Here is a 72,089-nt window from a genome sequence, read left to right as displayed (position 1 = left end):
CCTTTAAGTCAGTCATTGTACAACCTATCAAGCGCTTTGACATATTTCTTAATGGGACTTCACCCTCGCACACACATGCACTCTTAAACACACACACACACACACACACAACCACACACACAATCAAAATAAATGTAAGCGCGCAGTCGAAGCGACAGTCTGAGGAATAAGAAAAACGATATTGTAATTGGCAATCGCTGTCGTGCATAAATCACAAACATAAATTCAGCGCTCAGACATATCCTATAGTCGCGTTTGCCGATATGCAGTCGTATGTATTCGTACTCGTAGATGTGTGTGTGTGTGTGTTCTCAACCAATTGGAAAATTTTTCATTAACTAATTGAACATTTTATGGCGGACAAAGAAAGTTTAGCCACATTTCTCGCCAACAAAGACAGGCCCGAGCGAGCGACTGTGGCGCCAATATTGATGACCCCAAGCTCAGAGTCAGAGTCAGACCCAAACCCAGACCCAGACCCAGACCCACAGCCAGACCCGACCCGACCCCGACAAAGCAAAGGTAGAAAGGTTAGACGAAAACAACAACAATAACAGCAATGGCAACCACAAATGCTGGCCGACACGAAAGGACGTTGGCCCAAATGGACAAACGGTTGCCAGGCTGTCAGTGCATGCACGTGCGTGTGTGTGTATGTGTGTGTGTGTGCTTTCAATAATTTACGAGCACACGATTGTGTGATGGTGTTTGTCCTGCTTCCTTTTCAAATAGAAATACACACACACATAGTACATGCATAAAAATAATGTTAAAAATTTGCATAACTGTCTCTCGTTCCAGCAAACCGAGCGACTGACTCCAGAGCGGATATTAAACATTAGCGTTCCATCCTTGCCAGCCACCCCCGACGGCCAACAAAAAATAATTAAGGTGAAAATTTCTGTCGACACGCAAAGTGAAAATAAATGAAAAGTGAATAAAACAGTAAACTAAACGACAACCAAAACCAGAGCCAGAGCCAGAGCAGCCACAAACAGGGAAACGAGTGCAAGGTAAATGCGTGAAAAATAAGCGCCAGAAGCAACAGCAGGATCAGAGGCAGCTGATTAAAGGACCTTAACAAAATAATCGACTAGAGTTCATCTCAAATTTTACAAATATAAGGCAGCTATAATGATGAATAAAAAATTTCATTTGGAGCAGCACAGGATCCTAAATCCAATACTATGAATTGTATATTAAAGATATTGGAAATCTAAGTTAGAATATATATTTATATATATTTATATTTTTTTAATAATAATAAATACTGTATGCCTTAGACTTAGAATAGTTACCCAAAAATTTAGTGCATAGACGATGAAAACCGAAACGGTGCAACCCGGTGGGAGAAAATTAAATTGCCAGTCTATCAAGCTGTTTCCCGCTCAGACATTTCGCCAGAGATGGTTAAAGGAAATGGCAAATATACAGTAGAGAGAGAAAAAGAGTCAAGAGCTATATTGAAAATAAGAAAATCATAATTTGAAAAGGAAAACGTAAAAATAAAAAGGAATCAAAAATTACATTGATTTTCTAGTGCCAAACATGCGATTCAAACAATTGAGGAATAACAACAAAATTTGTATAAAACAACTACATATAATTCTTCAAAAACAAATGACCAGTTCAAAGTTTTTAAATGAAGTTTAGTTCCCTTATAAAATACAGATCCACAAACTGAATCTTTCATAATCTCTATATATGCAACAGCTTTGAAAAGTTTGAGGCTGAAAATCGAGGCAGTATTAAATTCCTTTAAGCCTACAGCAGTTCCTTCCCGGTCTATCACAAATTAGATTCAACAGACTGTACCCTTCTTGGCCAAAAAGCAAAACAATGCGCGTAAGCCAGAAATTTGTCAAAGTCGCCGGAGTGGGGAGCTGGAAGACTCGCTGGACTCGCTGGACGGCCGCATGACTAATGAAACCTATTAGCCGGCTGACAGATGAGTCTCGGCTGTGTCGCGACCGTTGATGGATAAGCTCATTAAACTGAGCCGCAGATTGTTGCAGTCAAGTCGAAGTGCGACCTGAGAGCAGGAGCGGCAGCGGCAGCGAGAGCGGGAGCGGGACGGAGACACGATAACAGCACTCCACACACAACAGTAGCAGTAGTAGGAGTCGGCGTCGGTGGCGGAGTCGGAGTCGGAGACGGAGTCGGAGTCGCTGAGGCAGTGAAGTGATCGTCGCTGACAGCAAAGGGTTAAGAGGCTATGGCGGCACTTCTATGCTCGTCACGTCTCGCTTGACCCATGGCCTTTGATTTAATTGGAATTTGTTGGTGGCATTCCGTGTTATTATGATAAATGCAAATCGAATCGAAAAATAGGAGGCAACTCCATCATGCGCGCTGACATTTGCTTATCACTGAAAATATTTCATCTATTTATTGACCGACTGACTATAAATGGACCTATGCATGTGAGTATACACAGATATGCTGAGACGGGTATGTATGTGTGTGTGGGAGGGTATTGTGTTTGCCTAAAAGCAATCAAAGCGCCAGCTCGTTGAGTCCCTGAATGGCGTCGCGCGGCACTTCGAATGTCCATTGGTGCTTGCGGGTCTCCGTACTCCGCTCGCCCTCAAGTAGATTCCGCACATGTTCCTCGGGTTTCAGACGCCGTGTGTAGCCCCGCGGCAGCTCTTCAACGCGACAACTAACCTTAACATAGAGGGGATTCGGCTTTGCGCCCGGCTTATGATATTTCTCCATCGTACACTGTAAATTACAGTTGATAAATGGGGCGACTGAGACTAAACACTTCCTTTGGAACTTACACTTTCGGCCGTATGCGTGAAGTCCTTCAGTAAGGCGTGCTCCTCAAAACGCTGGCAGCGTGGAAATAAAGCTATAAATGGCAGCTCTTAGTGTTTCATACGAGTGTATAATATGTCTTCAAAAACCTTACGTTTCTCAGCACCAAACTGATTCTCGGCCATGCGATAGACAAAGAACGACAAAAGAAAGAGTATAGCTACGATATAACGACGCGTTCTGGGACTCATTTTTGGAATTTTGTAAGAAAATCTGCTATTGCTGTTCTTTAATTTTGCAGGTATTGAAAATTTGATCGGATCATAGAAGTTTATTGCCGGTGGGTGCACAAATAAAATGACAACTCCGACTACGGCTGCTGATAAGCTGAACATTTGATAAAAGCAATCATCCCAGGAGTTCTTTCCATTCTCTCTAGTGCACTTCTACCAAAGGGGTTATTGTTTATATTTATATTGTTGAGTTGAGTTTAACCTTGAAATTTATTTGCAAAGAACAATGGAATGCATAATAAATGTTTTATGGCCAAAACATTATAGGAATGTGATAAATGTAGGGATCTTTTTCAATACATTTTGCAAATAAAAATAAAATAAAAAGTTGGGGATGTGTCTTAACACTAATGAACTATTATCATATAATAGTTAGTATTTTGTTTAATTTATTTGTGCATTCGAACTGAGTTTTCGTAGTTAGCTCGCCCTCGACGGGTTTTGCTGTGCTTTATTTGGTGGAAATAGAAGTCGAATTAGTTACAGAGAGAGCCACAAATAAAGAATAAATAGGTAAATAGCATTTTATTCTATAAATAGTATTTTTTTTTTTTGTCTTAAAATTTACATTTCTTATTTGCAAAATAGAGATGAGTGACGAGATTTTCGTATAAATAAATGAAATTCAAGTTCCAAGATTATAATTTTTGCTACAAAAATTTATAAAACCCGTAATCCCATGGAATGTCCTTGTTTGAAGGTACATGCTAAAGAATCATTAATTATACACTTAGTTCTTCGATATACGAATATGTTGGTGTTTAATGGTTGCTAGATGATTTATATTATTAACAATTGGATAAGTAATAAGCAGTATATTTTGGCAAACACTTCCACCGCTGTCCTACTTTTCACCTTGGCTGTGTCTATGGCATACAAGTATGGTATATGGGTTGCCATAAATGATAGACCGTTTGATAATGATACGACATAGATTACGCATAACCCACCCACCCAAAATCAATAGACAAACTTATGGAAATTTTTCAGCATTTGCTTTTGGTGTCAGTGTCAGTTGATGCGTCGTTACCGTCATCATCATCATCATCATCATCATCATCATGGTCTTCATTGTCACTGTCTTTTGGGTTTGGCCAGAGCGATTGTTTTTTGTTTTGTTTTATGATTTAATTACACAAATTTATAATTTGGTGCAATTATTTGTGCGGTTTCATTTGCGCCATAGGTTTATGGGCTTTGATTTCATTGCATAATTCAGCTGGCAAGTAGACCGAGCAGAGCGATAGACGTCACAGCGAGCACCTTGGTTGTAAGTCCAATTAATAATAAAAAGGCTTTGGATGGCTGGCTGGCTGGCTGGCTTGCTGGCTGGCGTAGGTGGCAACTGTTTTCTCTGCTTGCCCACAGTTGTGCGTTTAATTAATTATCAAGAAAAATTAATTTCATTTCAATTGTTCAACTTACAGTTGGCGGCGCGCATCATTAGCAAGGTAGTGGAAATAATATGAAAAAAAAACGTGCTGAGTAAGCGACAACGAAACCTTTTCTCCCTCCCTCCCTCCCTCCCCTATGCCCAGAAATTCAGGGGCCGAAGAGCTGGATGGATAACCATACCCATGTATACCCGTAGCCCCAATACAGATGAGTGCCATTTGAGTGGGCTTAAGGTGATTAACGCGATCATAGAAATGATGTTTGAAAAATAAAAAATAAAAGTATGGATGTATTTGTAAACCAAATATGCGCACGTCGTCGATTGCGGCGGCTCGGTGGTGCTGGTGGTGCTGGTGGTGCTCACAACAACACCTGAAGTGGCAGCAGAAACGTCGTTCAAGTGCGGCCAGCAGATGCCTTTGCCAGTCCTATATGGCTAGAGCGTACACTGCGCGAACAATTGAAAACTTTATTTCCCGTCTTCCAAACCATTAGATTGTTTAATGATTATCGCCTTATAATATGCGGATTTATTTGTCATCACTATACAATAAATACCGACTTCATGAGTGTGGAGGAAGTGAGAAGGCCTACGAACCCTCCGGCCTTCTTCTTGACAATAGTATATCCTTAACAATGCCAGCGCTAAGATCCTTTTCACCCCCACCCCACAGCTCGAGTGCTACCCATCTTAGGCCGAAGGTTGATCCGATCTTGGCAAACAAATTAATCAAAGCTGTTGTCATATTAGGAGAGTAACTTTCCCAATTGGCGGTCTTGTAAGACCTGGTGATAGTTTGCCAATCTTGGCCAGGGAGACAAAGCAGGGCATTGCGAGGGATTGAGGGGCTTGTAGTAGAGACGACCAAAGGACATATGTACGGCGCTGTTCACACACCAGATAATGTTCACCAGAGAGCACCAAAGGAACATTGTGGCCACGAACCAGGCATTAACCCAAGTCTACATGGGAATGAAGTTCAGGATCAGGGAGTGTTAGACACGATTTTTCCCCTTAAAGAGAAAATTCAGAAAGATTAAAGCTTTTAAAACGACCCTAAATTTAAGGATTAATTTTTAATTCCCTTATATTGTACGGCTTAAGGCGGTAACTTGTGAGGTATGGCCAAATTGAATGATCCAACCATAATGTTTTTACTTGCAAGTGAAGTATAGAAGACAAGTGGCAGACTGCTTTTGGCTCGCACTGGGATCCTACAGGAGCTTAACACATATAAATAATATAATTTCAAACAATTCCTAATTACAGACTAAATCTAATTTCAATATTTGAAAGTCTAAGTAGTAATAAAATTACTTTCTTCTTTAATTAACTTCTAATTGAAAAACTGTGCGTTGATCGGCAAGAAAATAATTTTTAATTTAAGGACACTATAGAACTCCAAAGTCTCTGGATGATTCAATAAATAAAGAACATTTTGGCAAACCTGACAATATCAATGAGTTACAATTCAATACCAATAGTACATATACAGTGAAACCTCTATTGGCCGGATACTTACGGTCGGCCAATTTTTGTCCGTTTAAGGGGATACTCAAATACTTTACATACCGATCGAATGTTTTAGAAAAAGTGTCCGCCAAAGAGAGTGTTCGGATAAAAGAGAAGTCCGTTAAGGGAGTTTTCACTGTAATACTATGAAGGAAACCTTTGGAACACAAACAATATAAATGAAAATTATTGAAGCAAATAAGCTAACTACCCATTTGGAAGTTGCAATACTAAGTGTATATAACAGAGCTACATTCTAGGTATAGTTGCTAAGCTGAAAATCTAAAAATTAATTGTTCAGTACAGTCCATGAAATTGCAAAATGGAATGCAGTAGGAGTAGGAGTCCATAACTCATGCCTGCAGACGTTCGTGGGAACAGAACCATTCCATTAAAAGCGCAGCTTACGAGTCATTCTTATTTTGCGATTTCTTTTAATATTTCATAGTATAATTCAATTAATTTCATCATTTTGATTATTTGGGAAAGTGACAAAAAGATATGTATGTACTTGTAGAAAAAATTAATGTATTTGTGGATCGCAAAAGTTTGTAAATTTATTTCACTTGATACATCAAATACTGAAAGATTCCTGGTATATTTTGAGTTTTAGTTAAGAACATATCAGATCATGAAGAACGACTGCCAAATCGAATGGGACTTCATTTCAGCTTTATTCCTTTTGCCTGCCATGATCTCCATATTTATAGAACTAGGGAGAATTTTAGCTGAGTGTAGGCGAAGGTAATGGCAACGATGACGATGGCGTTCCAGGGCTGGCTTACTTATGGACATGGAGATGGTTACTGTTGTCGACGATCATCATGATGGTTATGAAGATGATGAGCTCTTTCTCTAACGGCTCGCGTTTGGGCCATTGTTGTCAGCTCATTTGCGCACGCGCTAAATGTCAGGAAAAAAGAAGGCAAGCGGCTGTCTGTGCCGCTCGTGTTGGTGTTGGTGTTGGTGTTGATGGTTGACTGTTGACTGTGTGGCACGCCTCTTGGTTGCGCGTTGCGCGTTGCGGGCTGCGCGCTGCGCGCTGCGGGCTCACCAGCCCACTTGGCAAACAAATAGATACATGTCGAATCATTCATTGCAGTTTGTGAGCCGCTCTGTCGGCCCACGTGCACTGTCAAGACAGTCAAGACAGTCAAGACAGCCAAGACGGCCAAGACAGCCACGACAGCCAAGACAGTCAAAACAGACGAGACAAAGTCGAGGCCTCCGAGGTGTTGAAAACTATGTATTTGTAATTGTTAATTTGAGCAACAGCAAAAGGCTCTCTGCGAATACTCGTACAGTGCTGTGCAGTGCTGTGCTCAGCTGCCTTGTCATTATTTTCTGTAGCATTTAGCAAAATCATTAATAATTGTTTTTGTGCAGCGACAACAGCATCAGCAGCTCTGAGGCTGCCGAGTCGACACAGATACGCACTTAAAAATTGTCAGGCATTGTCGGGGGACTTTTGGTGTTAACTTGATTAGCATTCGCATAAATTGCTTGGCCGCATCTTGCAGCACGATTGGCACGATTTTGCCAGAATTTGCATAGAATGCGCATTAAAACGAATGTTTGTCATAAATACAATTTGTCTGCGACGCCAATTTGGGTTAATGTTTCATTTATCCACAGCAATTGTTGTTATCTGTTTGCATCTTGAAAGCTTAAGCTGTATGTGTGTGTGTGTGTGTGGCAACAAATTTCCATAGAAATACACAATATTTTGGGTTGCTCCAATTCCGCAGAGAGTTGGATTATGCCAACAATAGCATAGAAATCCCACAACTATGTATGACACTTGAAAAGGTAAACACAACAGTCAGCGGGCAAAACATTTCTTGGAATGGAATGGAAGAGTCGACTCGATTCGGATTCGGATTCGGAGATTGCCTGCAATGTCCAAACACAAAACAAATTGCCGAGTAATCTTCGACTCCGGTCTCGACCTCCCATCACATCTCATCAGAGTGACAATAAATAAGAGAGTCCAAATAATGAGTATAAATAATTTTCAACTTGCCGGCACTTGACTCGCCGACGACTTGGGAGCCAACAACAGCCTCGTAATTCCAAAACTGTGTCCTTTTCTTTTATCTGACCTCAACAACTCGACTGGCGGCATTGCTGAAATCAATCAAAGTGCTCGGCCACAGATGCCCTGAGGCCGATTTCGGGCTCCTTGGAGAATATTCTCTGTTTTGCCTCGAAAGCGTGACAATAATTTGGCAGTCGCAGTCACAGTTTCTGTTGAATCGTTGTAAGATTTTGTGCTTAACATGCATAATGCACCAGGGATTAAGTGTGTGCATGTATGTATGTGTGTGTGTGTGTGTGTGTGTAATTAATCATGCCAGTTGGACGATAAGGTCAGAGTCGAGCAGGAGCTGCACTGTTCAATACACGATATATTAACAACAGGTACTTTGTTGATGGGTTGCGGCCGCTGTGTGGGGCGTGAGTTTAAAGCGGTAGTCTCAATAAATCTAACAGATATCGCTTCAAGAAAATCGACAATTGACATGCACACAGAAGACGGGAATTCGAAGCAGTATTTATGGCAAGTTGTGCTCCCTCTGACATAAAAGCGCCAACAGTTGGACATTTTAGGGGCCAATAAATCTTGAAGTGAAGTAAAATCAATACAAGTGCAAGCAAAATGGCAATAATACTTGGAAGTAAATGCTTCTATTTGCAAAGAAAACAATTTGAATTCTGAAATTAAATGGTTTTGAGGAGGATTTTTATTTTAGAATTTATTTATTTATTTATTTTAGAATTTATTGTCAAAAGATGACAATAGCAGACCAATTCGATCAAGTGCTTCACTCTTTGGCAAATCTATATATTTACAAAAATTGACCATATTGAGTTTGAAAATTTAAATTAAATTTAAAAATTTAAAAATATGCATAACTAAATTAATAATATAAAATAAGAAGTAATAAAAATAGTAATATTATAATAACAATAGTAATAAAATAATAATTACTATAAAGCTAAGGCAAATAGTAAAAATTATTAATTTAAATTTCAACGTTAAATAAAACCAAATTTAGTTTGTAATTGAAAAAATTTTATAATTAATTGAATTAAATAGCAATGAATATGTAAAACTTAGCGTAAAAAACTTAAAAGTAATCTGGTACTTGCAAAGCTAGGATAAGTTAATAAATAAATGAAAAAATAAATAAATAAATAAATTTATTATATAATTCCTGATAAGTTGCAAAAACGTTACTCAATTGGAAGGCCGGCGATTTAAAGAAATCTAGATAGTGTATCCTTCCTACGAATTTAGGAACTAACAAAGTATAATTGTTGCTGCATTGATTGACAATTTCCAAATGCTCCTGCTCCAGTTCTGCATTAAAAATACGTACATAAGTATAAAATATATAAGTATATTACATATGTATACCGAGGTGTATGCAAATAATTGTTATATTCTGGTGTTCATCATAGAAATATGCATATTAATATGCATAGGTTGCTTTGCAGCTTCAGAATCTGTTTAATAACACACGCTAATTAATTAATTTTAAGCACAGAATGTGTCATAATTAGCAGCAATTAGATGTCAACATTTTGGACTGCACTTGTTCCAAATCGATGGCATTTGGTTAGCATCAGGAGTCAAGTGCGGACAAACATATAAACGGAGGCCGCAGCGAAAATGTATCTTTTGAGCTCTCAGATACGAGTATGTACGTAAGACAGATACGGGTATATACGTAAGACAGGTAGTAAGCAGTAACTGTGCAGCGTTTGCACAAGAGACATGAAAATTGACTGCAATGCACACATATAGTACTTACATACATACATAGATACACACGCCTTGAGTTGAAAACAAAGAAAAGTACGTAGAGTGACAATGTCAGCGCAGATAGGTATACATTCATAGTTGTACATACCTACTCGTATAGTATGCACAGTACATATGTACATATGTATGTATGTATGTATATGCTTTTTATCAGAGAATGTGTGCGTGTGTGGAAGCGACTGCTTTGGCATTAATGGCAAATTTACACGAAGTAAATACCTGAACACACACACACACACACACGCAGCAAACAGACAGGCAGGCAGGCAGTCGACAGTATGGCATATGGCAGACAAATAGACGGACAGTCAGTGAGCGCTTCACTCGCTCGGCAGTCAATTATCTATAGACAGGCAGGCTAGCAAAGGTGTATGTGTATCTGTGTGTGCAAGTTACTTACTACACACATATCTCCAGATCTAGCAAGAACAACAACAACAGCAACAACAATAACAACAGCAACAAAAACAACATTAGCAAGTCAGAGTCCATAGTCTAGCAGTTGCTGCTTCACCTGCGTGTGTGTCGCTTTCGAGCTTTTAATTTCATTTTATTTCATTTTTCTTTGCCTACAACACACGCAACAACTACAAACCGCAACAAAATTGTGTTTCGTATTCGCCTGCTCACTCGCACACACTGGCGCACTCGCTCGCACCTGCGCGGCGAGCGACGAGCTGATTGGTTGGTTTTTCCAGCGCTCGGCATAACGAATGCGTCGAGACCAGGCCACACCTCTATTGACTGTTTGTTGACTTCTTTCCCCATATTTGGACAACGTAGTCGCTGCTTTGCGTGCTGGGCAATGTCCCCCACCCCCTCCGACCAGCACCATGACAGTACTTCCTCCCCCCACTCCCCCTCTCCAACCATATAGTCAATACATTCAGTTTATTTCAGTTGGTGGGATTCGTTAGTCGCTCGATTCGCATGTGTAGCATAAACAATTCGTTGTCCAGCGACCCTAATGGCTTTGACTTTTGTGTGTGTGGGTGGTTGGGTGGTTTGGTCAGTGGTGGGTGGTTGGGGGAGGGGGTTGAGCACAAAATGAAAATGGCTTTTGGTGCTGCGTGTGTTGGGGTAATTTTATACCTGGCCCGGCGCTTGGCGCTTGATTCTATGGAATTACTTGTCAGGGGACGAAACCCTGACGAGTGTGGCAGATATGGTAACAGTATACATATGTTTTATGGTCAGTTTATTGATTTTGTTGCAACAAAGAATACATAGCATTCGTTTACGCTTTAATTTTATTTAATTATGTTTTATGGCAAAGCTGCGTGTCCTTTTAAAGCGTTTGCGTGAGCTCGAGCCTATCAGAAACTGTTGTTCCTGTTCCGCGTGTAAAAAAGTTAATGAACTCCTGCTTAAAACAAAGCAAAAACATTAATCAAGCTTGCTCTAATTTTTAAGAGGATGAGTTATTTCTATGGGTAACAATGGCTCGAGTATTTCATAAACTTCAATTTATTTGATGAAGTTACTTAAATCAAATTGTTTAAGGGAGGTGCTTACAAATGGAACCCATTTAAGGATGCTTTTACTGCTAGGACTATTAAATGGAAGTACTTATTTTATTAGAGAAAATAATAAAAGTAGGGAGATTGTAGTCTCTCTTTAAATTTCTAAATAGTTAGTAAATGGAGCGCAATAAAAACGGTGGGCTGGACAAAGAAATAAAATGAGATAAAGAGAATTTAGTGTGCATACTTGCAACCAGATTGAATCGTTGTATTATGTATGTATATACTAAAGCTTACATGAAAAGTTCCAATACGATAAAGATCTTCAGTTTAAAACGGAAAAATAAAATTGTTTCATTAAACAGAACAGCATAGACATGTTTCAGTTATAGTTTATTAATCTTTTGCTGATTCAGCAGTATTGTAATGTATGTAAAGTATGTAATTGAAGGCTTAATACTTCCAGTGAAAATACCCTTTATTTTAGAATAATTGGATATTTAATAGAGAGATTGCGGACGAGCTCTGAAATCGCAATTTTATGTTGATTTTGATTTGAGTTCTAATTGAAGCACAGACTGGAATTGGTGTGTATTATATCATTAATACTTCCTTTTGTCCCTTATTTTCTTTATGTGATGCCAAACATACTTTCTATCTACCCCACAGCATAATGTTGGACACTGTAGTAGTTGGGACTGTGTTCATAATATTCAAAGCATATTTTCCATGCTTGAAAAAAGTATGCCCTTAACATCGATGACTTATTTCCATATTTGGAGGTAAAAGCTAGAGCATACAAATACTAAATGTATCCAATGAAGAACAATCATTTAATTAGAATCAATTTGTTTTCATTCACTGCAAAGCCAATAATTCAGTCTACATTTAAGTGAATTTTTAAGTAAGGTTTTTTTAAGCATATTTTATTCATGGCAAATATTAGAGGTCTATTCAACTATTAAAAACTTAATGTCAGAATAGAAACTTTATCTCAATTTATTGATTATTATTTCCAAATATGTGCAGCTTGCTCGGTTTTCTCAGATTTCGTATCTGATCGTACGGGAGGCGAACTCCATTGAATCTGACTAGCCACAATGATATCCAAATATAAAATGGCGAATCCAAGCAACTTCATTCACGTAGAAACCCATCAGCATTGGACGCCATAGCGCTCTTATACCTCCAATAAGATTAGCCTACAAAGTTCCAAGCAGCTCAACACCTGAGTCTCTCACCCGCGCCGTGAGCGAGCAAGAGCCAATTGATAAAGTGTAAGGCGTATAAGAGAGCGGCGCGTGATCGGAGAGCGCGCTCACCCATACAGACAAGCCAACACGCTCAAATACAGGTATGAGAACACCTGGTTGAACATATGAAACGAGCGTACGCGAACGATGAAAAAAGTGGTTAAAACAACAAACAAGCGTTAAGTCAGCAAAGCAAGCAAACCATAAAGTCATTGAGAATCGGCCACAGCCACAGCAACAGCAATAGCGACAACAACAATAGCAGTAACAATAACAACAACGGCAGTAGGGAGCATGAGAAGAGTCAGCCTGAGTGACGACGACAACGACAACGACAACAACATCGACGACGCTCGGCAAAGGTGTGCAATGCATTAAGGTACGGGATGTGGAGCGGGGGACGGGGACGGGGAGGGTGAGCGGCGGCGGCGGCGGCGGCGGCGGCAGCAGCAGCAGTGGCTGCTTGACTGGCTGCCTGGCTGGCTCGCTGGCTGGCTGCCTGGCTGTTTGGCTGACTTTGTGAGGTTCGTCTGCGCAAAACCTTCGCTCGTCCAATCAGTATGAACTCGGTTCCCGCCAGCGAAGATACGAAAGCAGCGCTCGGCTAACGGCAGCAAATTCAAAAAATAAAAAGAGACAGCTTTGTGGAAATTTTTGATTCGAACGTTGCGGCGTCTTTTCAGTCGCGCGATTTCCATAATAAAGTGATTTCAATCTGTAATTATGATTATAACGCTCTCTCTTAATTGTGCTAACTAATAAACAGCAATAACAGCAGCAGCAGCAACAACAACAACAGCAGCAGCAGCAGGCTTAAATGCTGCTTTAAACGTGCTACTAAACCCAATACGGAAGTGAAAAGCCGCCGGCATTTTGGCCGCAGATGACGTCAAAAATCGAAAGGATGTGCTAAAATTAAAACAACAACATTAAGATTTTAAATTCTTAATCAATTGTGCTTTACGCACAATTAACAAGTGCCTTATCAAGTGCCTGTACAAATGCTTGTCTGTGTCTCTGTGTCTCTGTGTGTGAGTGTGTATTTGTGTGCCTTAATCAAATTAAATTTGCATATCCTTGCAAATTATTCGCATAAATTCTTCCAAGTAAACAAAAGTTATTGCATCAATACATATGTATAGTATATATATTCATATCGAAGTGCGCTTATAAGTATTATAGAAAATATGTAAATGGGCAGCGATTTTTGCTACCCACGCAGTGCCATGCCAACAATAATAACAACAACAACAAATTCAAAATTTAAATATTTTCTTATCCAATTACATGGAATCGATTGTGCCTTGAACCTGTTGTTACTGCCGTCTGACAAAGAAACAAAACGCAGTTATCAATAAAACAAATATTTAAAAAATAAAAGCAAAAAGTAAAAATAAAATAATAGTATTATTATAACAGCAAATATTTAAATCGAGTTGCTAAATAGTTAGGCAAACAGCGCGCCGCACGGCCATTCGAAATCTTATTGAGTTCTTTTTATGCAATAATTCTGCTTAAATGCATACGGATATAATAATTGGTGATCAATTTGCCGCCAACAACAACTATTGGGTGATGCAGGTAAGCTGACTGACTATATGTACTCCTATTTATAGTTCAACTGTCTACTTTATTCGATGTGTAACAAAGCAATTATGGCTTTAAAGAAGATTCCCCTTAAGCCTATGAATATCAGAGCTTTACTTTAATTCTATGTAAATAGATCTGTAGAAGCGTAAATTAATGAGTGGAATTAAAGTGGTGCGGAAGGTTTTGCCTGCATTCTAAGCAATTGACTAAAAAGCAAAAAAGAAGTAATAACGTAATGTTTCGTCTGCAATTGCTTCTCAAAATATATGAATATGAAAATATGACAAAAAATCTATTCTATATTTATATGACTTGAGTCATTCTGCTTTTTGATTGTTTACTATTTTGAATGCAATTTGAATGTATTTCATATTTACAAGGTAATAGAATTAGTAATCAAGTAAAACAATATAAATTCTTAATAGTGAACAAGACAGTTTTGTAAATTCTTGTTTGAAATGAAGCAATAAGTGCTAAAAAATTTTTAATTGAATTAGTAATCAATAGTGAATAGAAAATGTTGTATGAAATCGTTTAAAAGTTAATGTTAGATCTGATATACACGTATATAGTTGTGTTTCACTTGTTAGTTAAAACTTGAAGGAAAACTAATTCAGTAAAATATCTATAATTTCTTTTCGAAAATAGGCAAAAATTTTATTTTCAATTTTGTTAATATTTTGATATAGGCCTAGCAGATTTGTTATTTTAGCAGGAGGGACTATACATATTTATCAGTTTTTGTCTTTTTTAAATTTTCTATGTTGTATATATTTCCTTTTTATAATAAAGTAATAATAAATAAATTCTTAATAGTAATTAGATTCCCCACTGGAATAAGTTTAAGTATCTAATAAGTAGATTTTGTGTAGTACCGTCTAGGAATTTTCTATAGTTTATATATGTTTGGATTTCACATATAAATATTTAGAATGACTTTTCCATACTTACCGTTAGCTATTCATTGTGATGGTTAGTTAGTTCAATGGCGAAATCTGTAATACAAAACATTGTTTGACCATCAGTTCATGCTCTATTGAAATGTCAACTGAATTCTATATCTAAAAACTGAAACTTCTTCCAACCAATGAAACTAAATAGGATGATATTTTTATTGGAAATTATACTATATATTTCAAAAGCAGGGACTATTCCAATATTTATTTATCGTGTTGCTAACATGTTATTGTAACATACGATAATATTGTTTTCAAATATAAATATAAATAAATATAAATATTATTAACATCGTTAGGAACAGTTGAAATTTGACTGTTTTTGAAAAAGGTTACAAGAAATGATGTGCTATTTAAAATGAAAATTAGATATTGATTGCCCTATTGCCTGATTAATAAGGACTGTGTGGACTTTTTCGACCATTCTAGAACAAGCGCTTTCATGCACAGAATATTCATTTATATTTCGTGGTGCACATATTGAATTCTTTAGTTCTTACTCTTCTTGACATCGACAGTACCTGAGGGAAACTTGTTAACCTTTTCATCATAAAGCGATTGAAAAGATAAGTCTGCTAATCGGTCAATCGATTTTATTTTTAAATGTCTCATCAAGATTTTCCTGCTTGGGGAATATTTTGGCGATCCGGCACTGTTCAAAAAAACAATTAGTTTCCATAATTATGCCAAATGTGCTAATGAAATTTGTTATTGCATTTTAATTTTGCCCAAAAGTCCCAAAAGCTTCCGGCAATCAAGACTTCGAGTCAAAATCAACATTACGAGCAATAAAAACTCCGGCCAACAGGTGAGAATCCATGTGCTCTTCGGGGTCTGGCAACAATTTCAATTTCGTTGTGAATTTATAAATAAAGTGCCGCGATCGCAATCTGAAGTATTAAACAAATTAATTTGATTATCGTGCGGTCCGCCAAATTTGTGATGATAAACGGACGCAAGTCAAACAGACAGAGTTGGGACCGCAGTTTTTCCGATCGCAGCAATATTTTGACGCAGATTAACACCTCTGGTACTGGCTCTGGCTCTGGCTCTGGCTGGCCCTTGGGCTGGAGCTCAGGTGCGCGTGGAGAGACTCGTACACATACGCTCGAAGTACTTACTATATACATATGGATATAGATATGTATGTTGTTAAAGCGCCGTCGGCATTAAATGCCTGCAATCGATTTGTAAATCTTGTTATCACTTGCAAGGCAAAAGCAAATTTGTTGCAGCTCTTTAAGCCGTTCTTAAACAAGCGGCAAGCGCTTGAATGCTTTGAACTGCTTTGCCTATGGACTGATCGCGGTTTTCAGTTTTCGTTCTTCGTCTTTGGTGGCTTTTTGTCGGCCCCAGAAAGTGTAGCGTCGTGTTCTTGTAAATGTTTGTCAGCATGTTTGTCCGTCTGTTCCTGTGCATGTCCGTCTGGTCTGGTCTGGTCTGTTTGTTCGCTTGTCAGTCCTTTGTCTGTTTGCTCGTTGTTTGACTCGCGTTTACTTGCGAAGCTCTGCTTCAATATTTGCCCACAACACTTTGCCAATGCGTCAAGTGACTCCAAGTATCCGTCCCAGCTCCAGGCCCAGTTGGTTTCGTCATTTGCATCAAATGCCTTGTGCGACCAAAGACTCAGTCTTGAAAGTTGCATTGTGGGTGTCAAATGCTCTCTAAGTGGGGCATGGGAATTGTGTTGTGCGATATGGCACTGGACTACAGAGCAAGGTTGTTCAAATTCATGGAATTCTAATCAATCAAGTGCCATTGAAACCAAAAGTATTACAACCTATATTTAAGGTACCATATTATTTGATATTTAATCGCTTTGCTTAACTTTGTTAATGATAGCAAGAAACTGGGAAAAACTTTTGTTTTTAATATTTACATTTTATTCGAAGAGCTGTGTCTGTTGTGTTGCTATATGAAAGCGTTCAAAGTACGAATTAAACTGCATTTGTTTCAAAAATTACTTCATTTTGGGATTACATTAAATTAAAAAATAATAATTATTTAATTGAAATTGAAAATTGGCTGTAATTTGACTTCATATATGGCGCTCTATTTTGAATTTTACTAACAAGTAGGTAGAGTTAATCCCAAAATAATTTAATTTTCATTCAAGAGATAATAAATTTGAAACAATTTTCATTGTTTGCATCGAATGTATTAATCTACATCGAGTTAAAAGTATCAAAACCTTCAAGAGAATTAACATTTTCCTAAACCACAGAAATTCGGAGAATAATTTTTAATTTTAAATTTTATAAATAATTTCTACAATTTTATTTAATTTCATTTATGGTTATTTCAATATATTTTTTTTTATAAATCAACAGAAAAAAGAAGAATAATAATAGATGACACGAATTTGAAAATAAATGTACAATTTGTGCTTTCAAATCCAAATTCAAAGCAATTGTATTTAAATTTCTAGTATCAGTTTATTTGGTTTTCCCATTTTCGAACAATTTTTGTGCAAGAAATATTTGATAAATTTAAATCACCATAAATTTGTCACTAGAGCAAAATTTTGGGTAAGGTTCAGATTGAAGACTTATAGGGAAAGTAGAGAAATAAATACTAATTGAGTTTGATTTTCTAATCAAAGACAGGAAAAATATTAATAACATAAAAAAAGCTCTTTTACTTTTCTCAAATCGATAATATTTTTGTTCAGTGTGTGAAAATCGGTTGAATCTTTTCGCCTATAGCTCTGATCATTAATCGCTGTTAGCTCTTTTGGCTGATTCTCGGACACGTCTAAAACCATAACAATAATCCAGTCCCGGTCTCAGTCCCAGTCCCAGTCTTCCCATAAACTTGGTGTTAGCAGAGCTCTTGAGTGGGTTTTCGTACCTTTACTTCCACATTTCACATTTCAATGCATAGATAAGAGCGCTTGGCAATTCTCAGGAAACAACATCATAAAAACGCTATTGACGCCTAACCGCCTCCACGTCGCTCCCTCCCTCCAGCTCCACTGCCGCTCTCTCTCTCTCTCTCTCTCTCTCTCTCTCTCGAGCTGTGTCCATCTCTGTTCTGTGTGTGTGGGGCACTGCTGTACTGGCATTGTGGCCCACGTTGTGAACGTGTTCGACAAGTGTTGCCATCACCAAGAACTGAACAACAGCAACAACAACAACAACAGCAACCATCAATAGCTGCACTAATTAGGCATGTGTTGTCAAATATTTACACACGGCCGCAAAAGTACAAAGCGTTGTAGCACCCAGAGTGTCGGAGTCCCTCAACCGTCCCTAGTACTAGAGGGGCACGCACATTTCTTGGCTGGCTGGTGGATGGGAGACGAGCTCGCTGGCGGGTGTGCGAGGCACTTCTTCCGCTCTTCCTGATTTGTCAGCTCGTCGTGGTAATTCCCACGGCATGATTTATAAAGAACGAGTAACGCATTTTATGATTAGTTTATGATTTCTTCACAGAATTAGCACATACGAGTCCGCCTTTCTTTTTCCCAATTCTGGCGACCTTTCAATGAACAATTGGCCCAATCGAGCATACAGACAGAGACACTTGGAGTGCACTGATTAATGGGCTTGTTGCCGCGAATATAATGTTGCTTATACAAATAGATAGTAATCTGATTACTTATGTGCCATGTTGCAGCCATTTGGAGTTGATGGAAGAATTAATAAATCGTTAGGGGCGTGGCTGTCAACGCGCAGACCAGATTTATGCTAATGTGGCTGGCCAGTCTGGGAAGGAGAACAAATGTTAATGAAAGAAAATGAAACGGCACAGCATTTGAAGTCAAAACTCAATCGATAACTGAATAATACTCGTATGGATCATTAAACATGTATAACATTTATACGACCATTATTTGGCATTCAATAAAACATATTTGCATTCGCCTGGCGCGGCCAAAAACATCAAAGGTGGCCGCCTTTAAAGTCTAGCGCAAAATTTAACGAGAATTGCAGCGACGCGTATCTATCAGATACAATATACTCGTATGAGTACGAGTGCTTGTACAATTGCCTTGCGATCCATCTAAGCCATAAAATGTATCGTCATAGACAAAAGGCAGAAAAAAAAACGTAGAAAAAAATCACAGCCGATAAGATAATTATATAAAATGTAGCTACAAACTGTTTCTTATTTCTTTTTTTTTTTGTGGAGCTGTTTTTTGTGGCAAAACAAAATTGACTTTCGTTTTCTAAATTGAGTTCAAGCGCGCCGGGCAGTGGGTCAAAAATTGAGTTTAGTTTCAAGCAATGCCAATTACACAGACGTTAACAATAAAAGTTAAGTAATAGTAAGTAGAGTAAGGCAACACAAATGGAGCCAACAAAAATAAAAATAAAGAGAAGAAATCTCATTAAAACTCGTTGGCATCGCACAGCTGGAGTTCCGCACTTCAATTCTATGCAAATCGCAACTCCTGCGATTTTCTCAATAATTCAGCAACAAAAAATCATATTATTGACCAAACACAGACACAGACGTAGCGGATTTCGATTTTTCTTGCCAATTCATGCAAATGAAAACGAAAACTGGCACAAAAATGCGCACAAGAAAAAAAAGAAAAAAACAAGGCACCAGAGGAAACCAAAATCTCGAAAGCTATCGATTTGATTGATATGCCAATGGATTTGGGGTCACATGATGTGATAGAGGAGTCTGTCCGTCGGTGTGAGCTAAGGTCCAACTATGCTGCAGAAAATCAATCACTCACAACTCACTGGGTGCTCAAAGGTGCTCACAGATACGAAACAATCTTAGAGAGACTACCTGAGACGACATTTCGGATTCGGCAATCTATTCAGGCTTTTGTTCGCAATTTTATGGCACGTGAGTCGCAAACTTCTACCTCTTTATTTCTATGTATTGGCCATGAATGTCAGCAATTTTTGTGCATAAGACATTTTCGACTACCTAGAATTGGGCGATAGGAAATGACGAATTATATGAATTTCATTCCTATGGACAATAAAAGATAAAAGTGAACTATAGAGCATCAAACATTGGCGCCATGGAGGTACACAATCGGTTAGGAAATTGATTTTGCGACATTATTTCTATCTAGTTGCTGAGATAAGTGAACTTTTACTGATAAACGTGTTAGTGCATATAAACTTTCAACGATTCAAAGATTCAGAACGCTCCCAGATAATTGTCAAGGCCTGTCGTTGAGGCACGAGATTCGCATGGCAAGCATTTCGCTGACGATAGATATATAATAATTGCGTAAGACTCAAGTCTTGACGACATTTTCAGTAAGGCTTTGCAGAAGAGATTGAGTTCCATAAAATTAATAGTCTTAAACACTTGTCGAAGAACTAATTGATTATAATTGTAATTTTGTTAATGCAGAAAGTAGGTCATTAAGAAATCGTTCAAAATATATTCTCTCTTAAAAGAAAACCTTTCAAAAGTTAGCTTATGAATGAAGAAAGCGCAATGAAATTTAATGTTTTCTTTTTCTTCTGACTGAACTAGTTACTATTTTTCAATCATTATAATTCATACAATGAGACACTATTTTTTTCAAAGTATTAAATATCGCACTTAGATGTTAAGGTAAATGGTGCTTACCTACTACAGAAGAATCGTAAAAAATGGCTTACAATACTAACAATTTTGAAACTACATTTGAACTTTTCGTCAAAGAGTAAAGAATTCTTCATTTAGAAATTTACCGAATTCTATACTCGCACATTCTTCAAGCCATCTTTTCTGCGTCTGACACCTTGGCGCGATAAATCCCTAATTTTTGATAGATCGCTCGCCCTGCGCTTTAAAGCTTGAAGTTCGCTGAATTTTGCAAAAACTAGTTTAGCGGGCACAAGAATCTTTTTTCCTATATATGTATATACGAACGTGCCAAGCTCAGGCAAAGTTGTTAAGATCAACAAAAACCAAAGTTCGACTATTGCTAAGGTTTTGCCAATACATGCATGGTTATACATACGTGTGTATGTATTTATGTGCCCGCAGACAAATACACATATGTATATACACTGCCATGCACTTGAATAGGGACAAGATTTTCTAGCATTTGTATTGTGTTTTTCTATTTTGGGGAAAGGGCTGGCTTTAGATGCTTTGGTGTTTCAATTAGAATGCAGCAGGAGGGAACTGTCAAAATTTACAGTTAGCTTTTAATGATTAACAGTTATGAATTATCACTGTTTTGCTTTTGACTATGCCAAAAACACACCATTTTTGTCATGCACTTGAATAGGGACAAAAACTTTAACATTCTATATGTTGCAAACTAATTAAAAAATGAGCTTACAGTTTTTTTTATTATATTAATATTGACTTTATTAATAATGTGTGTAACCGCCTTTATTGGAAATAACCTCGTAGATTCGATGAGGAAGGGAATCATATAAGGACTTTATATAGTCTAATGAAATTTCGCTCCAGGCGCTTTCTATGGCTTCTGTTAATGATTGGACGTCTGCAAACTGTCTTCCAGATGCGTACACTTTACGTGTAAGCCATCCCCATACATTCTCAATTACATTGAGATCAGGAGAGTAAGAGGGCCACTCCAATAAGGACACGTTCTGCTTGCTTATCCAGTTTTTGACTACACGTGCGGTATAAACCGGGGCATTATCATGCTGGAAAGTCCAAGATATAGGCTCAAAAATGTTGCCAAAGTAAGGAAATGCCTCCTCAAGCAAGCTTTTGTATGAAGTAGCGTTTAACTTTGATGATACAAATTTGAGCTCGCTTGTCCCGTAATATGAAATTGCGCCCCATACCATAATACCCCCTTCACGGCTATGGTGACGAGCCAGGTAGTGTTCCTCCTTACGTATATCATGGAAATAGAAGTTAAAACCATCAGGTCCATCTAAATTGAATCGTTTTTCATCAGAAAAACCAACTCGATGCCACTCCTTATTCCATGTCATATGATTTCGGGCAAAGAGCTGACGTATGTCTTTACGTGGCTTTGCCAGAGGGGTTTTTTTTTAGCCTTAATCTTTTAAGGTGTTTTGCTTTCCGTATAACACGTCTCACTGTATCAACACTTGCATTTATTCCCAAGTTTAGGCGAATTGCAGATGCGGAGCAATGTGAGCTTGACGCTTCCCGAAGAACGCGTCGTTCGTCTGAAGATGTAAGTGCCTTTTTTGTGCGTCCTTTCATATTTTTCCCGTACATCAATGGGTTTTTGAGAAAATTTCCAACAACAGACTTGCTTTTGTTAATTTTTTCGGCAATTTGTCGTATATTCATGTCACACTCCCTAAATGCTAATATTTTGCCCTTTTCTTCAGAAGTGAGTGTTTGATCACGGCCCATTTTGGTTTGTTTTTAATCAAAATATATGTATTTTAATAAAATACAACCTTCTGTGTTCATAGTTGCACACACACTAAAGTTATCTTCTTTGTCCCTATTCAAGTGCATGGTAAAAACTGTGTGTTTTTAGCATAGCCAAAAGCAAAACAGTGATAATTCATAACTGTTAATCATTAAAAGCTAACTGTAAATTTGTACAGTTCCCTGATGCTGCATTCTAAGTGAAACACCAAAGCATTTGAAGGCAGCCCTTTCCCCAAAATAGAAAAACACAATACAAATGCTAGAAAATCTTGTCCCTATTCAAGTGCATGGCAGTGTAGCTATATTTGTAGCGCAATTCGTTTCAAGTTTGATTGGATCAAAAGCTCGGCAGCTGCGAAAACAAAAACAACGGCTTCAACTGACAGACATGCTTAGGTGGCCCGCTTAAGAAGGCAAAAAAAGCTTGGCGCTTGTCAAGATCTCATTTGATGCCGCATTAAGATCAATTATTTGATTACGAAACCAAATCTGCATGAAATCTCCAAAATAGTTTCAGAGTGTCGGGTGGCGCGACCCTCGACGACCCTCGATGGCCATCGACGATCGTGTCAGATGTGGACATTGTAATTTTCATAATATACAAAAATTTATGCGTGTTGACAACTTGTCAAGGAACCTTAAGCTACAAACACACACATACACACGTAATAAATATAAACATATATATTTTGAAGCCCATAAAAATAAAGACAAAACCATACACACAGTGACGGCTTAAGGCGAAGGTGAGAAAAACAATGAAACTCACAAATCTCAGTGGTGATGATCACGGGCTGTTGATAAAGTCATGAAAACTACATAAAAGCTCAAAATACAAAAAAGCATTAAAATAACAAAAAAATTTGTGTTGCAAAATTGAATTAAAACTGTTTTTTTTAATACCCCACCAATTAGTTTTATGTATGCATTTCGCAAACTCCTTTTTATGACCAATTTTGGTTTCGTAAAAACGAAAAAATTATTTATCTAAAATGCTTTCTCCGAATGGCGACTATTATACACCCTTTAAAATGCATTACGCATATATTAGTTCTACAACGGGTGAACCGCAATCCCGAAACTTCTATTTACCCCCAATTCCTAGACGATGGGGAATATTGGCGCTCATACGTGAATTCATCAAGCGAGCCACAGGTGAATTGAGTAACAGGGCTGCTACATCTGGTAGAATGAAGAAATTAATAGTAGAAATGTTGTTCACATAGGTTGGTTATCTAAAAAAAAAAGAGTACTGAAAGTACTTTGCACAATACTCGTATGAATAGTTTCTTTATTTATTGTAATTCAACCATAGATTTCTGCAAAGATGACTGCCAATCTTGGAATATAATTTAATATAATGTATTTGCCGAATATCATATAAACGCATTCTAGAATTTGTATTGTAAATATTAATCGTCTACAGAAGTACCAATATTCATTTTAGAAAGTTAATATTTGATTGTGTTAAAAGATGTAATTATACTGTATCTCCAACCTCCCTAAATTCATTTCATATTGAAAGATCCCACTGCTTTGTATCTCAAGCTATTTGGGTTCAGTTCGAATTATTAAGAGGGCTCTATAGAAATGTACCATTTAAATTCTAATATGAAATATTACTACATTTCTGAATGCAATATAGAAAATACATCTTGCAGTTTTGTCTGTAGCAACAGTTTTATTTTCCTTTTGTTAAGCTACTTGAAGATTGTAACTGAAGTATATGGCATTAACAATATTTACAAATTACAAACTTGATAACAAGTTCCACAAAACTACACTGAGCTCAAAACTTGAAACGTCATTTCACATTAATATATAATAACATTTATTGTAGAATAATTAGAAGTTGTGTATCATATTAATACTCGTACATAATAGTCGATAATTAAGAATCTAAATAGAAATAACATCAAATTAAACTTTTCTTTTCTGTAACATTTCAGTATAAATACAATAGTATTATTGTCAGATATTGGTAAAAATGCGTGCAATCAGTTCAGTTATGTTAGTTTCGAGGACCGTTCGGTTGACTGAAGCTGTCCATGCAGCCCAATATTTGGTTACTTTTCAACTTAATTCAAACACATTCGCACAAAATTTTTCGACTGAAGCGACTTGTGTTATTTATTTTTATATTTTATTACGTTTTTTTAAGTAAAGAGTGCTTATTTAACTTTTATCACCAATTAAGGCAGGTTAATGTTGTTGTTATTGGTGATGGTGGTGCTGGTGTTATATTTGATTGATCGGCATACGCTAATTGCCAGAGTACGCACAACTTGGCATGGCCAAAGCGCCATAGATCGAGCACTTGGCCTAAAAATAAAAGTTAAGTGAGAGACAAATCTGAGCAATTGACCCACTAACCAATGCTGTCAATAGGAGACTAACAAAAGACAGAAACAAAATTGCTTGGTCAGTGAACTTTGTAACTTGCATCATCGCCCCCGATAAATGTAAGTGGGAATATTTCCTGTTGCATTCTGAAAATACAAATTAATTGCCCGCAAATCCTGTCCACCCTGCTCCCCCGCTCTCTATCTCTTTGTCTTGGTGGTCAACATTCAGCTTTTAACGCATTATTCAACAGTTTTCATTTCAAATTTGAAATTTTTATTGATTTGCATTGCATGGCCGTGCGCTTCAATTATCGGCACTATCAACAAGAACAACATGTTGCGCATGCGCGACCAGTTCTCCACACTCTTCGCTCCCTCCCCCCATGCATCAGGCGTCAGGCTTCAATGCTTCAGTGCTTATGCAGCCCTTTTGATTATGCGCTCGATCGGAAATTAGTTTTATGGCAACGACTGCTTGCCGTCGCCGCTGTTTGCCACTGAACACATTTCCTGTGTCAGCCACCCCCGAGCCAGATCCGAGGGCCCCGATGTTGGGCCTCGGTTAAATTGGCATTTAATAGCTTCAGTGGACACCCTAATGTGTGTTATGATTGCCGCGTTGCGAGCCAAAGCGTGAAATTGTGAGAATAGCTTCGATTACTGCTAGCAGGATATTCAATATCCTTACCGTCCGTGTTATGCAATAGTTGTGTGAAGGTTCCTATGCAAATGAGCAGAGTAAATGAATTGATTGAATGCTTATGAAAATGAGAGAAAACTCTGCACCCTTGCACATTGTGGACACTTTTAATAAGATGTGTTGAAGAAAAAATAGAAAAGGGAACTATGAAAAAGAGAACCCACAACTGTGTAAATAGGAGTTCTTTGGTCATCCCATAGTTTTTTTTTTACTAAATGATAGAGGAAAAAAAATAAATCCATTAAGAGTTTTTATTGTTTTGCAGAAATTTTAAGTTAGACTTTGATCAGAGTTTTAAAAGAATGTTACAACTTGTACGTTATTTTGCAACAACAATTGAATACGTAAAGATAGTCTTCCCTGAAACCATTCTGTATTGGACTAACTCATTGTACCACGACTTATACAAGTAAACATTGAAAACAAATTTAAAAAATTAAAAAACATTATTTTAAATAGAAACCAACAGTAAATGACCACAAATGTGGTAATTAATTAAATGATTTGCAGAATATTACATTCTTGCATAAACTTTGCTGTTCCTTTAATGAACTAAATAATTAATTCTTTAAAGTTTTACATGTTTTTCAGAACAGAATCATATATTTACATATATTATATAGAATGACTCCCAAAAACCATCGATTTTTACAAATTTCTTGTGTTGTTTTTGAAATCAATAACTACATATGTAGCTTCTAAATGTCCAAACGCCACGCACACATACATATAGCACACAGTTATAAGCATTTCTAAGCTTAAAATGGCGTTCCGGCAGCAATAACAACAATTGTAGCGCTGATGGCATGAGAATTTATATTTTATGGCTTAGAATAAACGAGCGGAATTAAATGAACGAGCAAATGGAAAAAATAGTTTAAATTGAAAATGAGATGAAAACGCGCGCAAATAATGAAAATAGATACACAAGCGTACACACACACACACACACACACACACACACATACAAACAGTCATGCATAACAGCAGCAATAACAACAAAAACTGTGCGAGAGCAGTGTAAGCCATGAAATAAAAAATAAAATAGTTAAAGTAGAAAAACGTTGAAAAAAAAAACAAAAAAAATGTCGCAAATTGCGGTCATTCGTCATGCGCACATAAGCAGAACGGAGAGCGGCAGCAATGCTAATAGCAACAGCAACAACAACAACAACAACAACAACAACAAGAACAGCAATACTAACGAATAGCAAGCCAACGAAATGGCGTCGTGGCAAATGGGTGGCAGAGCGGGCGGCTGTGGAGCGGATTTGGAGTAGCAGTGAGCAGCGGGTATCAAGCAGCCAGCAGCGACGTCGACGTCGGCGTCGATGTCGACTCTCGTCGTCACTCAAAATGCTCCGCTAAAGTAGCAAAAACGAGCGACAACAACAGCAATAATAGCGAACATTTTTTTATCATTGTGCTTTTGTTTTTCTTTTTTCTGAGCTCTTCGTAAGCTGCTGGTGTTGTTGTTGTTGTTATTGTTGTTGCTGTTGCTGTGGGGGAAAAAGCTTGCTACTTTTGTCTTTTTTACTCCACACGCACTCACACACACACATACCCACACAATCACACACAACTAGACATGCTATACATACAAACATATTTATAATGTTATTGCTGTTGTTTTTTTTTCTAACTTTGTGTTTTGATTTGCTGCGCTTGCAAAGCTTTTGCCGCTGTAGTTGTTGTTGGAGTTGTAGTTGCCGTGTATATATTAAATGGCTTGCCTTGCGGTGGTTGGATGCTACGCAGAGAGGCATAGAGAGAGCAAGAGTGTGGCATTGGGGGTGTGGGGCGATTGGGGAGTGACACAATATGGCGGCGCTACATAGTGTGCCTAATGGTGCTTAACTGCCCGCTCGCTTAGCTGAAGTGCGCATGTCACTGAAGTACACACACACACGCACTTACAATAAGTGGTGTATGGGGCATCCATTTTGAACTGTAAGTGTATATGTGTGTCTATCTATGCACGCATTGTACAGTCGCTGCCGTTATATAGGAAGACAATTACTTATGTAGGCCGCCATTTTTTTCCTCGCTATTTTCTTCCGCTTAATGGAAATTAAATGTGGAATTTATAGCAAACATAATTGAAGACTATATTTTAACATTTTAAATAGATAAAATTCTTTTCCAACACGCTATATGTTTTTAAATGTATGTGCAATATTTCCAAGGGTTGATCTTAATGTTGAAAGCGAATAACTCGAAAGTTTCACGAAATTCAAAACACTCAAGAATTCTGATCCCACAGACATTTCTTTCTAATGGAAATCGGAAACGGAAACAGGCCAGAGTTTATGTTATTAAATGGTTTTAAAATGTATTAAACATATTTACATGATAGTGACATATTTCATTTTGAAAAATTTCACATCCTGCGCTAAGTAGTGCTTTTATCAATTGAAAATGATGATCATGAGTTATCGTAAGAGCTTTTATTCAAGAAACACACTAGGTATAGCTTATAGGCCTTGGCTTCTCACGCTTTGACACTTTGAGATAGAGAAGTTCAGTCAAATGAGAACACGTAGTTGCTACTCTATAGCTTTTTATTGGCAAATGAAAAACATAATCATCGTTGCAATCGTTAAAAAATTGAGTTACACAGAAATTTAGAACTTTCAAACAACTGTCAAAAGGTCATTAAAAAAATATATTTTTGTCAAGTTTATATATGATTTTCCTAAGAGCACCAACATTTACAAATTTTATGCAAGTATATACACATGCGTTCATTTGTTCAAAAACTCATTTAATCAAGCCATGATCACTTTTTGTTTGATTTTATTGTCCAACTTTTGCATAGACCGTCTATGCTGGATGCCATCTCATTCCATCCCAGCCCAACAGTCCATTCACTTTCATTGTCTGCCCAATTGATTTGACTGCCGAGCGTTTTCTTTGTTTCCGTTTGGTGGGCACCCCTGAGACCCTCTGACGACCCCACAGTTGCGTCCATGCTGTTATTATAGCTATTAACGCCATTATTATGAAAATTTTCAACTTCATTGATTTTTGTTACCGATTTTCTAATTTAACCAAATTATTGTTTATTTTCATGTTGTTTTCGTCGTCATCGTTGACTTATTTCATTTGAGTTTAATGTTATCTCTGTGGGTTTTTTGTTTCACTTCGTGTTCATTGAAATAAAGAAAAGAGCGGCGCTGAGTTGGGGCCTCCTGCTTGACAAGAAAACAAAACCAAAAAAGTGTTTTCAAAGACCTCGGCCTGTTAAGTTGTTGCGTAAATATGGTCGAAAAAACTGAATGAATGAACAAATGCCTAGATCTAACTTTTTCCTGAATGAAATACTGCATTAGCATAATGCCACGATGCCTCTTTCTAGCTGCGCGACTCATACTTAGTTAATATTGATTTTAAAATCTCTCGCAACGTGGGGCGATGTGTTTTCTTTTGGTTGGGCTCTGGTTTTTTCTTTTCTATTTCTATTTCTATTTTTTGTTTTTTAGTTTTGGATTTGGCGGCACGTTTTGAACAACAAAAAGCGAAACCTGTTCGCATTTTAAACGAAAATCTTGTTCGTGCTTATTGGCCTGGTCTGGTGTATCGGTTATTTGTTTGCTGGTGTCAAAGCTGTCACATATTTCATACCAGAGTCAGGGGTCACCAAGTTTTACAAAGAGCGCCACGCGTATGCCGGCCTCAGCTAAACTATCGGTTCTTCGTCCGAGTCCGCGCCTGTCTCCAAGGCACTTACATGTGCATTTTAATTTGCCCGCCGACGATGTTGTTGTTGCTGTTACTGTTGTTGCTGCTGTTACCGTATGCTGTTGTTGCTCGTCGTGGTAATTGCGGTTTGCGATGCTGTCCCCTCGAGCCATCATGCCGCATATGTCCACCGAGAGCTATGATTTTTACACAATTTTACAATTTTACTCGCCGCCTTTTTCGTATTTCATTCACTTGGCGAACAAAAGTCGTGATTTGAAAAATTGCAATTGGCAGCCGGCAATGGTCATTGGGAGGAGGTGTACTGGTGTATAGGTGTATGTGTGTGTGTGATGGGGGGAAGGTGGTTGGTTACGGCCAAGTCCAGACATATGTTAGCTTTATAATTTATGCCTTTGCTTATGTGATTTTAATTTTTGTTTATTAATTGTACAACTTTTTCTCCTCAAATCGTAAAATATGCCCCGCAGGCAAAGTCGCCCGACTTGACGACTTGCCGTCTAAAAACTGGCCTCTCTACACTGCCAGCCAACATATTGAATACGCTTTAGCTTTAAGTACATCATTAATTGTTTTATTTGCTTATTCTCTGCTGTTGTCTGCGTTTTTATGTTCATTGTGGAGTAATTTATTTAATTACATAGAATTTAAGTGCTCAAGGTTATGCGCTTTGCTAATTTTTTTATCACTGACAAATTAAATGCATTTAACACGAAATATTCACAACAAATAACAAATAAGCGAGTGTGTTCATAAAAATGGCGTTAGCGCAAAAAGAGAATAACAAACAAGCATCATTTCTGTACCTTCATGAAGCTCAATTTAGGTAACCATTAATATAAATCAAAGCGATGTTGTCAGCGGCATTTTGGGATTAATTTATACGAGGTTTCGTCTAATTAGCGTCTGCGAGAGAGCAGTCGAGGGTGGTCTCAGGTAAATGACAATTAGAGATCTTAATTGCGCTATTTATAACAACACGCCCCAGGTGAAAAAATGAAATGCCAAAGAGCCATTGGTATTAAAATAATACCACGATAAAAATAATAAATAATAACACTTACGAAATAAAAAAGTTGTAAAGGCATGGCATCGAGCAAGAAAGGCAGGAAAGTATTTCGAAGAAATAATAATAACAATAAAAGTTTGTGTAATTATTAGAACAGCAGTCGTTAAAAGGACAGAGTGAAGCTGGATATTTGAGGATCAAAAATAATAAAAGTAAAAGAGAAATTATAGAAAAAGGCCATGAGGTTAGATAGAAGCCCATCTAAGGACGGGGGAGGAGTGCACGCGTTATAGGATGAAGTATATGTGCTTGAGTATTTTACATAGAAATGCAGAACAAGAATATTTTTTCAATACTTATAAGGAAAATAGCAATATAATTTAGCTTTTAGACCGAAGACCACGAAATTATCTGGGTTAATAATTGCTTATTTGCAATTAAAAGATTTTAAAATACAAAATATTATATAGTATATCTTAAAAGTTTTCTTGGTATCCTCGCGAAAAGGTTAAATGGTTCAAGGATTTAATGCTATTTTATTTTGTGAATGCTAAGCACTCTTATGCCGCGAATTGTCTTTCAGCAGCAATTTACAGAACTCTTGAAATAAAAATATTAATCAAAACAGCTACTTATAAATGATGTAAATTATAAATAAAAGATTCTAAAGATCAAATCTAATGCCTTAAATGTCGCCCTAGGCTTATAGGTTTTTGGAAAAGGTTTAAGCTTATATTAAAATTACAAATAAAGATATAGCTTTCTTAAAAAAGTTTATTTTTAAATGGTATTCACCTAAAGCAGCAGCGAAACATGTTAAAATAGCACATTTAACTTAAACACTTGTCGAATATAAAAGAATTTAGTTTTATCACCAAAGCTCCCTCATTAATTAAATTGCAAGAAATGCTTAATTGGACAGCAGATAAACGGCGTAATAACCCAAATGAATACAGTAGCTCGAAAACTGTGCGCACGTATTTAACGTCTGGCATTTTGCGGTCGACAGTTTCGACATCACATTACCCTATCGCAGATATATGGCTGGAAAATCTGCATATTATAGCAACATTTGATATTTACGGCGCACTCGCACATCAAATGAAACTGAAACTGAAATGAAAAGCCAAACGACACCAAATAGATATATGCCAAAAGATTTTGACAGCCAGTCAGGCAGACAGACTAAAAGCGACGACTAACTGAGTTTTTGTATCGTTCGGGGCCTTTTGCATTGGCGCGCTGCTGGAGGGACTTTATAAACTTTATAAACGCAATGCAAGGCACTGGTACTGGCACTGGCACGGGTACTGGCTCTGGCACTTGGCTAAATATTGAAGCTAATTGAAATGTCGATAAGGCAAAAGTTTTGACAAGTTGACAGCCGAGACAGGTCGAAAATAGATGGAAAAATATGTACAGCTCGAAGTGCCGTTGGCGGTAGTTCAAAGCGGACCGTTAATGTGTTTTAGACACGCTAAGAAGAAGTAACGAAGGGAGCAGCAGCCCTACACTTGGCCCCATTTCTTCACATTTCGTTCCCGATTATGGTATAATTTCTGTCTAGCGTTGCGTATACGCCGCGTTGACTCATTTCCAATTTTTCTTTTTGTCGTTGCTGTTGTTGTTGTGGTTTTTTCGTTTTTTTGCGAACGCGGCATTCTTTTGCATTCATTCTAGGCAATAGAAAACAAACCATAAAACGCAACAATCGCTTGACCCACTTTGTCACACTCACAGCCAACAATAACAATAACAACCATATCAACAGCAGCAGCAGCAGCAACAACAACAACAACAATAACACGAACAACAACAACAACAACAGCCCGCCATGACTCATTGCCACAGCTCCAGTTTTGGATGGTCCCAGCTGCGCACTCAAAGCAATTGTCGTTGTAACTCCTTTGAAGCTTTTGCAGCAAAATTTATGCGCACAATATGCGAAATTTATTGTAATGGCAGCCTCATGGCTTTTAAGTCAGTCGGCTTAGAGCCGCTTAGTGCATAATTCTTCAGCAACATCGTTGGCGTTTTTACAATTTTTCTCATTTTGCTTGTTTCGTTGTTTTTTTTCCTGCCTTCTTTGTAGTGCGACGAGCTTGAACAGGAAACACGCAATCATAATACTGAGTGCGGGTTTTCGTACGCGATTTTAACATCGTGCTCCAATTTATGCCCACCTGCCGCCCACAAAACAATCTGCAAAGGCCTGCTCTGCACTTCGCTTCGTTTTGGTTTTAAAACTAAAACGAATCAAATCGATTTTGAATCGTTTTCATTCCGATTCGATGACAACTGTTTGTCGTACAGAACAGCTGTTTCGAAATAAATGTAAATAAATGTAAAGTGCCAAGCCATTGATTTTTGACTGTGCAGAGGGCCCATCGTTCTAAAGTTAAAATATTGAATAATTCGTTTACTACCACATTCATGCTCCGTTGTAACATTAACTACCCGAAGAACTTATCAGAACAGAAATAAAACTAAGATTCAGCATTTAAGGGCGATGAATGCAACTAGTTCAGGATTAATGAACATTTTTGGATTGCAAATATTCTTTACAATTTAATAAATAAGTTTAACATTACAAGTAGATTTCCACTTAAGACACAACTACTTCCAATGTCGTTGTCTTGTCTTCCAAAAGGGTGGCATGACTATGAAGAGGAGCTTCTGTAAGCCAGAAATCCTTTCTGGCCGCACTTCATATTCTGGCTCAATTCAATGCTTTCAGGTCTCTCGTCGATCGTGAAATTTTTGTATCTTGTTTCATAGTTATATTCATTGTTCACATATACGAGTAGTATTATATTGCGTATTTACAAACGAAAGAGTCTTCCTGATAACATTAGTGAGAATGCACTTTGATTGTTTTTTTTAACAAATCGACTTGAAGAACTTAGTGGATTGTACTAAAAGAATTTGTAATCGTTTTAACAATATGGACCTAACTAACTGTACGTTACTCATACAACTTTGGGACTAAGGAAGCATTGTAAGTGTCTCAATTCAGTTTGCGAATTGCGTCAATGTCTTCTTAATACAGTGCGCTGGAAAACCCTCAAAAGCATTTCGAGGAATAATACTTACAGTTCGAGTAATGTTTCATTCTGACGCAGGTGCTCTCTCACACCCCGCCCCCCTCAGCCAACTGCTTCTATGCCCTCCTCCCACTCGTCGCTGCGCTGCCAGCTTCAGAGGCGACTCCGACAGTCATCGACGCCTCGACACCGCGACGCTTTCGTTTTCATTTAACAATGCATCATTAACGCGACTTTGTTGTCGTTCCTTAACAAAAGCGCAAATATTTTACGCTTAAAATTTGTGTTATTTTTGCCAGCAAACAAAAAAAAAACACCTATACGAAATATTTAAAGGCTATATAAGTATATATATATATCGCGTCGTAATGAAGTGCGATTCACTTAAAGCGGCACAGGCAGCGTATTAAATGAGTATAAAGTTTATTTTTGTGGCTTAAACGCTAAAATGAGGAAGTCGTAAGCCAAGCCGTCGTCGCTCCTCGTCTGCCTCTCGCTGCTGGCCAAATTAAGCAGCGGCTTTGTCTCTTTTTGGCTTTTTGCACTCACGTGCCGCTGTTGGCGTTGACGTTGACGTCGCTGCTGTCGTCGGCGTTGACGTCGCTGTTTGTAGGCTGTTGCGTTTGTTTTCATTTGGTTTTCGTTTCTTTTCAATTTTTTTTATTTTTATTTCTTTTTTTTGTGGGCTGGTCTTTTTAATTTGACCATTTTTGGACACCTTTTTTGTTTGTTCGTTGGCAATGCATTGATTAACGCATTTCTTTGCCTTCGCATTGTTGTTGACTGCACAATTGTTGTTGCTACTGTAGTATGTAGTTGTTGTTGTTGTCGCTAACTAGTGCTGCTTGTTGGCTGATTTATGTCGCTCGCCAGCTTTTTAATGACAGCCATGTGGCGAAATTCGCTCTAAAATGCACAAATGTGCACACGCCTGGAGAATAGGATTTCCATGAAGAAATCGCTGGTAATGACCAATGAGATGAAAGTCGTCGTTTGTAGCTGTAAGTTGTGCTTAATTTCTAAGTTTAATTTTCTTTTCTTTTTCTTTTGAATTGTTATTATATTTCTAGTCTTTTTTTTTCATTTCAAAAAATCTTGAAGACTACTTATTTCTAGCCAAAATTCGTAAATTAAATGTTGTTGCTTGAAATCCCAACTTTTCAATGTCATATATCGGTGTGAACCCTTTCCATCTCAGGAGAAGAAAAAAATTATATTATTGATCACCAAACCAGGAAAAGATAAAGCCTATATGCTTATAAATGCGTTTTCTAACTTTTCGGGAAAAACAAACAAACTTATTCTTCATGGTACATTTTTGTTTTCAAAAGCAGCAAAATAATTCACCAATAATAGCATCTATAAACATTTAACATATGGATAAGTATTAATAATTTTTAAGCGTCGCATATTCTGATGACAGTTGTTTTGAAGAAACAATAAATTTGTTCAATCCATTTTTATGTAATCCTATATTTTTTGGAATATAATAAATGCGCGGTATTAAACTATTCTCCATTGGGTTATAACTAGAAAACATGTCGAAAGTAATGAGTAGTTTGAATTCTTTTTGGTAACACATTTGGTGGGCTTTCGTTGCTTAAAAAGTAATTCCCAAAAGGAGATCCCATAAAATTCGTTCGCCCTTTACATTCGTCTGGTACTGGCATTAAGAGTGATGGACAGTCAAATTTTAAGTGCACACACGCGCCATTACCGGCAACTGTGAGGTGTAAAGAGAACGACCGCAAAGGGCACGGCGCAAAGGACAAGCGCGCAAAGGTGAAAAAGGTGCTTAATAACCCAACTACAAAAAACATCAACAAAAAATGTTGCGCTAATGAAAAAGGCACTGACAGTCAGGCAGACAGACGGATAGCGGACAGACAGACAGATAGACAGAGGTGCTGGGGGCAATGGCAAGGATGACGTCAGGCGAAGGTTAAGCCGGCAAATAAACTGGAAGCGACCTCCGGCCAGGGTTGAAGGCGCGCGCGTGTCTCCATGAGCACTAAGGGCGCCTAATTTATGACGTTGATTATGGGCTGACTGTGCTGAGCGGCAGTTGATGTGGCCTGATGTTGATGGATTGGGCGATTGCCATATGCTTTAGTTTTTTGAAAAAGCAATAACGATCCCGAAAAGCTGCAAAGGTGCTTTGAAAAACTTTGCAGCTGTCTAAAGATCATGTCTGACTTTTAAATGGGTACGGAGAGATAAACGTTTCATGCTTTTCTTTTAACACCTTTTCGAGCTACGAAAGATTTGTTTATGCGATTTGTTTTTCTTGTTTGTGCCGCCACTTAGCGCCTCTTTTTTGCCTCACGCACATTTCTTTCAATTTTAACGATTAGGGCTCCGATTAGAGACAGGCGGATGAGGAGAGAGCGAGCCGGTCTTTGGAATGTAATTATGTAAAAGACACGAGCGGAAAAAAGAAACTCGCACTGACACACACACACACACTACCTGTCGAGGTAAACACGATTTATGTCAAATTGACACCTTGCCACAATTTTCGTTTTTCGTGGCGGCCCGTCTACGAAAATTAATTTCCAACATAAGTTATTTTGCTTGTCCAAACGTAAACAAGTCAAGCTGGCCAGCGAGCATTTCTATGCACTTCCCCAAAAGGGTGAATTGGCATATCAGTTCTTAAACGACCCTCTGTAACAGGTATAGAGAACTTAGAGGTGTACATGAAATTCCAGCGATTCTGTTTGACTGAATGAACACCTCCAGCTCGAAGACTATCTTGTCAAATTTTAGATGAGCATTTCTTGAACGTTTATTTATATTAATTTTTCCCTGAATGAAATAATATCTTTGCTATTAGAAAAATTGTTCAATTATGTAAACCCTTATTAGCTTAAAACTTCTCTCAGTTGCCTTATATTTAATTTCATGAAGCTAACTTACACTCTTAAATATAGTGTATGATTTGAACGATTCCAAAGGAACAATCATCTCGCACTCTTGGCTTATTTATATCTCTTGACATTCCACTTCAAAGAAGGAAGAACAATCCTTGAGTTAATTTGGCCAAATCAGATAACTTTCAGTTCGATCTTCTTATAAAAATATTCTTTAAATTTGTAACCAAATTGTAATTCTTGTTCTTCAAGCGTAATAAGTACTAGCAGTTGAATGTGTAGGGCATGCGATAGTTTACAAAATACACATGTAGTTTGCTTTTGTTTTGTCACTTCCTTCTAATACACATTAAATATTTATGAGCATGCGTCGCTTTTGCCTAACTGATGAGTTCACTTAAGATAAGACGAAGCAGCCGATAGGCAAATGAAGGTGTTAAGAGGCACACACACATCGATGTTTTCAGCTCTATGCCAACATCTGGCATGCTACAGAATACTTGTACATAGTGTTGCACATTTTCGAGACCGCATGTGCAGGTGCCACAGGCGAAAAATAATAATAATAACAGAAAATACGAAGGCACTGGTACTGGCACTGGCACTGGCTCTGGCGCATCCAGCTGTGCCGACAAATGAGGCTGTGACAAGCAAATAAACAAAATCAACTCAACGCGCGCCACTCGCTGTTTGCTGTTTGCTGTTTAGTGTTCGCTGCTCGCGTGTAAATTATTTCTGTTGTATGCAACGGCAGGCAGTCAGTCTCATGTCTCTGTCTAGTCTGCCCCATGTCTTGTGTCGCGTACGTGTTGTTGCAACATGCACTTGGCTGCTGTGTTGCCGCTGCTGGGTAGGTGGAATGGCCAAATGGTGGAATGGTCGAATGGTGGGCTGGTTGTTGTCGATCTGCAACAGGTAGCTGTTTGGTTGTCAATACCTACACGCCTGCTAAAAGTAAATGCAACAACCAAAGCTCTAGATCAATGAATCGGCTTCTTAGAGAGCTATGTATGCCAAACTGCTGGCATGGATAATTTGCGATTGCACCCTACAATGACAGCCATAATGGACGGCAATCTCTTCTGCTCCTGGCCCGTTGGCCAGCTGGCCAGCTAGCCATACCCCCACATTTGTGAGCACTTCAATCAATACAAAATTATAGCTTCCCCAGACTGGCTATAAAATATAATTGTAATTTTATCTGTATTCGACATTTAAAGCAGTGTTTATAATTTTCTTTTAATCTGAAGAATGTTTCACATTAGCGGCAATGACTCTACCCTTCTTATCACTCACATTCTGCCCAACTGTTTGATTAGTTTTTATGAACGTTTTATTTATTTGTAAAATCACAGCCGCTTTTTTTAGAAAGCTATCCAATGACCATTCGAATTTCCTGTTCAGTGTTTTATTTACTTTGATTTGCCTTAAGTGACATAATTATATTGATTGTTTTTAAGGAAAGAAATAAAGAATAATACAATACGATATCTACTTATAACAAAAACTAATCTACAAGTATGTTCGCAATCGAATAAAAGACCTATACCTATATTTTAGCTCTCACTTATAGTCTTCTGGATATTCTTTTAATATAAATAACTGTATTTACTTTAAGTCGCCTTTCCAGGGTAAACAAATTAATAGAATATCATTATAAATTTTGAAGAAGTTTATTTCCTATTTCTATATCTGCACTTTTCGTTCTCTATTAACTTAGTGTCCAACGATGTAGTTTTCGTAGATTTTAAAGTCCTTTTGTCTTACACACCTTTCCCCTATAATATAAACAATATTTAGGCTCTGGAAAAACACCTTTGTAAATTATCCTTCTTGTTCTTGTCATAGCGCATTGCATATTCGTGCCAGTTTCCCGAATAATTGTGCGGCTGATTATTACCGCATAAACAAACTTCATGCAATTCATGCAAATGGCCATGTAATCTGTTGGAGCGTGCGCACACACACACTCACACACAGAGAGACACACACACATGACACATAGAGCATACACACATACATATATCACTCCCATACCGATGGACGAACAAACGCGAACATGCAGATTCAATTCCAAGAAATTGACTGCAAATCGCAACACGGTAAGTCGCCGTCCTTTTTTTTTGCTTCGCTGCTGTGACATTTAAATAGGAAACACATAAAGTTGGCCAAGTCAAGCAGCAGGCCAACCAGAAGAAGAAGATGAAGCGGACGAGGAAGGGAGGCGAACCATTTCACAATGCGCATTGGCAACGAAACGATGCAAGACGCATGTTCGCCATGCGCTGCACTTGTTGCAAGTGGGCCCGAGTGGGTCGCCCAAAAAAAAATAAAAATAAAATAAATAAATAAAATAACGTTAACGTTCCACTACTGTTCCAAATTTGATTTGCTATGCTGATTTGGCAAACGGACCGCGGTCCGCAGTCATCGTTGTAGCCACTGGTCAGCAGCCAAGCGGGAAGCTGAGAGCTGAGAGTTGGGAGTTGGGAGAGAGGAAAATGCTGCGGAAACAAATGCGGAAAAATATTTGGCATAGTTTAAAGTTAGTTTTGTTTTCCTTGGTTTTTTGCTTTTTTCTATTTTGCCTGCGACGGTTTGTCAACCGCTTGCGACTGCTTGTGGTTGCCAAGTCATTGGCGAAGATTTACGAGCGCTTGGTCCAATAAAATGATTGCCAGCGATTTTTTATGCAAATCGTTATGTTGTTGCTGCTGCTTGCTTGCTTGTTGTTGTTGTTGTTGCTGTTGTTGTATTGTCGTATTTATGAGTCATGCGCATATTTCTTTTTTGAACTTTTTGCTTTTTTCCAAGTATTTTTACGAGCTCGGCTCTGCTGTTGAGAGTCTTGTTTAGTGGTGTCTGTTTAAAATCTATTTTTATAGCTCACATTTAGTTTTTATGAGATTTGTTTTCTAATTTGCCATGTTTTCATTGTCGTTGTTGTAGTTGCTGTTGTTGTTGACCCTTTTTTGAGGGGCTCAGAAAAGGGTCAGCAAAGCTATTTTTATTGCACAAATAATATCACAGGCACACACACAAACACGCAGTCTTGTATGTGTGCAGCAATAACTGCCCATTGGCATTGATTTCAGTCTGCTTTGTACAGAATCAAAAGACTCAGGCAACGAACTTGTTCTGGCCAGCACATAACTGTGAATTGGCGCGTATGGCAACAATGTCAAGCATTCGTTTCCTGTCAGGTTCAAAAACTTTCACTGCATTTTGTTGCGATATGTATTTATTTATAAATAAGAAATGAACATTAGAAACCATTTCGTTAAACAAATTTCAGTGTTTCTCTCAGCTTTTTTTTTGTGTTTGCTGTTGCCGACCTCGCGCTATTGCGGAAATATTTACTGCTATCGCTAAGCGCTGGCGCTGGGACCAGATCTCCTCCTCCCCACTACAATTGCTCTATAAGCTTTTGAGCCGCCGGCGCTTCAAGCGCTAAACAATACGCCACATTCAGCGATTACTGAACGATTATTCTTTGGCGCGGGGTAAAAGAAATGTATGTATGTAACATTTTATTTTTATAATTTTGTTATTTCTTTTTTTTGCATCGATTCGATTTGTGCCTTGTCCGATTTATCATCTCTCTCTCCTTTGCGGGCCTTTTTGTTTAAGTGCGCGCCACATAATGCCCAATTACTTTTTGTCTGCTGCTGATCTTCGAACGCGTGTTGTGGGTCGCTGTCTTTATCCCCCATATTCATCAGCCCCAGCGCCAAATATCTTTCTTTAGCCCGCCCCTGGCTATGGTCTACAAGTATGAACGTCTGTTGCGCGTGTCGTCTTATCAGACGCTCGAGCTGTACCAATGGATTGTACACGGCTATAGAGCTCTATTGTTTGTGCTTACAATTGCTTACAATTAATGTACTGTGCTTTCAAGCCTTGACGCGTGCCATTGTGGTCGCGGATGATGAAGCTGCTTGATTAGGTATGCAATTCAGTTTTTCAGTTGTTGTAGATAAGTATTTGCGGTCTATGACGAAGCGCAGCTTTCTTCTAAATAGAAACACTTCGAACGCAAGTCAGACTGTTAGTTCAAGCAGTAATTATAATTGTACGCAGTTATCAGATCTATTTTAATTGCCTGAATGTAAAAGCTTCGAAAACGAACAAGTAACTTATTTCGTGGCTTGCAAATGTTTGTGGATAATCGTTTGAAATAGGCATGTCATTGGAGGAGCACTTCTTTCAACATAATATCTAATGCTTACTGTGCTTGTTTTATAACATTAGTTTAGCCTCTAAAGTCTGTGAAATTATTACCTCCAATGAGATCAAAATGTACTACTTACTTCTTCTCCTTCAAAGATATAAACAGTAGAAATATGATTGAGTTGACCAAAAAATGTTTCTTGTTTGTATGACAATTCCTAATTTAAAAGTATATTCGAAAAAGGTAGTGTGTGAAAAAGTATACAGCATTTGGTTCTTCAATTTAATGGTATGATGGTGGTATTTTACTAAACGTTTTTTTTAATAATTTTAACGCCTTTTTAGTAATTTTTTGCGGCAATTTTTCATGGGCATTTGACTTTTATAGGTAGTGCGGAGTTGCTGCCACTGCAACTGCAACCGGCAGATGCAACGACTACAGCTGATAGCGCATCGTTAGCCGAAGCTGCCGCATTTTGATTGTTTCATGTTGCATGTTGCATTGGCATTTTGTTCACAAGGCAGGTGAATGGCAATACCTGAACTTGTGTGCCGCACGTCGTGTAGGAGTTGTCGTTAATGTCTAAAGCGTTAAGTGCATATAAATACATACAAATAAAGTTGTTAACTATTGTTTAACACATAAGCATACAAGCTGCAAGAAAAAAAAAGAAAAAAAAAACAAAAAAAACAACAACAACAAAAACATTGTATATTAATGCCACAGAAAAAAATGAAAAAGAGCATAAAAAATAATGACAAGCATAAATATAAATTTAACGATTGCAACGTGACTTCATTTAAAATCGAACAAAATATGCAAAATACCAGCAACACACAAATACACATAGACACACGTGCGTACGCACAAAACTGGTCAAGAACCTCACAAACGTTGTTATTCTTTCCTATACGATACGTATGCAAACCAAATTTGGCACTTGGCTGAGAAATGAAAACATAAAAAAGCCAACAAAAATTTTATATAGTATTACAAGTATACAAAAAGCAAGACAGCGGACAACGGACGACGAGGGAGAAAAAACCAAACAAATGAAAATAATGCCTATAAAAATTAATAAATTTTATGTTCATTTGTTGGCGCTGCTGCTGTTCCTTTTGTTGTTTTTGTTGTTGTTGTTGTAAAAGTTGTTGTTGCTATTGCTGTTACTCTTTTGTATTGTTGGCTCGCAGTGGCTCCCGCTTTGCATTTTAAAGAGCCACATTTCTTTGGCCGCTCATCGCTTTTCAATTTGTGAACCCACGAGCGGTTCGAGGGAGGGGGGCTATTAACCGTCATCAATATGCCAAAAAGATGTCAAATTGCCAACCGCTTTTTATTCATTTTACTATTTTGAAGCAATATGTCCGCTCTACGCCGTCTATATACACCTATATTGAGCTATAAAACTGGCCATTTTGCATTTTGGTGGGACAGCATTTTTGACAGCTGCGCATAAACTTGTTCATAAATGTCACAGTACCGATATCGAGAGGCTGGCCAAAACACAAGAGAGTATTCATAAAACCCATAAGAAATGGGACCGAAACGAACAAACAACCTAACTGTGGCCACAATAAATTAGGCAGCTAATGGCTCACAAGAATGGAATTTAAATTTTCCAGAGTTCGCCCACAACATCTGTTGGTGAGGCTTGGTGGGGGCTTAACGCACGCAGTCAATGATAAAAGGAATAATCGTATGCTTTTATATATTATAATAGAAAGAAGCTAAAGCAAATTACAATTAGAATAATTTTAAAGTTTAAAGCTACGAAATTCGAATTGAAATATTTGCAATCTTATTTGGAATACGTTTTTCTTAATGCTTTTTTAAAAGTCTTTTTAAATCTCTCCATTACATCATAGCTTTTGAAGAAAACAAAACTATTGTACATATTTGCAACATTATCAAACCCGCTTGTGGGAAATGATTCAAAATGCATTAATATATTTATATATTCACATTCCTCAATCCTCCAACATACTTAACGCCTTAAAAAATATCCCGTTGCGCAGTGCAATTTCACATTATTGTGTATTGTTGCTTCATAAACCCGTTCAATTGACTCTCTTGATTGTTTTTCATAGCCAGCAGCAAATAATTGTTCGAGAAATAGGCCAAAGAGGTAATGCCAATAAAAAATATATTACCAAATGTACAATAAATACAAAATTAAAGAAGAATAACGCAGCTTTCGTTGGCCTTTTGGTCAAATCAGGCACTCAGTCACTCACTCACTCACTTGCTCATTCAATTTATGCAAATGTTTATGTACATAATGCTCATTTATTGCTTGTGTCAGTCGATTATTGACAACGGCATTTTAATGTTCAAAAAAGGGGGAAAAATATCTTATAAAATACTTTGGCGTACGCACAACAACGACCCCGAAGAACAATATGATGTGTGAGTATTATAGAAATAAATAAAAAGTACACACATGAACATAATTCCAGAATGAAACGTCACAAGTGGTAAGAGGTTCGAAAACAAAAGTAAGAACAGGTTCATAATTGAAATTCATGTAGCTTCAGTCTCTCTTGTTCTTGTTACTACTGTTGTTGTTGTTGTTGTTCTTGTCAATATGAACGACCGTCAATGTGCCAGACAACTTGAAATTCTGACGCAAGTTACCGTTGTGCAGTTGCCGTCAGAGTCGCAATGTCTCAGTACGCAGTCTTTAATTCCCCGTTGACGTTGATTTTAGAGATGTGGGCGTGATACCAAAAAGAATTCCGCTATCACTCACGAAGCTTGGTTTCCTTGTATATACTCTGTGTTATACTATTTAGAGTTCTAATTGATTTTAAAACTTTGGTCTTTAGAAAAATATACGTATTAATTATTATTATTAAAGAAAGATAACGTCATCTTAAAGATAAAAGCGATACAAAGTGTATTATCAAGTAGCAGGTTCCGTATTAAACATATGCAGATCATCGAGTCAACTTACCGATGCTATTCAATCTTGAAAAAGCGTTGGTCCCTTGCATTAAATAATTAACTAATATTCTCATTAGCCATCTACAAATACTTCAAACAACTTACATTGAAAGATTATCTATATTTGAGTGCACAACATATCGAAAACGTTTTTTCTTACTTTTTACGAATAGGGACTCTTGAATATTCACGAAACTGACGCACTTTTACGATAAGTTAGACACGAATTCTTCCACATCTCTACTTGAATTAGCTGCGAAGTAAAGTTTAAGTTGCGCTCTTGCCCTGCGCTCTGCGCCAAAGTCCAAGTGCAGGTCCAAGTCGGCTAATGTTGTGCTAAGGCACTTAAAGATTCCGCACTGGTCTAAGGCGACGCGTTACGCATTTTTATGAGGTCATTTGCGTGTGAAGCGCACCAAATGCGCCAACAGTATGAGCAGCAGGAGCAGCAGCAGCAGCAGCTCCACAGAGTTTTGTTTAGGTCTTTTTAGTTGGAGTGAGGAAAAATCAATTCGTGGAAATGCTGGCACACGAAAACATTAGCAGCAAGTCACTCAAAAACTTGCAGCAAATGAAACTCGACTGACATTACTCACACACTCTCTCAAACACACGCATACATCACGTGGCTGGCGCAGCAAAAATCTATTAAAATTATCACACGCCATGTTGACCTCAAGTGTGCCGAAAAGCATTTTTCAATGTTGGCGGTGGCAAAAAAAAAGAAAAAAAGACTAGACCACTTACACACACACACACACACACACACATACACATTTATATAAGTAAACACATTTATGAGTCGGCATAGATACAAAAAATGCGATGCAAAAAAGCCACAGTCAATAAAATGAAAAATGCATTAAAAAAAGGTGGAGAAAAAATCACAGCAAAATAATTTGCCATGCTCGTAAATTTTAGGCTCATAAAAAGATACGAGCTTTGTGACTCAGTCTGCGGTACAAACATTTCGCCAGCTTCAGAGCTTGGAAATCGAATCAGTTTGTTCGGTTTTTGGGGGGAAACTCACAAAATATATTGATCGAACACTTTGCTTGATATATTGCCTTTTAAGTTGGCGCATTTGCATGTGAAAAGATCTCTGTGTGTTTTCTACTCAATTTTATTTTGAAATCAAAATTTCACTAATTTGCCAAGTGATTATTATGTTTGCCTAAACAACTTTAAGTGTGGCCATAAATTTCAGATGCTGTCAGTATCTTTGTTGTCAGTCTCGATATAGACAATAGAACTTGGATGCTGCATAAATTATAATGCGAGAACAACATTCATGGCCAGCTAGACAGTTAGGCAGTCAATGAAAACATCAATGAATATCTTTTGGAAGAGTATAAATGTTTGGAGCTTTTTAATTAGCAGGAAATTGCAAAAGGGAATCTAATGCAGTTAATTTTCATTCATTAAAAACCAGTTAGCATTAGAACTAAGCATACTTTGATAATTTACGCATTAATATTTACGTTTTTAATATTAATATTGTTAAAAATTCGAATAGTTGCCTATTCAGAAAGGCTTTTGAAGTGCTTAAACCTTAATAGTTAATGTGTTAATGATTTAAATGTCCTCAATTCTTCTAAATGATTTTAATTCTTGGCAATGCTTAGATTTAGGCGAACACAACTAGATTTCTGCAAGTCATCTTTAGATCATTTACGAGATGTATATTTGAGCACTCCCTTGTCTATGATAATTCAAAACTTTCCCCGCTAATTTCTGCGCTTATTTATTTACAACGCCCATCCGAGCCCGAGGGACACGTGGAAGGGCATATTATTTGAATCCATTTACAATTTACGAAAATGTATACTAATTATTTTTTGAGCAAAATGACAAGCCTACTTGCATAATTTTAAGCCTACGATGGACCATACCATCAAATTCTAATGCCAAAAAAATCAAATATTAACAGCAAGCAACAACAAACCGTAAGCTGTCTTTTTCTTTAAGAAAAAAGGTCTCCATAAGTAATGTAAATTGTGAAAAAACCTACAGAATCGATAAGCGGATTTTAGCATCACAAAAGGCGACAACTTTAGCGCGTTTCTATTTTTACTCATTTGCACACGACTGGCGTCGCCAGCATCAGTCTCAGTCTCAGCCTCATCGTCGTCGTCGTCAACGTCAACATCAACTTCGACATCAACATCGACATGGACGCCAACGTGGCTGCTTTTTCACACCAAGCAGCCTCACACACACACACACACATACAGACACAAGCTGGCTTACACTTTGCCTTTGTCAACTCTGGACAAACGCTAAAAAAATATTAAGTTTTATGCCAGCAATGACTTAGGCAACGAACTTGCACACGCGCCACAACTAAAAGCGCATGAGCATTAAGAGCAGAGCACAGAGCAGAGCTCGTAAACATAAAATCTGAAAATGGTCGACAAATCTACAACAAAATTTTCGGTGCGAAACAAATGCATGAAAATTTAATTGAAAATTGTCCACAAGAAGAAGGAAACGTAAAATAAACTTCGGTCGAAGAATGCAATAAAAATAAAGATGCGAGTTGGTAAAAAAGAGAAAGAATATATAGTAGTGTAGGGACAGGTTTGCGATGCAAACGAGACGCGTGGTCGCCTATAAAGATAAGCGCTGCTCAAAGTGTCGGTCGGCGATAAAACTTTAATCAAAATTTATGAAGAAGCAATGCGGCCAGCACTCTTGCCGGTGGGTCGATGGGACTAGTGCAGGGTCTGCCATATGGAAGTGTGAAGCGTTTGCCAGATTGCCACACTCGGCGAAAAAAATAATCAATTAATACGAATCATTCGAAAAAATACTGCTTTTAGACTGAAATCTTTTATTCAGTAGATCGGACCGGATCAGGATTTTCCTGACAATTTCGAAAAGTAGTTTTTACTAAGCTCAACTAACTTAACACATTAATGGAAGTTATTGTAATAACAACAGCAAAATGAATATAGAAAAAGGCCCTGAAAAAAAACAACTTACTTGTTTTCTTAATTCCCTTACAATAAATACTTATATTGTGTTGTAATATACGAAATTTGATTAAGAAAATTGTGATTTGTGATTGTGAAACAAAATTCAATATTTATCAACTTAGAAGACAATAATTTTCACTGTGTAAGCCTATTTCTAACTTTCTCCCTCTCTCTTTACCTCTCTCTCTCTCTGGTATTTATTGCAGTCCACGGAACTGGACTATCGGCAAGAGCTGATGGGCCGTCTGCACAAGATCGAACCAGCCGATGTTGAACTTGAAGTGCTCGCTGCTGCTGCCGGTGTCAATAATAACAACAATAATAATAATAACAATAACAACAACAACAACAACAACAGCAGCAGCGGCAACAACAACAGCAACGCCATTAGCCCGCCCACCAATGCCAGCAGCGGTGCAGTCGCCACAACGGCTGGCCAACCACATCATCATCACCACCAGTTCCATCATCATCACCTGCACCATCATCAGCATCAGCACCAGCATCAGCACCATCACCATCATCAGCATTTGCATCAGCATTCGCACAGTCTGCAGAGCGGGGAGAGCGGCAATGCAGCTTTGGATGCTTGGCAGTTGCCACCAAGCTATGCCAGCGATCAGCAGCAGCAGCAACAACAGCAACAACAACCCGCCGGCTCGCCTAACTCCAACTCGAATTCCACCTATGGCTGTGCGCCGCTTTATGATGGAGCGCCCTACGATGTGGCGCTCGCCTTCAGCGCTGGAGGCGGAGGCGGTGGCGGTGGACCATCAGCGGGCAATGGTGGCGAGAAGGAGTATTTGTATGGTAAGTGAATGGGGAGGGGAAGGGGGTGCCAGGTACACAAAATTACACGCATGGAGAAATCTCGCAAGTCAATAGCAAAAGTCACCGGCAGGCTGACAGATGGACAGACAGAGACAACAAACGACAACAACACGGACACCGACAACATGTTATTTTGTTTCATAATTTAATTTCTATGCCAAATGTGAAATTTGAAACCATCCAAGCATATGAACAAGATGTGATGTGAGAGTGAAATTTGAGTTTGCCTGCCAGAGACGAAACCCCAGTTCAGTTTTTTAGTGAAGGTAAACAGCCACCACACATACATACACACATACATAGGTCTGATAGATGCTGCATCTTAAATATATGATCTTTGTTACTAGCTGTCAACAAAAATGTCTAAAGCTTTTTTTTGGGTACACTGGCAACCATAAGTATTTGGCTTATAATTTCGTCAACAAAAATAATTGTTCGGTATTCAAGATTCAGCCATTGACAATTAATGTGCTTTATATCAGCAATATAGTTTCTTATTAAATTCTTGTATACCTATATCTTTCAATTGAAGTCGGCGTGATCTAAACTTCCCAATACTTACTCAATAGAAAAATCATTCTAGTCGTTATTTACTGCCAAAATTATTATTTCGAGAGCTTTTGTTATTTTTTTGAAACAGCAACATATCATGTAATGCTTGAATAATTTCAGCAATAATCTAGATTGGGTTCCTCGAGTTGGAAATTATGGATCATTATTAAACGGCTTGGCAAATCATTGCCATTACGACTAATTTCAAAAATGATTTAAATATTGTCTGATAGAGAAAGCAGTTGGTCGCTTATTTTTCAGACTTTATTCGCTACCTATTCAAAATACTTATGGCAATTAGTGTGCCTACTACATTTGCTACTTAGCTGACAAAAATCAACACGTGTGTATAAAATTTCATGCATACGCGATATTTGTATATGTACATTAATAATTTCCTACTAAATATTTGCATTAGCAATTGACAGCTCTTGTATAAGTTTCGTATCTCTCTCTTTCCTCTTCCCATCTCTTTAGAAACCAAAAACAAAGAGGCACTCTATGCCGATCCACTAGACGATCCATATCCGCGACCAGCTCTCTGGGATGATATTGCTACCTCAATACAAAATATTGATCCTGAGAACGCGCTCATGCTGAGTGCCAGTTCGGTGGCAAATGGCAGTGACAATGCAGCGCAACAACAGCAACAGCAGCAACAGTTGCTGCCACAGGTCAAAATGGAAGCAATAGACGAAACCTTGCTCGAAACATTCTCGACACCATTGCTCAGTCCTATGGAGATTAAAACTGAAAAGCAGCAGCGGCAGCAGCAACAACAACAGCAGCAGCAGCAGCAATACCAGCAGCAGCACCAGCAGCAGCATCAGCAACAACAACATCAACACTATCACCAACATTATCACCAGCAGCAACAGCACTTATACCAGCATCACCCAAGCCTGGGCTTGCCACCCGCTGCTGTTGCGGCAGTTGCTGCTGCTGCCGATGTTGTAGAATTGCAGCTGCAACACGCTGGCTCCCTGGCGCCGCCACCACTCAGCGGTGGCAGCAATCACAGCAGCAGCAACAGTCCCAAGCAGTTGGCGGGCGACAGCAGCAGTAACAGCAACAACAACAACAACTCCTCCTATCAGCAACAGTACGCATCTCAATTGAACACCAGCAGTTATCTCAACGGTAGCAGCAGCAGCGTCACTACCAGCACGTCGGGCAGTAGCAGCAGCAACGGCAACAGCTACGGCTACAGTTGGCACAGCAGCAGCCAGGTGAGCAAATCTTCCCACTGCTAATCCTCTGTTTAAATCAGCAACAACAGCAGCAGCAGCCACAACAACTACTACAACTTTTGCTTGCATTCTCTTTTTGATTTTTCTTCTACTAAATAGACCTTTCACACCAAATATCAAATACACCCGCCATCTGTTGGAGCCAACAGCAGTGCCACGCCCACAGCTCAACATGTGCAGCAACTGTGCCCACCTGCCGCCCCCAGCACACCATCCACGGGCAGTGCCTCGTCCTCGAGTGCCTCCTCGTCGGCCTCGACAGGTTCATCATCAGCTCGTCACATGTTTGTGCCGCCACTCACACCACCCAGCTCAGATCCCGGCAGTCCCGGTAGTTCTATGGTCGCTGCAGCCGCTGCTGTGGCGCAGGCGCAGCGTCGCACCACTCCCCCACCGCCCTACCAGCAGCAGCAGCAGCAGCAACATGCTCTGGCCAGCATTTGCCCCAGCCTTGTCACTTTGGGCCCCGGCAATCCAGCATCCAGTTTACAACATCTCAGCTCTGCCACGCCCACCACGCTCACCACACTAACGACCCCCCTTCACAGCAACCAAAATAACAACAGTAACAACAACAGCAACCACAATGTGCAACCACCACCGCCACAGACAACGCATATGGCCCCCCATCCACCGACGCCGACGGGTCGACGAGGTCGTGGGGGACACCAGCCCGGCACACCCGCACACATCGCCAGCCTCATGAGCGTGCGCACTGTACGCTACAATCGACGGAACAATCCCGAGCTGGAGAAGCGACGCATCCATCACTGTGATTTTGTGGGTGAGTACACGGGGAGAATATACAGTAAGTAGTAGTGCAGAATTGCCGCTTAAAATGTTACTATATATTCTACTATATATAGTATATGATGCGATATGAAATCTATAGTGCTCCATTATCCTGAGTTGACTTAGCTTTCATTTTATTCAGATCCACAACTTCGACTGTCATTTTGGTTCGGTCTGACTGATTTAGAATAGAACGTTAATTGAATCAAAAAGAATTCTAGAAAATACCTTGCTAGTCAAATCATAGAAGCATAGAAAATGGATATTCTATAAAAAAAGAAAATATACCATCAAACCATTTTTGTTTTTTAAATGGTGTATAGATATTCTTTGATATTTCTTTTGCCTTGCTGCTATAAAACATATCGGAAGTAAAAAAGTAGCACACTTGCAAGTATTCAACTATTATTTAGAAATGCTTAAATCTGGATTTCCAACATATGGAGATCATAGAATATCTTTGAAGTATAAATATTTCCACCACAATTTTATATGAACTCGTCTTACGAAAACTCCATTCGTATGTAAAAGTTTTTTTTTTTGAAGACAAGTTGAAAATGTAAAAAAAATTACCAGAAAAAAGTGACCTTGATATTTTCTCTTTGAAAAAGTACTGCAAATATTTAAATCAGCTGCTAGTTCCTCTATTCTTCAGAAATCGAAAATTTATTTACTAAATTGCTTTTGTAATTCAATTAAGCTTTCACTGTTGGAGTTGGCTTCTCCGAAACTTAAGCATCGTTTTTATTGCAGTGTATTGATCTTCTGGGTATCTGCTGGCAACTAAAGTCCATCCAAATATACTTCCTCGTCCGATTGGTATGCCTCGCATGACCGCCTCGTTTATCATTTCGCGCGCTTTGCGACACTTTTCGTAACAAGGCACGCAGTCGACGCGACGTCGCTGTTGTCGGTCGCAGCGCTCCCAGCGCAGGCTTACTTGTAGTCCCCTAGTCTCTGTCCGATCTACACGTGCGCCGCTGCTTGCGCATGCGTGCCGCGTATTTCCAATCGGCATTTATTTATTCTCTATTTATCTATACATTTATTTATTATCTTGGCAAAGCTGCTGTTGCTGCTGTGGCTGTTATTGTCGCTGTTGCTGTTGCTTTTGGTTTTCTGCGTGTGTGCAGTTTGCTAAATGCGCTCGATGCTATTGTTGTTGCTTTTCGCAATGGTTGTTGTTGTTGCTGTTGCTGTTGTGGCGCTTTAGCTTTGGCCTTTTTTGTAATTCTAATTAGCTAATTCCATATTTATGTAAGAGTTTTCTTTCCACACTGACGCTTTTGTTACAATTGCAATCGTTCTCTCTCAGTTTCAATGTCACGTCGATGAGTCACGCGCAATTCTGCGCAGTTTCCAGATCATTCATCATAGCCTTCATGATCAAAAACAGATTGGACGAGAAAATACGAGCAATGCTCTTTAATAGCTTAAAAGGAAATCCTATTCAGTATTTGATTTCGTGTTTTTGATTTAGTTCCCTGGAAGTTCTATAGTCTGGAAGACCAGATAAAAAACAAGTGAATAAATATTAAGTTTAGAACTGCCATTGCCAACAGGTGTCAAGCACTTATGTGTAAATAAATTAATTTAATATTTTTAAGGCATAAAATATTAATTTTGAGAGAAAAAAATGATTTCAATAAATAATATTAATTGTGATGTCCACCACTGCCGCAATTAGGAATAAAAATCTTTAGAAATCGTTAACAACAAGTGATATCGGTTTAGACCGTTACCTTTTACAGTATTTGTTGCAGTTTGTTTAACTGTTGGGTTTTAAAAAATGCAAATTAAAATGTATTGCTAGAAAAACTGAACTTGCCTTAACAGATTCCAAAATTATTTCTGGCAACATTCAATGCAGCTCCGCACATCTAATAGTTATTTATTAAGCCTAAAGCATTGCCACTTAAAGTCACTTCATCACAACATTGTAAAGACGGAGAGGGAGACAGACAGACAGACGGACAGTCAACCAGTTAGCTAGCCGGCAAGTCGTTCTTTTGACCAAACATAGATCCATCTATACGTCTATCCATCTCTCCATCTATCCATCTATATGTACGCCCGTCAGTACGTGCGTTGCCACTAATAAATAATTGACAATTGTCTGACACGTTTGCCGTGGCCATTTTTAGACAAAAGCGCGTAGACCACAAATATCTATTAGACATTAGATAGAGAGACAGACAGAGCCAAACTCAAACTGAAACTCAAATCGTTTTAGCAAGCAGCTAGAAGTAGGAGAAAAAATGCCGTCCAAATGAAGTTATTATGCCATAAACGCACGCATCAGCTACGAAACGGCAACGGCTACGGCCACAAGCTCGACAAGCTCGACTCTTAGACTCAACTGATTGTGAGCTTCTAGGTTTGTGGAAACTTTTGGGCGGAGGAGTAGGAGATGGTGGTGGAGGAGGAGGAGGAAGAGGAGGGGACGCAGGTACTTGAACTGGCTGCCACGGCAACTGCTAGCCAGCAACTGGCAAGTGAGTTATGTTTCAGAAGTTCGACGCTTGGTATGTGATCAACAATCCTATCTGGACAGCCAATCACGCGTCTAACTGTCTAGCCATCGTCAGTCGCAGTGTCCGACTGTCCAACTGTCCGTCAGTCTGAATGTTTGTCTCTGTCTCTTTGGGTCGAGTTGTCTGCATGCACCACCACCACCACCTCCACCACCGCCACAACCACAACAGCCACACCACGCCACCAAATGTTGCAAACGTTTCTCGATTGTCGATTGTCGACTGGCGTCTGTGGCGCGACATTCTTGCGTTTTTCCCTCCATTTGGCCGCGCTCTGACTGCGCTTAGTTTTAGCTATCAATTCTTTGTCTCTATGCTTGGCTAACTCTTTTTGGCCATGTTTGCTGGCTTGGCTTATTTTTAGCTGCTGCTGCTGCTGCTGTTTGGGCTTTTGTTTTACAGCTCAGCCAAACATCGTGTCGTCGCATTTTTATGCTTGGCACGTTGCAAGCGCCTCCAATTAGAGCGTACGTGGCCACGTCTAGTCTAAGCATCCTTTTAAGTGCCTCATAAATGTCACTTGCTGTTGTGTAGCTGTTGTTGTTGCTTTTGTTATTTTTGGTATTTTTGTTATTTTGATATTGGTGCTGGTACTTTCACCGGCTGCCAGCTGCAGCTCCAGCGCCAGCTCTACCACACAAATCAACTTAATTAAAGGCTGCACCAGCCCGAGCCTTGCTCTCAACGCCTCTCTATTATTTCATTTTTTCTTTCTATAACACACGACGCCCACTGGGCTGCATCGAAAGCACTGCTAAGGAGTACGTTCCAAAAGTAGTTTCGCATTATCACTAAAATTGTACACCCAAGTAGACAATAATCTTTTATTGAGCAGTAATTTCAAAATATTATTAATCGTTATTTTAATAAGAAACTGAAAAATTAATTTGATTATAAGTGAAGAGTAGTTTTTAAAAAGTAAATGTATTTGATTGTTAACCAAAGGAATTAAGACTTAACTAAATTTCAATGTGATTACAATTATTTTATTAGTCGAATGGAGATAAAACACGCGAGTTATTATGATATGAAAACAATGATTATTATTTTAAACAAACTTCGCTAACTAACATTAGGAGTCGGATAGATTCAAAAAACTTATTTAATATTGTAGCATCTTCATTTCTGCGAAAATAATTCATCATAACTTCAAGTTGTTTAATAAACTCTTTCAAGGCACAGACACCTACTGAGAGAAAGAAAATGATCGTGCCTCTTATTAATTGTCAAAACAAAATCGATTTAATTGATTCTGATTCGAACAATATTGGCAAATTCTCGACCGGAGTAATTGTGAATCATTGAGTGCATCAGAATAATTATAATTCCTATACATAGGTTGATAATAAGCGAATGCAAAATTTTAAATAACATCAAGATTTCGCACTCATTATTAAAGCATCATTTATGCTTTTAGAAAAAATAAGTCTATTTATCTACCAACCCATAATATTTTATTCAGTTTTATTAAACATTTGTTAAGTTATTTAATTTATGTGGACTTTTCTATTAATTGTGTAAATGAGGAAGGTTGCCATTGAAGTAGATTTCAAAATTATCGCAGGTATAGTAAGTGTATCGAGGAAATATTAGATCTTAAACATACTCTGGGGAACTTTAACATGCTTTGCATAAGCAGGTAGAGCTCCGAATTTTTTCGAACTAACTCCCCCTGCAACGACTCCAGTGGGCCAAAGCATTTAACTTGTTTGCAATACCATCTTTTACTATCTTTTTTCGATAGTTAGTATCATTATTGCGTCTATAATTCAAGTGAGTCGGCACTCGTCACTAAATTAAATACCGAAATAAATTTAGGCGCACGTCGCTGAAACTGTTCGCATTTGTTGAATTTGTTGGCTGCCCTCAGCAACCAGCTCCATGCAGTTTCGATTTCAGATAGATTTTTATTTTTGGCGCAAGACACGACAGCGTACACGCTGCTTAACATGCTTTGGATTCGAATTTTCAGGGGGTGGTGGGCAGCATGGTGGGCTCAGTTTTCATGTCAAACTGCATTGGCCGTTGCCCGTAGCTTTGTTTGTCTTAAGTTACTCGCAGACTGTCAATTAATACCTTGCCTCACCGCTTTTCTCTTCTCTTTCGCAGGTTGTTCCAAAGTCTATACTAAGAGCTCGCATTTGAAGGCACATCAAAGGATACACACGGGTAAGTGCCACACTCGGTATGCCAGCTACAGTTGTAATTATAACGTTTAGCAGGCGGCTGTTGAAATGCGCCGCCAGCATAGCCCACTGCCACACATTTGTCTCGTGCTCGTGTTGCATGTCGTGTCGTGTCGTATGGTCTCTGTGTGTGTGTGTGTGTCTGTGTGTTTGTTGCATGCAGTGTTGTGTAGAGCCGGCTTGGTCGTCCGCCTGCTCGCCCAGATCCTGCGGCAATGCCCTGTTACTGGCGTGGGTCGCTTATTACCACACACACCGATGAGCGCAGCTGTGCCTCCAATGTGATGGTAACGGGCGTTGGGCAACCAACTGGCAACCAACTGGCACAGAAACATACAAAGAAAAAAGGCTTTGATTAATTCGCGCGCTCATATTTGTAGTTGCCAGCACATAATTTGCCAAGCGCAAGCAGTGCCTTGCGCCTTTTTTTCAATTTCTGTTTTTCTCAACCGCAAAAATCGTGATTTGTTCGGTTTGTTTTTGTGGTCAGTTGCAACATCACAACAGCGGCAACAGCGGCAGCAACAATCGCCAACGCCATCAGCAACATCGGACTGCCGCCACTACAGCCATCGTCATCATCAGCTGCCTTCGTTTTACGGGCGGCACGTTTGGCCTGCATTTCCTCTGGCCCAGCCTCACATTCAGATTCCGACTCCGACTCCGACAGAGACTCTCAGCCTTTGCTTTAGCTTTTTAGGCTGGCCTCAGCACAGTCGCAATTGGCGCTCAGATTACACTTGACGTTGATCACCTGTCTTCGTTTTATGGGCCACTGCCGAGAGACCGCCGCACGTTTTATGCCTACCAAAAGTTTTTTAATGCTGCCAAGCGTCCAATAACCCTACGCCCCATTCCCCACATACATACTATATACGAGTAGTTGTGTGTTCGTTTTTATTAATCGCACATGAGCACGTGATTTATGCGCAAACTTAAGTTCTGCATTAAAAACATTTTTATTATTATGATTTTCCTTGCGAAGATTTTCACTTAACTGATAAACTTAACGCTCGGCATCAGCAGCAGCAGCAGCAGCAACAACAATTCTGATATTGATGGCTCACAACTTTTTAAAAGCTGGCCGCACAGAAGTGCCAAGCTATGTGCAACAATTGAAACTTTCAGGCATTCATTTCCTGCCCGAATCTTCTTTAAGCCCGCCACTAGCATTCGAAACATCAGTTAAGAGTATACGATAGAGATGAGGGTTCGCAGACCAGCAATCTATAGTCGAGTGCAGGAGCAGAGTTTCTGTTCGATAGAGTTATAAATTGAAGTTAGCTTGGGGTCATCAAGCCTTGTAAATGATATCACAATTAGTCTATATTCAGTTTATCTTTGACTATTGCACAAGATGCAGACAGTCATGGAAATCGACTAGAAGTAGATTATTCAGAGAACAATGGTGAGGCCTTTGGGCTCGTTGGGCATCGACGTGATAATTCTGGGGTATGTTCTTAGCAATTGTCAATTTGTTTTGCTAAGCCTTCTTTTAAAAGAGATTCAAATTTTTTGATTATTTTACATTAATAGCCAAACGTTATTTATGTTGCAGAACGATAATCTGTAAAGCAATCTGTTGTGATTGCGATACATTTATTTTCCTTCCTTAATACCGCCAAGAATGTATTAAGAAGTAGGAAGTCTAAATCGGACTAAATTTCAGAATGCAGACAATTTTCTTCCATTTAAATAAATTAATAAAATTATCATTCATTTTGCTCATATTCCCTGTTGCAAGAAATTATGTTTTGATAGTCACGAAGTGTAAAAAGTTTATCGAATACGTTCGATGTGTGTTGTAGTTCTTGTTCTCTAGATGCCGTGAGATATAGCGACACTACCAATTACCCGGTTTATCAGAATCTATGATTAGACATATACTATAGTAGCATATGAAGGCAGTTTATTTCTATTTTAATTTTCAAACAAGATTCTCTCATAATTTTGATTTTTCATCGAGAGTTTTTGATTCCTAAATCGGTTAAAACAATCAAGTTTTGTGCTTTTTTAACATTTCTTTTGATTTTTATATAATCACTGTACCACCCCCGTACTCCCACTGTCATCTCTGGTTCACACAACCGTTGGTGGTCATCTAGGCCTTTGAGGAGCATAGAGTTTGTCAGTTGGCTTAATTGCTTTACACCCGCCGCGGGCAAAACAGGCGCAGCTCACTTTGTGCCTATTTTTGATGTCGTTGTTGTACGAGTATTTGTTGTTGTTGCTGCTGTTGTCTATAACCACTACGCCCGTCAGTCTGCCTAATGGCCATGTCTTAAGGCATTTAGTTCATTGGGGCTGCAATTTTTTATCCAGCATTAGTTTTCACCAAGCCTAGCTTCAAGTGGCTGAGTGGAGCTGGTTTTGCATTTAGCAGCAGCAGCTCGTTGGCTACCGTCTGATGCTTGTCCGTTTGTTTGGCTTTTGAGTTAGTTAACAACGTAAGAGGCTACAACGCCCAGAGACGCAGGTTGCGGCACACACACATACACACACACACACACACAAACAGAGAGATACTTAGACACAACTTACAGTTTTGCATGCGCCGCTTGCTGTTTAAACACATTTCTCATGCAATTTTGAAGCTGTGGCATCTCGTGGCGCCACACACACACACACACAAGCATACACACACATAGATAAATATTGTGTTGCCTTTGCTGATTAGCAACAACTTCCACTAGATAGTGGTACTTGTGCTCTTAGTTTAAATATTTGCTTCTCTGCACCGCCGCCATTGAGTTTGTTGCCCAAGTCTTTTGTTTGTCATTTGCGCGTTTTTCCAATAAATTTACATTTTTTATTTTGCTTTTTGTTTTTATCTGCAGGCTGCGATTAGAAAATCGCTCAGTAACTAATCTTTATGCCCGAACGAACGCATAAATTTTCCACATATCGCACAGGCCTCCATGCCCGAACCCCAAACTCAGCCTCAAGTATCAAGTCTTGTCCATGACTTCCTTAGGTGTCTGTGGCTGTGGTCTGCAGTCTGTAGCCTTGTGGGCTTTAAATTTTCGCTCGCCTTATTTTGTACTGATTTGTTTGCTAATATGTTCGCGCTGCCATAAATTAGTTTGATTTTAATGCCGACCGACGGGCACTGGGACGTGGATTGGGACTCGGAGCTGGAGTCCGACTTGGATTGGACTCGGCGCGGCTCCGTCTGCGTGCCTAACTGGACGCCTGCGGCTATATTTGCGTTGTGATTGTTTTTTTTTATGGTTCTGTGGGATTCGCAACGGCCAGCTATGTTTTTATTATTATTTTATTTTTATTTTCGTCCGATTTCTATGCGCCTTTTTAGCTTTAAATTTATTTATATTGTATGTTTGCTGGGCTTATCGCGACGTAAGGAAAATTATGAAGTAATTTCGGGCGCTTATCGCGCTGCGTTCATCGCACATTACAAAACAACATTTACATAATTTTTTGTTTGTTTCTTGCTGTTTCTTCGACTCGGCCAGTTATGTTATTTGTCTTTAGTTGCGAGCGATTTTAATTTGCTGTTGCAAATGAGATTCCCACGGCCCCAATTTCATATATTTTGAGGCTGAGATTCTGTTCAAGCATATTTACCCATTTATTTCATAGGCCTCTTGTAGCACAATTTCGCAGGTAACTTGAATGACTCACCCTCAGATATTTACATTGGCTTCACATAAAGCTTCTTACATACAAACACACATACACACACGCACATTTTGCTAGGTAAACTTTTAATATGTTGAGTCGTTTTCATCTCAAAACACTTAAATTCATTAAAAGATCTAAATAAACCAATAAGTCACGCCACGAGTCGCGTATTGAGTTTCTATTCAAATCCTCCAAAAGTGTCAGCTGAGTGCCACTCGAGTTGAGTCTCGTATTTATTTTTTTCTCTATCTCCCCTCCACATACTTGTATTTGAAGAGGCATTTCAACCTAAAAACGCGCGCCGCAGTCGTGTAGTTAGAAAAAATAACAACAATAACAAAAACAACTCTACCTTGTTGTTTTGATTAAAGTTTTATCGAAATGGGTTTTGGGGCTGAGATCACATCGGCCGGCATCCGAGCCATTAAAGACTGTTGTACATTGCTTGAAAGTAGTCGCTTCAGTTGAAAGTGTTAAACATTGTGATTGAAATTTATATATTTTAAATAAAAGTTTGCAACAATCTACATATATACACATGCATATGTGATATGTAGGTTCCCAGCAATGTTTATAGGCTCCTGTAGACGAATTAAATTATTTGAACTTTAGGCATTAACTGCTGGGCTTAAGCTTTAATTTTTCATATCCCTTGGTTAAACATCTTTGACTCCTGACTGATTTTCGACACCATACCTATGTTACTATATGTGGTAAGAAAAAATTTATTAAATAACTATAGACACTATTCCCAAAACTTATGGTTATAATTGTACAACGAAGATTGTACTTCGTTTTTTTTTCATGGAAAATATTAAATAGATGAATTATTAATAAATAAAGTTAATTGCATGTCATCGAGCTTAGGATAAAATACAGCGAAAAAAAGAGCAGTATACATAAGTCGAATTTTAGTTCATAAAATGGTTTGCTTTAACTGAAAGATGTTTGATAAAGAGTTGGTACCTTCTTTTTCGTTTCGACGCCTATTTCAGTATACAAAACTAAATAAGTATACATATATTCTTGGACTTCATCTCAAAAATAATGTCTCTATAATTTACATTCGGAAAAGAAATAGCTCTAGTAAGCACATAGTGTTTCTTAAAGCTCGTAAGCCATTTAAAAATAGACTCAACACTCCATTGGCCATTGAAATCATGTTGGGAAAGTCAACTAATTCAGTTTTGTAAGGACAATAAGAAAACAATAGCATAACTTGACTATAGCATGTCTAATTCGATTAGGCTGATAAAACAGACAAATTCAACAAAAAACACATTCGACATGCTACATAGACAAACATAGCTGTACAGCCACTACAACACCAACAATAACAACAATGTCTGAATAATGCCGAAAAATGTCAAGTTCAAAAATTTAAAACCGCAATAATTATTTCATTCAATTTCAATTTGAACACAAATGTTTATGTTGATGTTGATGTAGCGTACGAGTTGTAATGCCACAACATGCAGAGCGGTAAGGCAGAATTAGTCATAGGTATACATAGCTGAGGCGGTGGAGAGTTCGAGTCAGCAGAGTCGGGGGGGCTTGGATCTGGTACTGAGTAGGCAGCCGCATTTTTGGTATGCCGACGACATGAGCAGAGCAAAAGTCAGTTAAAAATGTCGTCGTTGTTGTCGTTACAGCAGCAGCAGCAGCAGCAGCCGTAACTGCTGTTGCCGCTCTTGTTGTTGCTGTTGCTGTAGCTTTTGTAGTAGCTGTGGCATCGTCAGCAGCGGAACACAAGTCGTGTGCCATAGCAAAAAATCAAATCATAAAATACATTAAAAAATAGACGAAAAAAGTATATGCTATACGAATAAAGTACATATAGACTGTGAATTGACTTACCATTTTGTACAGCTGCTGTTTGCCGTTTGCTGTTTGCTGTTTTGCTGTCGTCGTGTTGTCATTGTCATAGTTTTTCTATTTGTTTTTGTTCCTGCAAAACATGAAAAAAAAAACAAAAACAACAAATTTACATGAAAAGCAATGCAATTCAATGAAAATGTTAATTTGCAACTGCATGCAACATTGATTGAGCACAGAAGTTGCAAGGCCCGAAGACTCAATCAAGGCCCAATTGCCTTGAGACAGCTCTTAATTATTACATAAAAGTACCAGCTCGCTAAAAATGCACATATTTTAATAACACAACAACTGTCAATACGAATTCAAAAAGGTAATAATGATAGTTAAGCCATCAAACATATTCGATTCTTTAAAGGTTTGCCACCTATATATTTTGTCGAGCATTAAATATATATTTGTGTTGAACACAAAAAAATCTTCAATTGCGTGTTAAAATAAAATCAATATAGTAGAAATTAAAATACTTTGAACCATTAAAGCCCCCTCACTACCTATTCATAGCTCTCGACAACATAGGGCGGTACACTTCTTCCAGTACTTTTTGAACTCTACTTGTTTGTTTTGCGTTTAACTTTATATTTTTATGGACTCGGGAGTAAAATAATGGACAATAATGAACGAAGAAAAAAAAAAAACACAAAACTTCTGCAGCTTACTCTTAAAGATGGCCAAATTATTATTTTTAGTCTGATGTGAGAAATCGTGGCATCCATCTTGCATTTAGCCTCTTTATATGCAAATATTCATGAAAAATATTGAAAGCATGCGTAGATTAAAGTCTCAGTTGAGTCTCACTGAGCACTGTCTTCGGTCCACAATTAAATTCAGCAAACCACTGAGAAATTGTCACTGACAACAGAGCAGATTCATTGTAACACTTTTCGAGCAATTCTTTAGAGTTGGGCGACATTTTTTCCAATTGAAAAGCAATGTTTTATATGCACAGGAAAGTATTTCTTTTCCATTTTGCTTTCAATTCATGCAACCTTTTATTTATTTATTTAAACAAAGTTCTTCAAAATGTAGGGAGCCCATTAGGTGTCACTATGTAGCTTGTTAATTTAGAACTATAAAATGTCAGGTGTTAACAATTTACTTCTCTAACCTAACGTAATTAAAGTTATTTGTAAGTGAATTAAATATTTCTGTAAATAATAAAAACAACATTTTTTCCATTTTTTTGATTGCAGGCGAAAAACCCTACACGTGCCAGTGGCCCGAATGCGAATGGCGTTTCGCTCGCTCCGACGAACTGACGCGACATTATCGCAAACATACTGGCGCCAAACCCTTCAAGTGTATTGTTTGTGAACGCAGCTTTGCGAGAAGCGATCACTTGGCCCTGCATATGAAACGGCATTTGCCGAAGAATAAATGAGTGGCCAATAGGAAAGGCGGACACAGCGTGCGGAAAAATCAACTATACCACAATCCAAAGGACTTTAGTTTAGCTAAAATCAAATTTCAGTAGTTAACATTACTATTACTATACAACTACACAAGAAAAACTTACTACAACTAATCTAACTGTTAGGTCTAATATACATTAAAGGTTTAAATGTTTTCATAGTTCAGCCATGTTGTAGAGCACTTGAAACTTCTCTTACGAGAATCAACCAAGGTTACTTAATAATAACATTTCGTATCGAATACGGTTCTGGTAATCGTGCTTACAATCATACATTTCGCTTATCAGAGATTCCGCTTCACGATAGTTTTAATATAAGTATCTAGATGTCCGGCTTAAAACAGTTTCGAACATCGTTGCACTTTCAATACACAAAGAGAAAAAGAACAATACAAAACTAAGATCTAGCCTTGGTCTAACTACAATTTGAGAGCCTTTGAGTTTTTACCAACATTTAAGAGAGCCCTTAGTTTTAGAGATCTCATGAGGCCGTATACCAAAATCAAACGGCAATACCTCAAGAATGGGCTCTATTGGCACTCGACGGGCAAACGAATTCACGTGTTTTCCTATTAATGTGAAGCCTTTATTAGAACTAAAACTCAATATGAATATCTAAGTTAAACAAATTACCACCTGCTATAAACAAATGACTACTTAAAACTATACATAAAGCTATCTCTAAGATTCTCTGCAAGCCTCTACTTCGACGGTTAAGTAAAAAAACAAATTCATCTGCACACATACAATTTTGTTTATTTCGAATTATTTTAAGTATGACTTGTAAGAAGCTTGCTCCCACAATTGTGAAAGTTGTGTATTAAAATAGTTAATCGTTATTTAAATAGAATTCCATGCCTTTCTACTAAGAATTTCGGGAAACAATACACTGGAGTGATGTCCACAGTGTCGGATTCTTAACACATCCTAGGATTGCATTCAACATTCTGTCTGCAGCTTATAATAAGTCTGTGTGTATGTTTATGTATATTATTTGTATGAATGATTTGAAATGTAAATTTTTGTATCCTCTCCCCATTTCTTCTCTATATGTATGTACCATATGTCTATGACTCAATCGTATAAACTACTTAGGTTTTCTTAAATAGACATACTCGTAGTGTAAATGTATCGTTTCTGAACACCAAAAACCTGCTGAATAAGTCAGCAACATTGTGCAAAAAATATATAAATATATTAAAACATAGAAATATTTTTAAAAACGTGTGTTCGTATTTGCTTTGCAGAATTTTTCAATAGCTAGCTAATTTGCGTTAGCCCCCACCGTATTCTCTTCATGCTCTGACTGGATTGGCTTCGCATATAGATCTGTCCAGGCACGCGCATTTCTATCGTGCTGGGCCCGATCCTTTTTGTATAGCATAGCTATGGTGATCTCCAAAGGATCATTTGGATTTGCATCCGAAAGCAGCGATATAATTGACAAAAGCACTTTGGCTACAGTTAGAGCCGGGGACCATTGAGAGTCGAGAATGTCCAAGCAGATATAACCCATTACGCTGATATTACAATGATATACTTTGTTGAGGAAGATTATGTGCGGTGGGTTGAACGGGTAATCGGGTGGGAACTGTATATCCAGACGGAATACGCCTCTATCGTACGGAGTTCCCTGCGGCCCAATAATTGTTGCCTTCCAATGGAACAGATTGTTCTCGTCTGCCTCGACGCTGCAGTTGTCTGGCGGTTCCCGCATAAAGTCCACCAATTCCCGACGCAGACGGCGCAAGGCCAAATCGCGACTATTCGCATCGGCAGAGGCAGACAAGAAATTGCGTTGCAAGTACGCGGTTACTCCACGAACTGCAGCGCTGGCACTGCCCGTCAAGGAACGCTGAATCGCCTCCTCCATGAAACTTGCACGGGTACGAGCCGAGATGTTACGTGGCTCTCTAGCAGCTTCAATCGCTTCATTACGGCCACTACGAAGGAAAGTGTTGCTGGCTCTCTGACGCAATTGACCGAAGAAGCTCCCAAAGGAGCGAAATCCATCGGCATTGCCCTCACGCCCAGAAGCATCTGCTGCTGTCAGGACAGCGACCATGCGTTGGATGTTCCGGCGACTATTGCCTGATTGGGGCCTTCCAATGATGCCAGCAGTTACAGCTGCTATGGCTTCCTCCTGCGAAACGCTCGATTCTATAGTCACTTCCACATTCTGCTGTATGATGGGGTTACGACGTGGACGTCCTCGTGGGCGGGGTCGAGGTCGGTGAAGGGGACGAGAAACACTTCCGTTGTTGTTCACTGGATTGTGTGCCACAGTCGTGGTCGCCAATTCACGGCGAAGACGTATGCGCTCGCTCCTTCTTACAGCCGGCATTTCGAGCTCTACACAAACATATTGTAAGCAAGCATATTCCCAAGAAGATAAACATTTGCCACTCACCTTTGTTGATGTACTAGTTTTCAATATTCTTCGCGTATGATATTATGTTTTTGGTTAGGTTGATTAAACTCGGAAAGTTTTTCTATTTTCTGTACTACGGCAAGTGAACCGCACGATGTCAGATGATTTCACAAATGAATTGGCAGCGAAGGCTAGTCGAACGTAACCTAATTCCAAAGCCTGCTATATTTCCAATAAAATTCACTTTAACTACGCCGGAGTTGCCAGAAGCGCTAATAAAAAAACCTTATTGAATTGCAGGCCTGCAATCGATAACAATTAGCCAATCAGGGCTGAACGGGGTCTATTGGTTTTCCTATTAATCTGAAGCCTTAATTAGAACTAAAACTCCATTTGAATATGTAAGTTAAACAAATTAACACCTGCTACACAAAAAACTAGATCTAAGATTCTCTGCATTAGACGGCCAAGTAAAAAAACGAATTCATCTTATTTCATGAATTCATTTTATTTCGAAATATTTTAAGTACGATTTGTAATTAACTTACTCCCACAATTGTGAAAGTTGTGTATTCGAAATTTTTAAGTACGATTTGTAATTAACTTACTCCCACAATTGTGAAAGTTGTGTATTAAAGCAGTTAATCATTTAAAAAAATAGAATTCCATGCCTTTCTACTAAGAATTTCGGGAAACAATACACTGAAGTGATGTCCACAGTGGCGGATTTTTAGCTCATCCCACTATGGTTTTTTCTCCCCTTTTTTTGGTGTAAATTCTAAATATTAAGATATTTACCCCAAATTTATTGTGTACACATGTTTTGGTCCACCAAGAGAACGTACTAAGTACTTCAGTTTGGGCCACTAATTCATATAGCTGCCATATAACCGATATGGTTGACTTCCACTGACTCTATCCTATTATTTTCTCTTATGCACTATATTTTTATTTTCGAAAATAAAGAATTGGATCATTTATAGTTGTATATTTTGTTGCATTTATTACGATAATATTTTTAACATAATTTTTAAATCATTTCAGCTATGCTACTTAGCGCACTGAAATTTAATTTTCTTCTAATTCAAAATACTCTTCTGCCAAAACAATATCGTCAAGTCCAAGCTCATTTTGTCTGGGATTATCGTCATCTGACGAATCATGTGGGGCTTCCTTATCAATGCTTATATTCTTGTATATAGGTGGTGACTGCAAGAGGGCGACTACTTATTTTGCTACTTTGTCGCTCTTACAGACAGAGACTGGACAAGAGGGGATCAGAACTATCCATGACCCAATTAAACATATCTGGAATATTTGCTAGTCGACTACATTTTTTTGCATGGAACCTTCTCTCGCTAACAGTTTTTGATGCTCAAAGTTTCTTGAAAAAAATCATAATTTTTCAGGTTTCAGGCAAAACCAGGCAACAAAAAATTAGATCATCATTAAGAAGATACTTTAATGAATAATATTGAATTCGCAGTTACGACAATCCACCTAATTTTACTCCACGACATAAAACTACTTTGAGGTTAAAACAGCACATAACAAAAACACATGAGACAAAGGACAAAGGAACACATTCAAACACAATTATATTAAACATACTTTGAATATTATTTTCCATGTTTCACTTTAATTGTTTAAGTCAAATATGCTTTTTTTTTTAGGGAGAAATTTTTTGAACAAACAACACCAGATTTTCAGTAAAACAACAGCCGACTTTCAGGGCCTTGCAAAACTTGTAGGGCTGCACTAAATGATTAAAATTGTGTTTTCTATGACAGTTGGAGTATACTCTTGTAGAAAAAAATATTTTTTTCCTACAAATCATGACTTTTTTTTCAAAAAAAAAAGATGGTAAAAACCATAGTGCATCCTAGGATTGCATTAATGATTCTGTCTGCAGCTAATAATAAGTTTGTGTGCATGTTCATGTATTTTACACAGGCCTACACAAAAAATGTTCTTTTTGGTGCAGCTGTGTTTGTATCTGTAATCTGTGAGGTAGGTAGTATGTATTATATTGCCGTTAATCAATATCAGCTGACAGTTCTGGTTCACCTACTGGTCCCATTTTAACTCTTTTGCGGTCCGATTTAAAAACAGACATGTCCAGCGGCTGTCTGCACACATTAACACCCTGGCCATAAACCTAGTGGACAAAAGTCAGCACCTCACGCATCTCAAGAGAACCAATCCCCTCAACTTCCCCTTTCGCACTCATTAGCTAGAGTGGCCTGGCATATCTCAGCGACCTAGCATAAGCACGTCACAACCATCATGGCAGCATGCATGATTGAACAAATCCGATGCTACCATATAATTTAATAATTGTTCTCCTTAGGACAGATTTTAAATAAAGAGTAGATTAAAAAAATTTATTATGGCAAGTAAGTTGAGATGTTGTACCAACGATCCTAATATGTTTTATTACATTTGTGGTGAATACATATGGTAAGGTCAGCGAAAAACGATTACCAACACTGTAATTCGCTTGTATTTTGCTTACTTTGGTATTAAAATTCGCAACCAAGATAAAGTGTGGGTGCCCATAGTGTTCCTAATATACGCATTGAACATTTGTGGCAATAGGAAAATTTTGGTTAATTTGGTATTAAAATTCGCAACCAAGATAAAATGTGGGTGTTTCTAAAATATGCATTGAACATTTGCGGCCAGTGTTATTTGTATGAATGATTTGAAGTGTAAATTTATGTATCCTCTCCCCATTTCTTCTCTATATGTATGTACCATATGTCTATGACTCAATCGTATAAACTACTTAGGTTTTCATAAATAGACATACTCGTAGTGTAAATGTATCGTTTCTGAGCACCAAAAGCCTGCTGAATAAGTCAGCATCATTGTGCAAAAAATATATAAATATATTAAAACATAGAAATATTTTTTGCTTTGCAGAATTTTTCAAAAGCTAGCTAATTTGCGTTAGCCCCCACCGTATTCTCTTCATGCTCTGACTGTATTGGCTTCGCATAGAGATCTGTCCAGGCACGTGCATTCCTGTCGTGCTGGGCCCGATCATTTTTGTACAGTGTGGCTATGGTGCTCTCCAAAGGATCATTTGGATTTGCATCCGAAAGCAGCGATATAATCGACAAAAGCACTTTGGCCACAGTTAGAGTCGGGGACCATTGCAAGTTGAGAATGTCCAAGCAAATATAACCCATTACGCTGATATTACAATGATATATCTTGTTGAGGAAGAATATGTGCGGTGGGTTGAACGGGTAATCGGGTGGGAACTGTATATCCAGACGGAATACGCCTCTATCGTACGGAGTTCCCTGCGGCCCAATAATTGTTGCCTTCCAATGGAACAGATTGTTCTCGTCTGCCTCGACGCTGCAGTTGTCTGGCGGTTCCCGCATAAAGTCCACCAATTCCCGACGCAGACGGCGCAATGCCAAATCTCGATATTCCGCATCGGTTGAGACGGACAAGCTGGCGAAATTGCGCTGCAAAAACGCGGTTACCCCACGAACTGCGGCGCTGGCACTGCCCGTCAAGGAACGCTGATTCACCACCTCTGTGGAACTTGCACGGGTACGAGCCGAGATGTTACGTGGCTCTCTAGCAGCTTCAATCACTTCATTACGGCCACTACGACGGAAAGTGTTGCTGGCTCTCTGACGCAAATGACCGAAGAAGCTCCCAAAGGCACGAAATCCATCGGCATTGCCCTCACGCCGAGAAGCATCTGCTGCTGTCAGGACAGCGACCATGCGTTGGATGTTCCGGCGACTATTGCCTGATTGGGGCCTTCCAATGATGCCAGCAGTTACAGCTGCTATGGCTTCCTCCTGCGAAACGCTCGATTCTATAGTCACTTCCACATTCTGCTGTATGATGGGGTTACGACGTGGACGTCCTCGTGGGCGGGGTCGAGGTCGGTGAAGGGGACGAGAAACACTTCCGTTGTTGTTCACTGGATTGTGTGCCACAGTCGTGGTCGCCAATTCACGGCGAAGACGTATGCGCTCGCTCCTTCTTACAGCCGGCATTTCGAGCTCTACACAAACATATTGTAAGCAAGCATATTCCCAAGAAGATAAACATTTGCCACTCACCTTTGTTGATGTACTAGTTTTCAATATTCTTCGCGTATGATATTATGTTTTTGGTTACGTTGATTTAACTCGGAAAGTTTTTCTATTTTCTTTTCTACGGCAAGGGAACCGCACGATGTCGGATAATTTCACAAATGAATTGACAGCAAAGACTAGTCGGACGTAACCTAATTCAAAAGCCTGCTACATTCTTCACAATATGTTACTAATAAGTTTTTTGTAACTGCGCCAGTGTTGCAAGAAACGCTGACACAAAAAACCTTATTGCCAATCAGGGCTGATTTACATCAAGAAAAAAGCCAGGAAACTCTTCAACGCAGCCAGATCCCAAGGGGGAGAACAAAAGTGGTGTGCATACAAGCAGAGCCTGCCAGAGTATAAGAAAATACTCAGACAGGCAAAACGATCCTCTTTGCCAAACTTTTGCTCCGATATTGAGAACACCTCCCATGCCGCAAGGTTAAGGAAGTAATCTCAAAAACTCAACGCAACGTTGGGATACCTTCAGAAGCCAGACAAGACTTGGACGATCTCAAGTGAGGAGTCACTTAGCTGCTTCTAGGTACCCACTTTCCCACCTCCACAAACATAAGATTTACCAGAAATACGCCAAGCGATGGTCCACCTCACACGCTGCCTGATCGTTTATTGGAGAATATTATCAGCTGGGCAATAAAAAGCTTCAAGACCCATTAATCAGCAGGGCCGGACATTATTCCAGCACAGCTACTTCACGCAGGAAATACTGCCATCACAAAATCCTTCTTACAAGGAGTATCCCAGAAGCTTGGCTCAGATCAAGAGTGATATTCATACCCAAAGCGGATGAAGCCTCGCATACCACCCCTAAAGATTTCAGACCTATTAGTCTCTAATCTTTCCTAGTAAGATGTTTGAGAGTCATTCAGCCCTCCATTTAAGAAGGAAGATCCCGCTCTCAGAGCTTCCAACCTCCCAACATGCCTACTCTAAAGGCAGATCTACAGAAACAGCATTCCATGCTGTTACTTGGAGTATTTAAAAGGATCTCAATACAGCTGTACACCCTTACCGCCTTCTTAGACATAGAAGGTGTCTTCAATAATGTGCCCTAAACGCCTTCACAAGCTCACTTACAAACCTGGGTGTGGACGACTCCATTGTGGAACTGGTAAGACAGCTTCTCACCAGGCGGTCTACCAGATCCACACTGGGGCTGTCTAGATATGTAAGTAGCGGGACGCCTCAGGGCGGCGTCCTCTCACCCTTCCTATAGAATGTGGTAGTCAATACACTCCTACGATACTTGGATGGAAACTCTGTGCGAACGCATGACCGATGCACTAAGCACACTGGCTACTTGGGCTAAGTGTGAACCCCAGGAAAACAGAGATGGTACTATTTACGAGGAAATACAAAATTCCACTTTTTTGTCCCCCATTACTGAATAGGGTACCACTATCCTTCAGCAGCTTAGCCAAATATCTAGGTTTGATACTAGATAGGATGCTGGACTGGAACCTGAATATTGAAGACAGAGTGAGGAAAGCACTCTACACCTGCAGGACCATTGGACTGAAATGGGCATGGCTCCCTATGTGATCCATTGGCAATATACTGCAATTATCAGACCCATACTCTTATATGGAGTCAAAAAATTCGTCTCTTCAGAGACTAAAAAAAGTTCAACGGCAGGCTGAACTAACGATTTCGGGTGCACTTCGCACCACTCCCAGCGACACACTAGATGCGATTCTGGGAATACTCCCAATAGACTTCATGATGAAAATGAACGCCACGCTGGCGGCCATGTGCATGAGAGAGACCAGCCAATGGTCAGATGAATGTTTTGGTCACGTCAAAATCCTGAGAGGAAACGACGTAATCCCCTCAGTCACTGACAATTGTACCCCAAAGGAATACCTCCATGGGCTCTAGTGTTTTACTATTAATTTGAAGCATTAATTAGAACTAAAACTCCATTTGAATATGTAATATGTAAATTACCACCTGCTATAAACAAATGACTACTTAAAGCTATACAAAAAACAAAAAACTATCTCTAAGATTCTCTGCAAGCCTCTACTTCGACGGCCAAGTAAAAAAACCAAATTCATCGGCACACATACAATTTTGTTTATTTCGAAATATTTCAAGCATGAATTGTAAGATTGCTCCCACAATTGTGAAAGTTGTGTATTAAAGTAGTTAATCGTTATTTATATATTATTCCATGCCTTTCTAGCAAGAATTTTGGGAAACAATACACTGGAAAGGTTGCCATATTATCAACATCCTAGGATTGCATTCAACATTCTGACTGCAGCTTATAATAAGTCTGTGTGTATGTTTATGTATATTATTTCTATGAATGATTTGAAATGTAAATTTATGTATCCTCTCCCCATTTCTTCTCTATATGTATGTACCATATGTCTATGACTCAATCGTATAAACTACTTAGGTTTTCATAAATAGACATACTCGTAGTGTAAATGTATCGTTTCTGAACACCAAAAACCTGCTGAATAAGTCAGCAACATTGTGCAAAAAATATATAAATATATTAAAACATAGAAATATTTTTTGCTTTGCAGAATTTTTCAAAAGCTAGCTAATTTGCGTTAGCCCCCACCGTATTCTCTTCATGCTCTGACTGTATTGGCTTCGCATAGAGATCTGTCCAGGCACGCGCATTCCTGTCGTGCTGGGCACGATCATTTTTGTACAGCGTGGCTATGGTGCTCTCCAAAGGATCATTTGGATTTGCATCCGAAAGCAGCGATATAATCGACAAAAGCACTTTGGCCACAGTTAGAGTCGGGGACCATTGCAAGTTGAGAATGTCCAAGCAAATATAACCCATTACGCTGATATTACAATGATATATCTTGTTGAGGAAGAATATGTGCGGTGGGTTGAACGGGTAATCGGGTGGGAACTGTATATCCAGACGGAATACGCCTCTATCGTACGGAGTTCCCTGCGGCCCAATAATTGTTGCCTTCCAATGGAACAGATTGTTCTCGTCTGCCTCGACGCTGCAGTTGTCTGGCGGTTCCCGCATAAAGTCCACCAATTCCCGACGCAGACGGCGCAAAGCCAAATCTCGATAATTCGCATCGGTAGAGGCGGAGAAGCTGGCGAAATTGCGCTGCAAAAACGCGGTTACTCCACGAACTGCGGCGCTGGCACTGCCCGTCAAGGAACGCTGATTCGCCACCTCCGTGGAGCTTGCACGGGTCCGAGCCGAGGTGTTACGTGACTCTCCAGCAGCTTCAATCGCTTCGATGCGGCCACTACGACGGAAAGGGTTGCTGGCTCTCTGGCGCAATTGACCGATAAAGCTCCCAAAGGCACGAAATCCGTCGGAATTGCCCTCACGCCGAGAAGCATCTGCTGCTGTCAGGACAGCGACCATGCGTTGGATGTTCCGGCGACTATTGCCTGATTGGGGCCTTCCAATGATGCCAGCAGTTACAGCTGCTATGGCTTCCTCCTGCGAAACGCTCGATTCTATAGTCACTTCCACATTCTGCTGTATGATGGGGTTACGACGTGGACGTCCTCGTGGGCGGGGTCGAGGTCGGTGAAGGGGACGAGAAACACTTCCGTTGTTGTTCACTGGATTGTGTGCCACAGTCGTGGTCGCCAATTCACGGCGAAGACGTATGCGCTCGCTCCTTCTTACAGCCGGCATTTCGAGCTCTACACAAACATATTGTAAGCAAGCATATTCCCAAGAAGATAAACATTTGCCACTCACCTTTGTTGATGTACTAGTTTTCAATATTCTTCGCGTATGATATTATGTTTTTGGTTAGGTTGATTTAACTCGGAAAGTTTTTCTATTTTCTGTTCTACGGCAAGTGAACCGCACGATGTCAGATAATTTCACAAATGAATTGACAGCAAAGGCTAGTCGGTAGTAATCTAATTCCAAAGCTTGCTGCGTTCTTCACAGTCAGTTTTCAATCAATTTCAATTTACGCCAGTGTTGCAAGATACGCCGATAAAAGAAAACCTTTTTAAATCACTTGCGTGCAATCGATAACAATAAGCTATCAGGGCTGACTAACTGATGCCTGCCCGAGTAAGTAATAAGAAAGCAATACAATATACAATATATTATTTAATTTCTTTTATCATACTTGCAGTAAAAAACAAGAGGGATTGGCAGACCCCATACAATGTGTACAAAGTTTGCCTGATTCTCTCTTGTTGTTTTTGTCCTTCTTTCCACAGAACTTCTTAATATTGTTCACAATTCCCAATCTACATAACTACAGGTAAAAATACATTGACAAATTAATATGTTATTACAAGGAAATGGTATTTGTTAAACGATTATAGGATAGAGCTACGTCCCATTACACTGCCGCAGCGCCTTCGTTAACTTTTTTTTAATAACTTTAGTTATTTCTTTGACAAATATCTCAATCAAAAACAG

General features: G+C 38.8%; 2 protein-coding genes and 3 pseudogenes across 2 annotated transcripts; 1 reads left to right on the top strand and 4 right to left on the bottom strand.

The window, feature by feature from the left end:
- Positions 1-2,358: 2,358 nt before the first annotated feature.
- Positions 2,359-3,059, bottom strand: LOC115632968. Its single transcript, XM_030530268.1, has 3 exons — positions 2,915-3,059; positions 2,784-2,854; positions 2,359-2,724 (listed from the first exon to the last, which is right to left on the bottom strand). The coding sequence occupies exons 1-3, from the start codon at positions 3,009-3,011 to the stop codon at positions 2,497-2,499; spliced, it is 396 nt and encodes a 131-aa protein (XP_030386128.1). The 5' UTR covers positions 3,012-3,059; the 3' UTR covers positions 2,359-2,496.
- Positions 3,060-14,024: 10,965 nt separating this feature from the next.
- LOC115632970 (dendritic arbor reduction protein 1) lies at positions 14,025-61,458 on the top strand. Its single transcript, XM_030530271.1, has 6 exons — positions 14,025-14,087; positions 46,329-46,932; positions 47,983-48,734; positions 48,855-49,539; positions 54,191-54,250; positions 60,978-61,458. The coding sequence occupies exons 1-6, from the start codon at positions 14,025-14,027 to the stop codon at positions 61,163-61,165; spliced, it is 2,352 nt and encodes a 783-aa protein (XP_030386131.1). The 3' UTR covers positions 61,166-61,458.
- Positions 61,459-61,931: 473 nt separating this feature from the next.
- LOC115632194 lies at positions 61,932-63,742 on the bottom strand (annotated as a pseudogene).
- Positions 63,743-66,436: 2,694 nt separating this feature from the next.
- LOC115632312 lies at positions 66,437-67,782 on the bottom strand (annotated as a pseudogene).
- Positions 67,783-69,751: 1,969 nt separating this feature from the next.
- Positions 69,752-71,540, bottom strand: LOC115632264 (annotated as a pseudogene).
- Positions 71,541-72,089: the final 549 nt, after the last annotated feature.

Source organism: Scaptodrosophila lebanonensis, unplaced genomic scaffold, assembly GCF_003285725.1.
Source record: "Scaptodrosophila lebanonensis strain 11010-0011.00,11010-0021.00 unplaced genomic scaffold, SlebRS2 tig00001415-arrow-pilon, whole genome shotgun sequence".
Lineage (NCBI taxonomy): Eukaryota > Metazoa > Arthropoda > Insecta > Diptera > Drosophilidae > Scaptodrosophila > Scaptodrosophila lebanonensis.
The sequence above is the reverse complement of the archived record's forward strand: the minus strand, read 5'-3'. Positions and strand labels throughout refer to the sequence as shown.

What these genes read in the sequence shown, in the direction of transcription:
- LOC115632968 (XM_030530268.1), bottom strand. Translation starts at nt 3,011, where the DNA reads ATGAGTCCCAGAACGCGTCGTTATATCGTAGCTATACTCTTTCTTTTG. An exon ending in TCAGTTTGGTGCTGAGAAAC is followed by an intron (nt 2,855 to 2,914) that starts GTAAGGTTTTTG and finishes TGCCATTTATAG; the next exon opens with CTTTATTTCCACGCTGCCAG. An exon ending in TCACGCATACGGCCGAAAGT is followed by an intron (nt 2,725 to 2,783) that starts GTAAGTTCCAAA and finishes TGTAATTTACAG; the next exon opens with TGTACGATGGAGAAATATCA.
- LOC115632970 (XM_030530271.1), top strand. Translation starts at nt 14,025, where the DNA reads ATGCATACGGATATAATAATTGGTGATCAATTTGCCGCCAACAACAAC. An exon ending in ACAACTATTGGGTGATGCAG is followed by an intron (nt 14,088 to 46,328) that starts GTAAGCTGACTG and finishes TATTTATTGCAG; the next exon opens with TCCACGGAACTGGACTATCG. An exon ending in CCATCACTGTGATTTTGTGG is followed by an intron (nt 49,540 to 54,190) that starts GTGAGTACACGG and finishes TCTCTTTCGCAG; the next exon opens with GTTGTTCCAAAGTCTATACT.